The 72,089-nt window shown below is 34.7% G+C and overlaps 4 protein-coding genes across 14 annotated transcripts; all 4 read right to left on the bottom strand.

Moving 5' to 3' along the window:
* Positions 1-1,276: 1,276 nt before the first annotated feature.
* LOC133311240 (receptor-like protein 7) lies at positions 1,277-4,812 on the bottom strand. Its single transcript, XM_061512250.1, has one exon. The coding sequence runs from the start codon at positions 4,643-4,645 to the stop codon at positions 1,277-1,279; it is 3,369 nt and encodes a 1,122-aa protein (XP_061368234.1). The 5' UTR covers positions 4,646-4,812.
* Positions 4,813-22,893: 18,081 nt separating this feature from the next.
* Positions 22,894-43,114, bottom strand: LOC133311245 (homeobox-leucine zipper protein HOX9-like). 11 transcript variants are annotated; one of them, XR_009751539.1, is made up of 10 exons: positions 42,713-43,114; positions 27,577-28,352; positions 26,477-26,586; positions 26,230-26,387; positions 26,059-26,142; positions 25,830-25,903; positions 25,484-25,732; positions 25,266-25,357; positions 23,717-25,181; positions 22,894-23,140 (listed from the first exon to the last, which is right to left on the bottom strand). XR_009751539.1 is itself a non-coding variant. In XM_061512257.1 (7 exons), exons 1-5 carry the CDS (start codon positions 42,776-42,778, stop codon positions 25,881-25,883), a joined length of 450 nt encoding a protein of 149 aa, XP_061368241.1. In that variant the 5' UTR covers positions 42,779-43,114; the 3' UTR covers positions 25,083-25,181; positions 25,266-25,357; positions 25,484-25,880. The 11 variants fall into 11 exon arrangements, 4 of the variants coding, with proteins under 4 accessions (XP_061368241.1, XP_061368237.1, XP_061368239.1 ...); XR_009751537.1 differs by having other exon boundaries at positions 25,484-25,829; positions 25,862-25,903; XR_009751535.1 differs by having other exon boundaries at positions 25,484-25,563; positions 25,708-26,142.
* Positions 38,524-41,724, bottom strand: LOC133311250 (receptor-like protein 7). Its single transcript, XM_061512266.1, has 2 exons — positions 40,593-41,724; positions 38,524-40,520 (listed from the first exon to the last, which is right to left on the bottom strand). Exons 1-2 carry the CDS (start codon positions 41,722-41,724, stop codon positions 38,524-38,526), a joined length of 3,129 nt encoding a protein of 1,042 aa, XP_061368250.1.
* Positions 43,115-46,548: 3,434 nt separating the features above from the next.
* On the bottom strand, positions 46,549-49,815 carry LOC133311238 (receptor-like protein 35). Its single transcript, XM_061512249.1, has one exon. It carries the CDS (start codon positions 49,813-49,815, stop codon positions 46,549-46,551), a length of 3,267 nt encoding a protein of 1,088 aa, XP_061368233.1.
* Positions 49,816-72,089: the final 22,274 nt, after the last annotated feature.

Raw genomic sequence — 72,089 nt, 5'->3', positions numbered from 1 at the left:
CTTGATAGTAACACAACTTGATTGTCAGAATATCCTTTCACTCGTAAATATTGTTAAAATGATTTCTCTAACACACATTGTCCCCTCCCAATAATTTTAACATTATTTTGGATCTCAAAATTCAATTATACATGGAGTGGATTTCCCAACAACCTTTTTTTGTGTGTTTAAATTGAAGATATTTGACAAAAGATTTTTTACAACTTAAATTAATGATTTTTGATAAAATACTTATCTTCTCTAAAGCTGGAAGTGAAAAACAGTTATCTTTCGTTTATAAAAAAAACATTTTTTTTTTTTTCAAATTTTAAGATTTTTGCAGACCAACGCATCTAAGATAAAATTAATGCTGTAAAATTTTTGTACTTATTTAATTATGAGTTCACATAATATTATCGGAGAGAGTTACCAACTTACCATTTCTTAGTATCCTTTTTTAATCAAAATATATTAGCGATTACAGAATAACATTAACATTAAGTGAGAATCATGACATCAATTTAATTTTGAAACAAGTGAATGATAAGTATAACCTATCTCACATTATAAAACAAAGTTTATCATCTCATTCTGAAAGAGTATTGTGCTCTACAACTACTAGTAATCGACTTTTCATTTTTGCAAAACTTTACTATTCACCTTTTTTTTTTTTTGGTTGTACTGTAATATATTTTGGATTTAAAAATATTTTTTTTTATAATTGTTTCTGGGAAACCCTTTAGTAATTATCTAATAAAACAGAAAATATATTTCTGCATATATTTGCTGGTTAAGAAAAAAAAAAAAAGCGCACTGATAATTATACTCGGATAGCGAGGCATTAGAGTGTCTCCAGTCACAAACACACAAATTTTTCGTTGAGAAAACTATGTTTTTTCTTTCAACTAAATGATGATTTGCACTTACCTAATTCTTAGCTATTATCTCCTCAAGGCTAGTATAAGTGCAATTGTTGATGTGCATGGTACCCCCAATGGTGCAACATAAACATCAAAGTGATTTTATTAGTGGTGTCTTCCAATTGTTTGATGAAAATCCTGTTTGAGCATTGGCTTTATTCCTTTTGGTTTTTTTTTTCTTGCTTATCACTGATTGCCACAAAAACCACCTTCTGAAAAATCAGAGGGGACATTATTATTTTCTTTTTTCTCATTGTTTGGATGATTTTGTGTGTGTATCTACAACATATACATGCATGCATTCAGAGGAAAGAATAAAGACAAGAAAAAAAGAAAAAGAAGAGAAACATAAGAGCATGTTTTCATCTTGTATATGACTAAGAGGAATGTGACTCTGATGAACGAGAAGAATTTGAAGCTGGTGATGAGCGATAGCATGTGCAGCTGAGGTCATGAATGACCTTCGTCTTGGTGATGTCAAGTTTGGAACAAAAAACACAATACCACCCTCTGAACATTGAATAACCCGAATCAAATTCTTCTGTCACATCTGAGTTCTTCTCTTCTGTGTCATCATCCTCTTCTTCTTCATCACCAATGGGGGTATAAGCTAACCCAAAAATTGGAAGAACAACCATGAGAAAATTGTCAATGATATCATTGCTCCATTTTATTCCTCTCTCCCAAATCATCAATGGGGCAACAACTAGTCCAGCTCCAACCCCAAAACCCATTCCAGTTGATATATACTGCCAATCAATTCCTTTTACTTCATCTATCATTGGTGGACTGATATTGACACTGCAATTTGTAGGCAAAGGAGGGCCACATAATTCTTTATTACCAATGAAGGAAGATTCTGGAAATGATTGAATTTGGGTACCTGTAGGGATTTTTCCTGATAGTTGATTAAAAGAGAGGTTCAGGAATGATAGGAAAGATAGAATTGCAAGCTCTGTTGGAATATTTCCTTCCAGTGAGTTATTTGACAGGTCTAAGGATTCAAGCTGCTTGAGATTGACCATTGATGATGGAATTTGGCCAGAAAGAGCATTATTTGACAAGTTAAGCACATCGAGTGCTTTAAAATCAAATAGCTCTTGTGGTATTTCTCCATAGAAATGGTTGGATGAGAAATCAATGGAAGTGAAGACAGTTAGAATCTTAACCAGCTCCATCCGTTGACCTTTGCTTGTGACTGTCACTGAATCCTGATAATATGATGGAGCAAATTGAAAAACCTGAAATTGGATGTGATTTGCCTTTGATTCAGCTGGGTTTTGATCATACATCATTGCCTCCCACCTAGTGAAGCATTTTCCAGGTAGTTCACCACTGAAGTTGTTAAAGGCTAGATCAACTATCTGAAGCATGTGCCAAGTACCATTGGTCTTTTTACATCCAATTTGACCTCTGAATTTGTTTTCCCGCAAGACCAGGACACGGAGTGTGGGTATCTTCTTCAACAAGCATGGAAAACCATCAGTAATCTGGTTACATGCAAGGTTTAACACTTCTAATTTTGTGCAATTGGAAAGAGATTGTGGAATCTGTCCATCTAATTCATTTCCTCGGAGATCCAGAGTCTTTAGAGCACAGGAAGCTGGAAACATATCTGGGATGGGACCTTTGAGTTTGTTCTTCCTCAGATTTAGTACCCCAAGGGACTCACTCATTGTCAATAAACATGAGGGAATTCTTCCGGATATGTTATTATTGGAAAGATCAAGCACTTGAAGACTTGAAGCATTGCAGAAGGAATCAGGGATGCTGCCACGAAGAGTGTTGTTTGAAAGAGAGAGAAAAATTGTGACAGAAAGGTAATTACCAATGTCCCGTGGGATAACAGCACTAAATTTGTTACTTGAGTAATCCAAATAGGCAGGAGATTTTGGAAAAAAAGGTATTGGCCCCTGCAGTTGGTTGTGATGAAGGTCAAGGAGAAACAAGTTGGAAGTAAGATTCTGCAAAGGTCCTTCCAAGTCAGTCAGCAAATTGTGAGAAATATTAAGGCTTCCAAGATTGTATAGATTCCAAATCCAGTTGGGCACTTTTCCTTGAATCTGGTTATCTGAAAGGTCTAGATAGGTTAATCTAGACTGGTTTCTCAAAAAGTCAGGAAAAGTTTTCAAGTGGCAGGATGCCAATTTTAGATTGCTAATGTTGGGAAAGGAAGACATGTCAGCATTTATAACATTCACATTGACTGATAATTTGTTGTATGAAAGATCTAGTGTACTTAAATTTCTGAGCTCCAAGAGCTTATTTAGCTCCAATGATCCATTGAACTTGTTTGAGGATAGTTGGAGGATAGAGAGTGTACTGAGCTGGAAGATAGACGCTGGAAAAGGCCCTGATAGATTATTGCTACTTAAATCGAGGGTGTCTAATATAGAGGAAGAGACATTTGTGAAATTGTCTAGTTGACTGAACTGGTTGTAGGAAAGCTGAATCCTCTTCAGTAATGGGAGTGCAAAAAGGGATGAAGGAATGCTCCCATCCATAGAATTAAAACGCAAGTCAATGCTGACAAGACTGTGCAGTCCTTCAAAGTGAGAAGATGATGGAATTGCACCACTTAAACCATTATGAGAAAGGTCTAAGTGGGTAAGATTTTTTGCCATGCCAAATGATGGCATTGGACCTGTGAAGCTGTTAAATGACAAATCCACGTAACTGAGTTTTGTGAGGTTTGACAGTGAATTGGGAAGTGTTCCGTTAAATTGACAATAAGAAAAATCCAATTCAGATAAGTGCCTCATGTTACCAATAGATTGTGGAAATTCTCCATAGAAGTTTGTATTACTTACTCTTAGGGTCTGGAGAGATCCACTCAGGGGGAAGTCTGTAAAGAAACCAAGGAGATTTTCGTTGTATGATATGTCAATAACTGACAACGTTCCAATCTGGAAGATCTCCTGTGGAAATATTCCAGTCAACCCGCAATAATCAAGACTGAGGGTGGTCAGATTTTTCAAATTGGCAAATGTTTCTGGCACTCTTGATGATAAATTGTTCCCATCAAGAATAATGACTGATAGGTTCTCAAGTCTTGTAAGGGAAGAATAAAGGGGTCCTGAGAGATTGCAGTGCCTCATGCTCAATTCTTGAAGGTCAGGCAACGACAACAAAGCATTGCACCATTCCTGTCCCTGAGCTGTTATAGTTACACCATCCAGATACAGTTGCCTAATACTGGGGAGATTTTGGATAAGCTTTTGTAGATTTGGGTTCTCAAGTTTCAACTCTTGCCCTATTAAATAGGAAAGAGAAGAGATATCAAGAGTAACCAACCTTGTCAGCCGAGAAATCTCTATTGGAATCTGCCCCACAAAGCTAGCATATGACAAATTCAGATAAGTTAAGTTCTCCAACTTGTTGAATCCCGATGGAATGACAGAATTGAAATTATTAGATGCCAAGTTCAATTTCTGGAGATGTTGGAGACTGAAAAGAATACTTGTACTGTCAAATCCACCAGAGATTGATTCTCCACTCAGGTCAAGGCCAATAACATGTCCCTCAACATCACAGGTTACACCACTCCAATTACAGCAAGCAATGCTTTGATTCCACAACTCTAGTTTGCTGGAACTTTCATGGTTGAATGTGAGGTTGTTCTTTAGTTGGAGAAGCAATGATTGTTGATCATCAAGACATACGCCAGAGGCGACAAAGATGTGGGTACTAAGAAATATCCAGTAGCAGAGAATGAAGGAAAGCCATGAGACTAATGTACTTCTCATTGGTGTCTACTCTGAGTGACAACCACACAAGACTGAAGAATTGAGGAAATAAATGGTGGTCTCATAAAGTTGCAAACCCATGAACAAGAACCTTATAACTTGTGCGTTCCAGTGTTTATCTTCCTAAACTCGCCTAAATTTGGCAAGGAACGTTGGCCAAAAGTGTAGAAAGTTATGTTGAAGAACAGAGTGGAAAATGAGGAAGGTAAAGGGTAATGAATGTGCTTAGTCAGAGAGACCAACTCAGAGATGTTGCGCCGTTCAAAGTAAACCGTGTCCCAAGTCATAGCTTGATTTTTGCGGAAAGCTATTTGCCAGCCAAGAAAGAAAAGTAAGACTGATAGTTCTAAACCCAATATAATTTTTAGAGTAAATACTTTTTTTTGTGTTCCTCGTCAAATTTTACGATGTCCGTTTTAGTCCCTAGTAAATAAAAATATCTATCATAGTCCCTAAGAAAATTCAAAATGGTCCTATTTTAATTATTTTAAGGACTAATATAGGTCTTTTTTGAATTTGTGAGAGACACTAATTTCAACTAAATCGGTCTATTTTGAATTTCTTAAGAACTACAATGAGCCTATTTATTTGTTAGGGACTAAAGCGGACATCATAAAATTTGCTGACGGACAAAAAGAGTATTTAATCTAATTTTTATTGCATTATAGATTCTACACCACGTTTCTATGTGGACCCCTCTCTTATTGTGTGTTGACTTTCTTGGTAGCTTCTGAGATGGGACTCTTTTTGGATTATTCAAAACAATGACCTACAATTTATTATAGAATACATTATGAATTTATGATTATGACTTTTCCAGTGTTGGCGTGATAAACGGTGATTTTCATTCAGTGGATCGGTCTAAACGGCATGCATCAATTTATTATTCATGATCTTACCATTTTGAAAATATATGGATATTACCATTTTCTCCCCTTCACTATATTCCTTGAAGTTGAAATTTAATTGTCATTTCTTATTTGGCAATCCTAGCATGAGTAAAGTGTTTATTATATAAGAAATAACTAATTATAAACTTAAAATAAGAATTGAAAAACAATAGAGTCCTTATTAAAGTTATTTTAAATTTTTTAATGAGTCGTGCCTAATGACGAAGGGTTTTAAAGATAGATTGATCTAATCACTTATAATCATTTATGAATGTAGGCTAGCCAAGTAGAAACTATCTTATTATACTCACTGGAGTAGAACTGAACATATTTAAGCATGAAAGTACGAGTCATGTGGATTTGTTTATCGCTGTGAATATTTTTTTGTTAAATTAGTAAAGTTCTGCAATCGACCGACAAGAGATTCCATATTCGTTTGACATTACACATTAGGCTCAAATATATAAATAACCGCCCATCTTTTAGACTTTTTTATTTGTCGAATTGAATGCTCATTCGATGTATTTTGTTCAGACATTTATAAATGAAACCCCCCATCACAGCATAGCTTGAAAGCAAACAATTGTCTTGCGAAGATATTTATTTATGGAAAAAAATGCTTGTCATGACAAAGTTTTTTTGCCAAATTATATGAAATTGTGGTGGTTTGATATATATTTAGTGATGTGTTACATTTTCTCTGGAAGAGAGAAAGAGAGTATTGTATAAAAAATAAAAAGTAAAAAACCAACACATATATACTAAAATATAGTCGTTTTAGTTAGAATGACATAAAATTATGTCATTTAAAATAATAAATATTTTTTCTTAATTTATTCATTCTAAATTTTTTTTCTTCCTTTTTTTAGGCTAGTCTTATCCGCTTTATGCATATCTACATCAAGGGAAAATTGTGTGTCAATTTAAAGAATATAAAATTGTGTTATTTTACATGAGAAAAAGAGATAAATCATAAAAAAAATAGTGGGAGAGAAAAGTTTTAAAACTATGGGTTTTGCTTCTTTACAAGAGTAAAAGGACACAAGGTGTATCATTTTAAATAACACACATTTTCCCCCTACATCAAATGTCTCCTTTACTTCAAACCATGGGGCCGGATTGTATGTTATATAGGAGGAATTTGTTGAGAACATTTCAGCTCTTCTTGTTGATAATGGTATTAATTAGCTTCGTATAGTATTTATGCCTAGCATTTAGTTCCAACCTAATCTTTGCATCTCTCTACAAAGTACGATATTTGATACAGAATATGTTATTTATTCTGTATCATTAATCTGTTGTTAGTTTTCTAACTGGTAGTTGCTATGTAATTAGAAGTCAGTTAGTTTGTTAGACTAACCATGTGTAGTTAGTTAGTTTGTTACACTAACCATGTGTAGTTAGCTAGTTTGTTAGTCCAGTCACGTGTGTGACTATTTTATTTTTTGGTCTTTTGCTTTCTGCATATATAAGCAGTGTACTCTGCATATTAGATAGGTAAGGTACAAACTCTACTGTAACACCTTTTCTGTTTTTTCATCAATGAAGCTTTCTCACGCTTCCACATACACTAAGATGGTATCAGAGCCTCATAGAGGGCTCTGATATTCGCCATTTTTCTTCTTTCCTTCTTAGATCTGTTTTCTTTCTTCTTATAGATCTTCTTCTGAATCAAGGCGTTTTTAATATTTTTTTTTTGGATGGCGAATCAGAGTCCTCCGCATGTTATGGATCAGGTTATTGATGAACCTGAGATTCAAGGAAATGCTTCGAATGCTGCAAATCTGAAAAATGCAGATAAGAATCGTGTTCAAGATCTATCAGATCAAGGTAATGCATATTTTCTACATTCAAATGAAAATCCGTCCCTTGTTCTTGTCTCCACACCGATGAACGGCAAGAACTACCATGCATGGGCTAGAGCCATGACCATGGCATTGATTTCTAAGAATAAAATTGGTTTTGTGAATGGTTCGATTCCTGTTCCAGTGGATTCTGATAAGAATTATTCTGCTTGGGAGAGATGCAACACCATGGTGCTGTCATGGTTGCATCGATCTATTACTGATTCCATCTCTCAATCAATATTGTGGATGGATAGAGCTGTTGATGTGTGGAAAGACCTCAAGGAGAGGTTTTCTCAGTCAGATATCTTTCGCATTTCTGACTTGCAGGATGAGATTTTTCGTCTTCATCAAGGAGACAAATCGATATCAAATTACTATACCCAGCTTAAGATCCTTTGGGATGAGTTGGAGAATTTACACCCTACACCTTCATGTAAATGCATTCGGCCATGCTGCACTATTGCCTCAGAAGTGAAGAGTAGCAAAGATAGAGATTATTCGATTAGATTTCTAAAGGGACTCAATGAGCAATATTCTCATGTGAGGTCCCAAATCATGCTTATGGATCCTCTTCCATCAATTAATAGAGTGTTCTCATTGGTTACTCAACAGGAAAGACAAATGCATATTGAAGGCATTTTGTCTAACTCTGAAGATGGAATTTCAAAAGTGTTCTATAATTCTTCTACAGAACACAATATGACAAGAGGTGGTCGTTTTAATGGTAGAGGAAGAGGAAGAGGATATTGTAATGGGCGTGGCAGATCATTTACTAGGCTATGTACATACTGTGGGAAGACTAGCCATACTATTGACACATGCTTTGAGAAGCATGGATATCCACCTGGATATAAGATGAGAAGTGGATCAAATGTACTAAATGGATCAAATGGACCTAAGTCAGCTAATGCTGTAATTCAAGATACCTCAGATATTGCTGGTGATCAGAATAATGTTGTCACTCATCAAGAGAGCAAGGGAAGTTTTACGAAGAATCAGTATGATGCTATTTTTGAAATGATTCAGCACACTTTGCAACATCAACAGCAAGACAATTCTCCTCATATGAGCAACATAGTGCAGGCAAGAGCACTCAATACCGAAATGAAGATGGGAAATGTTGAAACAGCTTCTACAGGTAATGCTCACACACAATGGATCCTAGACACAGGAGCTACTGACCACATAACTCATTGCTTGACCAACTTGTGTTCAATACAAAAGATTGCACCAGTAGCTATTTCTCTACCTAATGGTAGCCATGTTCAATCTCACTATTCAGGAACTGTACACTTGACCAATACACTTACCTTACACAATGTTTTGTTTGTTGAGAATTTTAATGTCAATCTCATATCTGTGAACAAATTGTCACAAGTTTCTAACTGCTGTGTAATTTTCCAGCAGCAAATATGCACAATCCAACACATGCCTACCATGGAGATGATTGGTTCAGCTAGGCTGAAGGGAGGCCTATACATCCTTACTCAAGACTGTAGCCAAGAAAATACATACTCAGACCCACAAGTTAAATCCACAAATAACATTTCCATTCAATCTCCTTATTCTGTAAATTCTGGTTCCATAGATGTTTGGCATTTGCGTTTAGGACATTGTTCTTCTTCTGTAATGAAGACAATGATCACCCAATATCCTTTTATATCTTGTAAAAATACTGATACTCCTTGTGATATATGCCATTATTCCAGGCAAAGAAAATTGCCTTTCATTTCTAGTTCCACTGTTTCTGATAATCCCTTTGATCTAGTGCATTTGGATATTTGGGGACCATATTCTATATCTTCTATTCATGGTCATCGATATTTTTTGACAGTAGTTGATGATCTCACACGTTTTACTTGGGGAATTTTGATGAAATCAAAATCTGAAATCAGAATGCACATTAAATCTTTTGTCTCTTTTGTTAAAAATCAGTTTCACATGACTGTAAAATCCTTTAGAAGTGATAATGGTCAGGAGTTTATGATGCAAGATTTTTTTAATCAAAGTGGAATCATTCACCAATTGACTTGTGTTGAGTCTCCACAACAAAATGGTGTTGTGGAGAGAAAGCATCAACATATTTTAAATACAGCAAGAGCTCTTCTGTTCCAAGGTAGTCTCCCCAAGAATTTATGGTCCTATTGCATTTCTCATGCTATTCATATCATCAATAGACTCCCTTCACCAAAATTACAAAACAAGTCACCCTATGAGCTATTGTACAAAAAGCCACCTGTCATCATTCACCTTAAAGCCTTTGGTTGTCTATCTTTTGCCTCCACATTAAAAGCCAACCGTGTCAAATTTGATTCAAGAGCCCGTAAATGCATTTATCTTGGTCATAAGGATGGTACAAAGGGATACATTCTGTATGATCTTAATTCCAGAGAAATTTTTTTGTCAAGAAATGTTATTTTCTATGAATCACTCTTCCCTTTTTCTGAGTATTGTACCACTGACCAACCTGTTTCCTTCATTAATAGCCCGGTTATCTTACCAACCTATGAAAGCACACCATATGACACATCCTCTTTTTCACAGCCTGCTAATTCAACATGTGAGCAGCCAACACATCCAATTCCACAACAGTCATTACCCATAAGAAATACTACACAACCAGCACCTACCCAAACTTCAATTTTACCTACCAGACTAAATGAAACAGAACAGCCAGCCATCTCTCAAAATATCCCATCACCTATTCGACGGTCCACAAGGGTAAGGATGCAACCACGCATTTGGTTGATTTTCAATGCAATCTCTCTTCAGTACTAGCAGATGAATCATCATCTCCAGGTATTCTTTCTTCCACTTCTCATCCTATTTCTTCTTTTCTCTCTTATAAAAATTGCTCAGCCTCTCATGCTTCTTTTTGTCACAACCTAAGTTCTTTTGTTGAGCCTACATCTTATAGTCAAGCAATGCAGTCTGATGAGTGGGTTTCAGCCATGCAAGAAGAGCTCAATGCTCTTGACAGAAACAAAACATGGACCTTTGTTGATTTGCCCAAAGGTAAGAATCCCATTGGATGTAAATGGGTCTATAAGACCAAACATAAGCCTGATGGTTCAGTTGATCGTTACAAAGCTCGCTTGGTTGCAAAGGGTTATAATCAGATGGAAGGGATAGATTATTTTGAGACATTCTCTCCTGTAGTCAAGCTCACCACTATTCGAGTATTACTTGCTGTTGCTTCTGCTAAGAACTGGTTTCTTGAACAAGTAGATATTAATAATGCTTTTCTACATGGTGATTTATCTGAGGAAGTGTTTATGACTGTCCCTAAAGGAGTGGTTCCTCCAAAACCAAATCAGGTATGCAAGCTCCAAAAATCTCTTTATGGTCTTAAGCAGGCTAGTCGACAGTGGAATTCCAAACTCACGTGTGAGCTTCGACATCTTGGATTCCACCAGTCACATGCAGATCATTCTTTGTTCACTAAGACTGTTGGCCATTCTTTTACTTGTCTACTGGTTTATGTAGATGACATGGTGTTGTGTGGAAATGATTTTCAAGAAATTAGTCTGGTGAAACAGCACTTGGACAGATTGTTCAAAATTAAGGACTTAGGTCCATTACACTTTTTCTTAGGTATGGAAGTGGCACGTTCTAAAAAGGGATTGATTTTGAATCAACGAAAATATGTCCTTGAAATGTTAGCTGAAAATGGCCTATTAGGTGCTAAGCCTGCCCCTTCTCCTATGGAATCATCTTTACGGCTTAGACAGAAAGATGGAGAGCTGTTTCATGACCCTTTTGCATACAGAAGATTGGTGGGACGTCTTTTGTATCTTACAAATACGAGACCAGATATTTCTTTTGCTATACAACAACTTAGTCAATTTGTTGCTACTCCAATGAAGGCTCATCATGATGCAGCTTGTAGAGTTCTTCGGTATTTAAAGGCCTCCCCATCTAAGGGTCTCTTCTTTCCTGTTGAAAACTCTCTTATTCCTTCTGGATTTGCTGATGCCGATTGGGCTACATGCCCTGATACACGCAAATCAACCACTGGTTTCTGCATTTTCATTGGAGATTCTCTTGTTTCTTGGAAGTCAAAGAAGCAAAGTACAATTTCAAGGTCCTCTGCAGAAGCAGAATATAGAGCTCTAGCAACTGTCACATGTGAGCTTCAATGGCTTTCTTACCTTCTTCATGATCTCCAAGTGCCTATGACTAAGCCTACTAATGTGTTTTGTGACAACCAGGCTGCCATCCATCTTGCTCACAACCCTTCTTTTCATGAGCGTAGTAAACACATTGAACTTGATTGTCATGTTACTAGAGAGAAGATTGTGGCTGGTTTAATACATTTGTTGCCTGTGTCTACTACTCAACAGCTTGCTGATGTCTTCACAAAGGCCCTACAACCAGCTCCCTTTCATGATTTTATCTCCAAGTTGGGGTTACTTGACATCCACCTTCCAACTTGAGGGGGGGTGATACAGAATATGTTATTTATTCTGTATCATTAATCTGTTGTTAGTTTTCTAACTGGTAGTTGCTATGTAATTAGAAGTCAGTTAGTTTGTTAGACTAACCATGTGTAGTTAGTTAGTTTGTTACACTAACCATGTGTAGTTAGCTAGTTTGTTAGTCCAGTCACGTGTGTGACTATTTTATTTTTTGGTCTTTTGCTTTCTGCATATATAAGCAGTGTACTTTGCATATTAGATATGTAAGGTACAAACTCTACTGTAACACCTTTTCTGTTTTTTCATCAATGAAGCTTTCTCACGCTTCCACATACACTAAGAATATTAATCTAACATATATGTAGACAGCATGGTTTAGCTAGGGTTTGGCGCTGATTAATTCAAATTTGAGGAACGCAGTGTTACAAGGGTGAAAAAACTCTTTGTATCAAATTTTTAATATAATTGTGTATCCAGAACTCCATTATAGGAAAATTTCAAGTATCTCAATTTTGTAGACAGAATTTGTAGGAGAAAATTATGTATGATCTAGTCGCAATATTTTGAAAGACTCATCCCAATCATTGAATACCTTCACTGTTGATTTCTACGTGGTCTTCCAATTATAAACAAATTTCTTGCTAGTCCCCGCTTATATCAATTAATGGAATCGAGATTGGCGATTATTGATTTACCATGCCTAACACACTTAGAATTAATTCATCTCATCTCAGTCGTTGATATTCGTCTATCTAATGATTATGATTTATTTGAAATCAATAATTAATTAATTAATATAACTCAATAAATTATAATTATTAGATGAAAGAAAATTAATAGCTTAGATGAAAAATAAGACTTTTTAAAGTAAAAAAAATCCCACCTTTATATATAATATGGAGATGAATTACAAAATGTAACATATGTATGTGGTTGACCAATACATATGTCAAGATGATTCTTTATATATATATATATATATATATATATATATATATATATATATATATATATATATATATATATATATTCGGATGGAAATGCTTTTAAGGGGCTTTATGGGGACATTAACCACTTTATCATGAATATTGGATTTAAGGTAATAATTCTGATACAATTGGAGAAACGAGCACAACTAGGGTGAGAAAGCTAGATAGAACAAGATTGGCATCAAACATCACCTCCACGGCTCCACTTCAGTATTGGATTCCCCCATCGCTTTCATCTTTATCTTCAATGCACTACAAGCTTAGAGCCATGTTTCTATATATGGTCATCATCGTTTGACAAACTAATGTCTACGTTAAAATTATCCTGCGCTCATTGGTGCTTCTGTTGACTCATCAATATGATTTGTCTTCATTTCTAGTTGATAGTTGAGTATTTATATGATATGGTTGCATTGATCATGATGAATTGCCAACATAATTAATGTTAACACCATATAAATTTGGGCATTATACAAGTGACGGATGACGTGTGACACAAATAACAGCATCTGTTTCGAACTTATAAATAATAAAAAATAACCCCATCTCGATATTTATTTATTCTTTTAAAATAATTCTTTGAACAATACTATTTGGTCAAGAGCCCAATTTCACGTTTATTTGTCTGTGTCCTTCAATTCGTTTGTATATATGGTTCTACCATTAGATGGAGATATTTTAAAATAGGAAAAGTTCAAAAAAAAAAAAATCTATGATTTTGTTTGAATTATTTATACCCTTAGGTTTATTTTTTTAATCACTTATATTCTTATGACTTTTATTATTCAAACTCATATTTAATACCATTAGAAACTAAATTAATATATGCTAATTTCACTTCTTTTATTTTTGGTGTGGCATGCTAATTTTACTTTTCTTAGAAGAAGAAAGTAGATCGAAGACGAAAAGAGAAAAGACAAAATTTGTCGAGAACACTTATAGAAAAGGCTAAAACAATTGAAAATAGAAGAAAAAAGATTAAATATGTTTAAATAAAAAAATATACCGAGAAAAAAGGAAAAATAAGATAAAATATGTCTAAGTAAAAAAGAAGAAAATAGACTAGGAATGAAAAAAATGGAAGAAAAAATAAAATCAAATACGTTGAAAATTTACAATACTTATTCCTTTTTCTTTTATTTTTTTTTTTGTCTTATTTTGCTTCTATTTCTTTTAACAATGACAGAAAGGACTAAAAAATGAAAAAAAAATATAGAAGGGAAAAACAAAAAATTTGAAGACATGTTGGAAAGTGATTTCTTTTTCTTATATCTTTTTGTTTGGTTTTCAGTCTATTTTTTTGTTTTATATAATTTTTATTTTTATTTTTGTCTTTTGTGTTACTGTTATAGATTTTCAACATATTTAGTCTTTTATTTTTTATTTTTTGATCTTGATATATTTTCTTCTTTTTTATTTGGACATATTTGATATTTTTTCTTTTATTTTTTTTAATTTTAGTCTATTTTACAAGTGTTGTAAGTTTCCAACATATTTAGTTTTTTTTTCTTTTTTTTTTTCATAAATCGATTCTCTTCTTCTAAAAAGGTAAAATAAACAGATTAGTTAAATTTCTAACAGGTGATGAGTTTGGATAAAAAAATATCAAGGGGAATAAATGATTAAAAAAAGTATAAGGTTAAATTATTCAAAGCAAAATTATTTTTGAAGTTTTTCTTCAAAATATTAAGATAATTAATGCTCCCCTTATAGTGCTAAATGCACCAACCTTCATATTGACCTTAATAATGACTGCGAAGGTGAAATTGTAGTAGAATTCATTATTCAAAGATTGAGGCTAACAATTTCACATTATTGGTTCAAATTAGCTCTTTAGAGGATTCAATTGTCATTTTCATTTTACTCTCTAAATTGAAGCCTCACTTTACAAAATGTGAGGTGTGCCTTTAATATTCTTTCAAGGCATCTTTGTGCATTAATTTATTCCTCTATGTCTATATTTGATATAAAGTATAAACTGAATTCTAAAATTTATTCATCTCTATCAAGGATAGAATAAAGTAAATCACTATCTTTTTTTTTCGGTAAACAAGTAAATTACTATCTTATTTGTACATTACACGGTCTATTCCATGTTCAATATTTAATTTTATTAAAAACCAAGATAATTACATCATGTGCTTGTAAGCAATTAATCATATAACAATTCAACGATAATATATTATATTTAAGGTGGGATATTAATTATTAGAATGTATATGCAAAACAATCCACACAAGTTGATAATAAAATCGGATTTAAGGTTTTGAAAAATAGAAATGATATAAAATACTCTTTGATTTTTGTCACTTTCTGATAAAAAAAAGCATGTATTAAATTTCATTTAACCGAAAAATGTGCATGGTATTTACTAAAAAAAAAGTGCATGCTACGTTGAACTGGAAATCTAAAAAGATAAGTATGGTCAAGGTCTCTTTGTATTTTCAATTGTTATTCAAAAATTATAGACAAGTGGCTTGCCCGATATCAAGGATGTTCAAGAAGACGCAATTGTTAAGAAGGACCAAGATGTTGAAATCAATTATCTTGGTTAGGGATATCGGTGTGCAAAAAAATTGGTTCACTTATCTGACCTTGACTTGACCTATAAATATTTATTTTTTTGAACTGGTTTAAATATTGACCCACTTTTATTTGGGTCAGTTTTAGACCTGACATGTTTTAATAATGACCCATTGACCCAAAATTTGACTCATACATATTACGTGAAAAAAAAAAATCACAATTACATTAAAAGACAAGTTTTAACATAAAAATATTATGTCAAATTTTTTTACGGAAAATATTTCCATCAAAATTTTTCGCAAAAAGTTTTGACGAAAAATATTTTCATCAAAATTTGTGACTAAAAATATTTTTATAAAAAAATTTGACGGAAAATTGTTTTTGTCAATTTTTTTTACAGAATATAAATTTTGTCAAAATATTTCACAAAAAAAATAAATTCATCAAAAATTTCGACAAAACACATTTCCATAAAAAAATTTTGACGAAAAAAATTTCATCAAAATAACTTTACAGAATTCAAATTTCGGCGAAAGTTTTCGACAGAAACATTTTTTGTTAAACTTTTTGACAAAAAAAAAATTCGTCGAAATTTCTAGCGGAACATATTTCCATCGAAAATTTTCGACTAAATATTTTCGTCAAGTTTTTTGATAAAAATTATTTCCATCAAAATTTTCAACGGAACACATTTCTGTCAAAAATTTTTGACAAAAAATATTTCGATAAAAAATTTTGACGGAAAAAATATTCTGTCCAAAATTCTTTAGAGAATCTAAATTTCGTCGAAAGTTTCGAATGAAACATTTCCCTCAAAACAATTTCCGTCGAAATTTTCGTCAGAATACATTCCCATCAAAATTTTGAACGAAAAAGATTCCGTCAAAATTTTTGACTGAATTCTTTTTCGTTTAAAACATTTAATGGAAGAAATCATTTTCGTCAAAACTTTTGACGGAAACTAAATTTCGATAGAAACTTTTTTTGTAAAAAATTTCATTAAAGAAAAGATTTTGTCGCTTTACAACAAAAAGTATTCGATGAAAAAATAATTTTGTGACGAAATTTTTGTCGTTTGCAACGTAGAAATTTCGACGAAATTTCGTGACGAAATCAAGTCAAAAACGGGCTAGGTCAGATTTGACCAACTTCAGAAACCAAGTCACACTTCAGAAACTAAGTCAGGTCAGATCCGACCCGATTCTAAACTAGTTCAAAAAAATCCAAACCAAGTCAGACCTGACTTAGATTAAATTAAAGCGGGTAATGTCAAAATACCTGACCTACAAAAATCAAGTTGGGTCGAGTCGACACAAAAACCTGACCCATGCACCCATGCACAACTCTAGTTAGGGACAGAGGGGAACACTAATACACAATTGTTCTGATAAAAAAGAAGAAGCATGTATTAAATTTCATTTAACCGAAAAATGTGCATGATATTTACTAAAAAGAAAAGAAAAGTGCATACTACGTCGACCTGGAAATCTAATTAAAGAGATAAGTATGGTCAGGTCTCTTTGTATTTTCAATTCTTATTCAAAAGATATAGACAAGTGGGCTTGCCCGATATCAAGGATGTTCAAGAAGACGCAATTGTTAAAGGACCAAGATGTTTGAAATCAATGATGGTTATTAAATAATATAAACTATTAAAAAAATTTTCATCTAACAACTTAAAATTTTGAGTTGAAATGATTTTTTTACATAATATCAGAGCTGCATAAGTGACCACAAAGTCACGAGTTCGATGTCCTCACCGGCTCCCACTTTCTGATGGAATTAAAATAAAAGCACAAAAGGTAAATCAAAAATTGGGTCTGTGCAATATGTACGCTTCAAACTCAAATAACTCTTGCATGAAGGGATGTGTTAGTGAATAATATAAACTATTAAATAGACTCTCACCCAACACCTTAAAATTTTGGGTTAAAATGAATCTTTACAATTTTCTTGATTAGGGACATAGGGGAACACTAATATTGTTATGTTATGTTTCAAGGTTACTTATGTTTCCACTGATGATCTTGATTTCATTTTATTAGAAAGTGGAGTACAATAAGAATTGAAATTCGTGATCTCGTGATCACCCTAACTCTGTAGCTATATATATATTAAGAAATCATTTCGTTAAAGAACTCAAGTTAATAAGTAACTGACTTTTAATAATTTTATATTATATCTTTAGAATAATTGACGAAGTTTTCAGAATATCTAAATATTTTGAACGTTGATGCAGAACTTGAAGAAATTTGGATTGGATTTTTCTACTCTGTAGTTAAGCATTTTATTATTTTTCCAGTCAAAGAATTACGTAATTGGAGTAAAGACTGAGAACAAATTAATGAATTTGAAATATATTAGAGAAATATAATATAAAATTATTAATGTGACATTTATTTAACAATTTAAATTTTTGAGCTGAATTAATACTTTATAATGAGATTAAATAGTTGTGAGTTCAATTATCAACATCCATTTTATTAAAAAATAATTAAATATTATAAAATATCTTAACACAGGTTATATTAAAAACTTACGTTTTTGCATTAAATTAATTTTTTAACAAAATAATCTCCGCAGTGTTCTTTACTCCTTCCCAATCTAGCAAATAATTTGAAGAAAGATTTAAGAGACTAAGAATTGTGATTCTAAACCTAGTGAGGTATAGCTCCATTAACTCATGGTTGTTCGAGAAATCATGATGATAGAGTCCTGAATGATTTTGTCAAAAATTGTGGCTGTAAAGTATACCTGCTAGACCCAACTTAATTTTGCCATGGACTAAATGATTTATTTCAGAATCCTATGGACTCGTTTGACATTCAACCTTCTAACTGACTTTGTCTCAATTACTCGAGAGTTGATGCAAAGTAAAAGACAACTCAGACACCACCAGACACCTGATTTTGACTTCATTTTAACCAATTGAGAGAAAAAGAGACCTCTCGTAAAACACAGAGATAATAAAAATGAGCCAACCATTGGATTCACTCCTAACTTGCATAAAAGAACCAAGTTTGACAAAAATGAGCTGATAACTCAAGTCAGTCCGACCCGAGTCAGCTCAAAAATAATCGAGCCAACTGATGAGTCAAATGAATCAGTTCGTAGGTTATTTTTTTTTATTAAAAAATTATAAAGAATAATAAAGGAATCAGATCTATTCAAAGAAAGTAGAAACTAATGGCTAAATTCCAAACACATACGTTGCTATCGCTGCTGCCGTTGCCATTCCCTAAAGGCTCATGAAACTTGATTTGGTTTAGCATTATGTCTTGTTAGACTTGGAATATTTTGTTTGGAAACTTTTAATGAAGTATTGGACCTTTTGTGATGTATTTTGAGTTGTTGTTTTGATCTTGTAAATTGTTAATTTAATTATACTCAACAACTAAATATCTTATATCAAGTGTTTTTCTTTGCCATAAACATCTTATATTAAATGAAACTCATTTCCTTATCTTATATCAAGTGTTATTTTACCCTCTCTTTTTTCGAACCAATCCACGAGTAACTCTAACCTGGCTCGAGTCGGGTTGGTTTGAATTTTTCTTGCTCATTTTATTTCTAGCCAACTCTAACCTAACTTATTTTTTTTCAAATTACATACAGATTGAATCAGATCAAGTCGAGTTGACCCGTTTTCCAAACACCATCCATGTCTTCTGTTGAAGTTACGAATTGCCATTAACTTTCCCCTGGAAAGATAGTCTTTTAGTCTTCACACTTTTTTTTTGTGTGGTAAAAGTCTTAGTCTTCATATTGTTTTGTGAAGAAATTGACTCAGATTAATAATATATTTTTTGGGAGGGATTATATTTACAAATTTTTTTCTTATAAATTTACAAATTACATTAAATTTGACTAGTCAAGCTTCAATCAAGAGTGTATGACTGTAAAGAACCTTGGGATACACCACCCCAAAAGCTAGCTCAAAGGGTGAGAGTGCCCAAGGCCTTACAAAGGCCACATTAGTTGCACATCTAACCAATGTGGAACTATATATCTCAACACGCCCCCTCACGCAAGAGCCCTTTGGGCTAGAAGCGTGGAATTGCACAGGCCCAATTTTTGATTTACCTTTTGTGTTTTTTTTTTTTTTTAATTCCACTTTAAAGTGGGAGGCGGTAAGAGCTCAAGCTCTGATACCATGTAAAGAACCTTGGGATACACCACTCCAAAAGCTAGCTCAAAGGGTGAGAGTGCCCAAAGCCTTATAAAGGCCACATTAGTTGCACATCTAACCAATGTGAGATTATATATCTCAACAATGACTAGTCAGATTTAGTGTAGTTTGTAAATAATTTTTTTGTCAATATAACTCTCCCCATATTTTTTATACTATTTTTTAACGTAGTTTTTATTATTATGTAAATTTTTAGTAGACTCATTATTTAGTGGGGCCACGTCTGAAATCTGGCATAATAATAAATAGTATTAACAAAAAAATTCAAAATTTTTTTTTATGTTGTTGCATTCCTCAATTGGAATAACGGAAAAAAATATCCTAAATAATGTAATTTTCAAATAAAGTATCAATATAATACAATAAGTTCTCATTCAAATAAAAATATCTCATTCATGTGAGATTAGTCTTGCATGCCCCCTGTGCGGTGCAAGGCAATTTATATTATATAAATATTATTTTTGAAGATGGTGTTATTAAAAACAATAAATTAAATAAGCTTGAAAATGTTCGTCTAGCCCCCGTTGACGAATAAATCTTTGGTACTACTGTTGTACCAAAGATTCAGTACATTCCACCAATGAAAATAATACATGTCAGTCAAAATTCTTTTTTTTTTTTTGTTAAATTTTTTTTCTCTCCTCTGATGTGTAATGTTCTCATTGATGAGATGTACTGAATCTAGGTACAACTGACCCGTTTATCAACTGAATCTTAGGTGTCAATCAACATCTAAGTTATATTGGATGGTGGCCAAACATTAGGCTCATTTCCTTCTCGCACCTTTGTTGTAACTCGTCTACTTCATCTCTCTTATTTAAGAATTTTATTATTAAATATTTCCTTGTTCTTTCTTTTTGGTAAAGAAAGTAAAAAAAAATTAATCACTTCGTTATTCCAGATTCGTTAAACTACTTTGACAAAAAAGTCTTGTTGTTTGATATCGTTGATGAAAACATTTTAATTGACGGCTCAATTTTTAAATCTTTCTATGTTACAAATAAAATTATTAGATGAATATCACTAGTAATAATAAAAATTTATTATCCTGTAATAGATTTTAAACAAATTGGAAGAACAGACATAGAGGTCGTTTGTTTCAGCTTTTAGAAAAAATATTTTTTTATCACTTCCTTATTTTAAAAGTACTTTTTACAAAAGTTAAAGCTATTTATATTTTTATAAAAATATTTAGTTTTTGAAAAAAATATTTGACTTTTGACTTCTGCTTTTCTGAGAAGTTAAAATTTTTAGCTTCTGAAAAAAGTAAATTTTTGGCTTTTTTTTGTGATTTCTCATTTTTTTAAAAGCAGACATCCAAACGAACTAAAAACTAGAAGCGCTTTTTTTCTTAAAAAAAAGCAGCTTTTAAAGAAAAAAAAGCTCATCCAAACGGGCCCATAGTATATATTAGAGACAAAGAATTCATTGCTGGTAAAATACCAATTACCTCTCCTGTAGTGTTTCCTACTTTTACCTTTCATCACAAACTTATGTTGAAATGTGTAGATCTGGACTAGATGTATGGTTGTGGCTGAGATTTTATGGAGTAGATCCAATGGTAGTGGCGGCAAGATACTCCTTTGTGTGCTTCGGGTGATATAAGGAGGTGATGCACTTGCACGACACTCAGACATTCTATTAAATCAATAAGAGTCATAAGCATAATATTTAAAGTAGGATTATTACTTGTTTATTGATGAATGAGGGTGAAGACCCATTTTACATATGCCTAAAAGTCCCCCAAAGGGGTCTAGAGTTTTCCCCTTAGCTAATGAGCCCTATGAGTAGTGGACGTAAGCCCAAATAGCACATCCAAAACAAAAGCCCACAACTTGGTGCTTCACTTGTTGGGGTGCCATCTTTGTAAGATATGTTGTCCCTGGTCGCTAAGGTCCATGATGGAATCGAGCTTGCAAATAGGGGTGTTAACGGGTCGAGCCGGATCAATCTTTGATCTTAAAGGTTAAGCCTGTATTTAAATGTGTCAGTCTGACCTAGCCTGTTACCTATTATGAATATAATTATCAGCCTAAGACTTGTCTTATTTAGAAGAAATAAAAGTCTAGTTTAGCCTGTTAAAAAAAAAATAAGACAGCAAAAATTTATCCAAACAGAATATGCGTTCAACATCACTAATAATTCCACAAAAATTCATAAATTTAATGTATATCCAAACAACATAATATAGAACAAAATAATTCAAAAAGTCTGTTTAACTAATAAAATAGGGTAAAATAGGTTGATGAAAGAAATATAAAATAAAAATAAAAGTTAGTATATTAGACCAGCCTGAGAGTATCTAAGACCGGGCTTTTGAGTTGGAGCTTGAGGCCTTTTTATTAAACGAGTTTTTATATAAGTCAAAACATGATTCTAACAACCAATTTTAGACATATAAGTCCGGATCTTTACAAGCCGGGTCAAAGACCCCTGGTTAGTTTACCATCCCTACTTGCAAGGCTGCAAATGCAATTTACATTTCGGATGAGCAAGTATGATGTTTGGAGTCTTTTTTCAAGGTTTAAGATGGAAGTGTCAATATTTCAAGATATTGATTTTAACCTATAAAAAATAGGATCCAAAATGAGCCTAGCCGAGATAAGACTTTTGGAGAATGCCTAACTTGGTTAGGACTTCTTGAGTTATAACCTATAACAAATATGTATGAATAAAGTTTTAATTTGTTATGTGCCTAGCTGAGTTAGGTCTTGGAGCCTACTAGAGTTAGGACTTTGGAGATCATCTATACGCAACAAACATTCACTACAGCAAAAGTAGGATTTGTACGTCGATTTTTTTTAAGGGACACTGGCGCTTTAAACCGAAGCTGAATTATACTCTGACGGTTATAAAACCAACGTTGGAATTGGCGCCGTTAGATATTTCTATGGCGTTTTTGGGAAACCGCGGGAATAAACGCCAGCGAATTCAAATCATGATAACTACGGTTTTAAACCGCCGTTGAATTTAGAAAAAATTTAAAAAAAAATCAATATATTTTCATCCATTTATTTTTTACAATCCTTTTCCATGATTCTTCAATCTAAACATAAAAGGTCAGAAAAAAAAAATATTTTTCACAACGAAAAATTGCAAATTCATATAATTCACATAGAATATAATTTTTTAATAAAAATATATATTATATTTTTAACATTATGAATAACAATTAATATTTACTTTACACTTGACATTCATCTATTATTACCAAATTTAATGTTTTCCTGTAATACAACAAAACTAATGTAAAACTGGAGCAATTAAATTGATCTTATAGTTCAGATGTCAAACAACATCGAGAACAAGATTCTAGATATTCAAAGCATACTAATAACAAACAAATCATATAATAATAATTGATTGTGCATATACAAACATACATCCAAAAACCACTCACAGCATAGAGAGGAAGCTTTCAATCAATTAATAAGTAATCAGTACTATTGGAAGCATACAAGTGTAGGCGCCTATGGATCCATATACATGAAGACTACCCCTAGCAAGCACAATAAAACCAGAATTTTCATCACTGGAGCTATCATCCGCAAGAAAATTCTCAACAGCATCTTCATGTCTTGCATAGTCCTTGTCTTCTTTTGTCAATTGTAAGATCCCAGGGTGGTTCCATATCTACTACAGACAATAAATTTCTTTATCATCATTATTCACTAAAATAAGCTAGGAAGCAACCATAATTTAACAGTAAGTTCAAGAATAACTGAACATTCATTTTCAGCTCAAAAGTCAAAAAATTTATGAAAGTCATACTAAAATTAATAGAAAATAATGGGGCAATTCTGAACAATAGAAAATAATAGCATGCATGTATATAGTTCTCATCCTTTCCATTGGAGGACTGGACAGAGGTAGTGGTTTTTCCACCCCAACCAACAAGCCATATATATGCAAGTTTTTAGAAAACAGATATTGCGATAATTACATAAATTAAAACTCATGCCATCCTATAACGATTTTATCAGTAACACCTGTCCATTTTGAACCAATGTGAAGTGCTTGATTGATGTTTCTTAACTCTCAGATTATAAATGCTATTATTTCCACTAACTCCATAATAAGGCATACCAGGAATTGTTTTAAGAGATACTTTTGCAACCTACAAATTCAGTAGATTAAGATAACTTGTCCAAAATTCAAATATTATATGTGATCTACAGACATAAATTGAGAAAATATGAAATTGAGACTTACATGAGTACCAGGGCTGTGTTGAGCCAAGATGTGATTATTTAATAATGATTTAGCTCGAATGAGATCATCTTTTGTTGTCCTCCCAACAGGAACTGTTCTTGTTGGACCCTGATCTTTCTCAAGCCCAAATATGTGTTTAGCTTTAGCTGGTGAATTATTCAAGCTTGTTTTCCGGATTGATTTTTGAAAGCTAGGTTTTCTTTACAATTAATGAAAGAAAAAACAAACATTAAAAAATAAAATATAATAAAAAAAGACTAAAAATTAACCACATTAAAGGGTATTCCAATTGAGTGTATACCTACAACTTACGATTCTTTAGTAAAGGATGGTCTTGTTTTCTTTATGATCTCTCAACAAAAATGTGCAAACTTTTTTTATTTTATTTTTTAACTATCATTGGCTAGAAGGAGGTTAAGATCTGCAAAATAAGATTGCAGTCCCTGCAAAATACTTCACAAAGATGCGCTGAATCACTGTTAAGCTATTGTGATTGAACAATTTATATACAGTAGAGAGTGACCAACTGTGATACTAATGTTTAGGTTTGTTTCTAATAAAGGGGAATTCTTAGAAGGTCCATGTTGATAGATCATAAAAATCATTGTAACTGAAAGCAATACCACTTCACTTCCTTTAGTTTTGAAAAATGATACTTGCAAGATGACAATATAAAAGCAACTAAATCACAACAAAACTAAGTTAGGAGTTTAGGTTACGAAAATTGTACAATTGATTATTGTGATTCCCTTTCAACTAAATTCATTCATTCTTAAAAAAATAACAGAGCAATTCAATTACAGTTGGCTATGGGAATTCAGTTGCATGGCTCGTAAATTAGAGGGACATAATTGAAGGAAATGAAAGAACAAATAGAAAGAGGAAAAAACAATGGTGAAGGTAGAATGGTGAATAAGGGCATAATACTAATTAATATTATTTAGAAGGATCTTGCATATGCGTTCCTTACATGATTCAGTGTCCCTATTACAGTATATAGCTCCAATGTAAGGAAGTTCAATACAGCGACATTGCAATGGTAAAAAACACATTATTATCATTATAGCCTGACAACAACAAACACAAACACATACTAAAATGGTTATGATAGCATAACATTCCTCTCAGTAATTTCTGAAGTTACAGGACTACAATAAGACTGGTTACTCTGTGCTTCCCATTTGTCCAAGACAAGTTCCCAAATATGACTTGAATAAGTTTGGTCAAATTAAAAATATATGCTTACCCAAGCTTTGGTTTCTTAATTTAAAAGAATACCATATTTATGTATAAAAATATGCATGAAAATGATGGATATAATACAGGTGGATAACAATGAAAATGATTCCTCATCATACAGTCATACCCCATTTTCAGATAATGGCTTCAAAGGAGCGTGATATATCCTTGCAAGTCCAAAGTCAGCAATTTTAACGACTCTATGTTCCTCTCCTTCACCCATAACCTGATCAAAGAAAATTCACGTAAAGTAAAAATTCACGTAAAATTCACGTAGGGGAGAAAGGAAACAAGATTATGAAAAGCACACCACTTATTCTGAGCTTCATAAAGTATAAGGAACTCAATGGCTTGTGCAGCAGGATCATCAATTTCGATTTTAAGGAAGGATCCTGAGCCAGACTAATAAGAGAAAAGTAAAAGGAAAAATAATCAAACAGTAATGAAATCTATATTTAAATCAGTCAAGCCAGTTTATAAATATTCCTTGAAACTATTTTTCTTCTGCAGTAATTATTGGAAACTTACTTTCACAAATAAGAGTTCTAAGAGCTCTGTTCTTATAATTTTTGGTTCCATCTGAGCAACGAGAAGGGAGTACCCACTTCCTGGAAACATTAAAAAAGTATAAGGGGGAAAATAAATCTCCTTCAAATTACAACATATTCTTGGGTATCAAGTACAACTCCCTAATGTAAAAAGCAAAGAACCACTACAATTTGAAGCCTGAATATCTACTTGTAATGCAGCACCTGGTGCGGAAGAACTAACACCAACCTGCTCCATTGAATACTTGCATCCATTAGCTAAGAGATTACTACAATCTCATTTATCATTCACGTATACAATTCAATATTTTGGGCCAGCCATATACCTGCAATTCAATATTTTGGGCCAGCCATATACCTGCAATTCAATATTTCCCTCAAGGTTGAACTTCCCTGAAAGCTGCTCCAGGGCAAAAAAAGGTTGAACACAAGATAACATGTGCCCAAATAACTAGTAGATATTCAAGCAACTGTCTTATACACAAGTATTTAATGCCTCAAACGGGTTAATATTATTTTCCAATCAGACAGATAACAACCATAGATCTTACGCACCCATGGAAGGTAGGCAGCAGTGAAAGTAAAGAGGCCAAGGAAGCTCATATGAATAAAGGGATTTCGTTTGCTCCACACATAAACCTGAAAAAGAAAAATTAAGCTTTAACATTTGAGACAGATTTTAACATGTGAACTCAATTACCAAAAATATATAAAAATGTGACTAACCATCATATATCATCCCCCCAAGAAGAAAATTCCAGTCAATACAGTGGCACCAAATAAGAGCATGTAAAAGAAATCGGCAGTCCTCCCCCAGAACGAGTTCTCCTCTAGAAGCTTGCAGCACCGAGCAAGGAAAAACATATGAAACAAGAAATCCAAGTCTGCCAAATCAATAAGAAAATACCATGTCAAAGTCAGATGTATGATTCATAAAGCAAATAAAATGAGCATTCTCTTCTTCGTTCAGCACCTTCCATGATCGTCAAATATTTTCTCTAACTTTATGTCTTGTAGAGCAACTAAGGTAGTCTCCAGCATGTAAAGCCCTGCCTGGTTTGCGAAAGTGAACATGGGCAACGCCTGCAATAACTGATTCAATGAAGATACTTTCACACAAGTAGTACAAGAGTATAATAATCAGAAGAGTCGATAGTTGACTTGCAATTCTGACAGGTATAACTGCATTTTTTAAGGTACCAAGTAGAAGATGGGTCTATACTCAGGCAAAAGAAAGAATAAAATCTAAGTAATTCACTATAACTCATAATGTTGAACAACCTCTGAGCCCATTCCTAAAAAATAGCAAGCAATCATAGTGCAACTAAATATTTTCATTATTTTTTTACACCAGAGAAGCCGAGTTGAAGTATATACAGAGAAGGTACATGACATAATAGATGCATGTTCTGTGAAATTGAATAAATTTTGAGCATAACTTTACAGTGCAACACAATATTATACAAGAGAGGTGTATGTGGCGGCCATGCAAGGCTAGTGAGGAGGAATCTTCATGACACATGGCCATCATGCACCACATGGGTCTCATGTAATGGTTGAAGTGTAAGATTTCCAATTGTACTAAAATTCTAAGGTGTCAGAATTAATAAAATTCAGAATTTACCTAGGAAAAATTAACGTGCTGTCATAAAAATACACTACAAATTAAACATTAAATATAAGACAAAAATTATATGCATGAAAAACCAATAATTGAACGGATGAATCTGTATCAGTCCAAACTAAAAATCTTATAGCTGAACATGCATCTTGATTCCCATATGAAACAAGAAAATATTCTGCACTTTAAATCATCCAACTCGTCAACACTGGCACTTCGCCAAATAAACTACTTTTGTATTTCTCAATTCAATTAGCCTCAACCATTATCTTCATTATCCAAACATTACGCCAAACTAATATACACACATTTTGAACCTAAGCCTGCTTAGCTTATGATTTTTAACAGCATAATGTTATTCTACAGTATTGGTTTATTTAAAAAATCACAACCAAAAATCTCAAACAGAACAGCGAAATTGAGAACATTCAGAAAATAGAACCAACGTGTACCTGTTAGAAGCGTGTACTTCCCCATATCTCAACCTCGTTGTTTGCACTAGCTTGAAGTTCGCCATCGACGAGCCACATTATGTTGCTGTGGAAGAGCATCTCGACGTGGCCGGTTTCTCCGCCGGCGAAGTCGCGACGGAAGAGCTCCCGGAAGGGGTCGCAGTTGTAGATGCGAAAGATGGCGTCGATTGCGGCTGCGAAGCAGGAATGGTATGGATTGAATGAGACTCGGAGGAGCGATATGGGAGATTCCGAAGAAGGGGTTTGAGTTTGAGATTGGGGAAGCATTGTGGAATGGAAATTAAAGATTTGGGATTGGTAGAGGAAAAGGTAGGATTAGGGTTGGGGTTTGGCTAAGAATGTGAAGAAGAGAAATAAAGAGTGGCCAGTCAGAAATAGCAACTGATATGCGTTTGTTGCTAAAAAGGAAAAACATATTCGATGCGCTAATGGGATATTTACTATCGTCAAAAGAGAGAGAAAAGACTTAATAAATAGCTTAGGGGCGCTTTAATTGCTTGATTTAGGGTCGGCTTCAAAAACAGCCATCAAAACACCGCCTTTGTATCCCGGTTTTCTTGTAGTGATTGTCAATAACATACATATTCAATAAACAATGCCTAACAAGGCCAAGTCTTTGTTGCTCGATAATCAAGGTCTTTGGGTGCCTAACAAAACTATGTCTTTGAGTGCCTGATAATCTAGGTCCTTGAGTGCTTGATAATCCAAGTCTTTGAAGAATGCCTAGCTAAGCTAGGTCTTTGGAGATCTTCTACCTGCAACAAAAATTGTTAGTAACATACATATTCAATAAATAATGCCCAGCAAATGTGGGTCTTTGGTGCCCAGTAATTCAGGTCTTTGAGTGCTCGATAATCCAGGTACTTGAAGAATGCCTAGCCGAAGTAAGTCTCTAAAGATCTTCTATCTACAAGAATCATTGTCAGTAACATATGCTCAACAAAGCTAGGTCTTTGGTGCCTCAAATTGGAGTTGTAATAGACATACAGAAATCTGAAAACTTGCAAGTAGATGTCATTGTGTGCTTATCATAATCAAAAGGAGAAGATAAAAAGGGTCTAAGAATGAACAACTTATTTAGGTTGCAAATAATGATTGAGTATAATATCTTGCTGTTAAAACTCTTTGACTAATCTATGTTGATAGTCTTGGACTGGATATGGATGATTTATAATTATTTTGAATATTATATAGATAACCTTGTTGGATTGTGTTGTATAGTGAACATATGAGAAAATTATTGGATATATATTGATAAATAGTTCAAATAATAGTTTGCATATAAACCCAATCGGTGAGAGCATGATTATTTGGGTCCATATGGTACAAAGTCGAATAACTTGAATTTAACTCTAGGGTTTTCCCTAAACTGGAGGTAATATTGTTAAGCGTTCACAACTTGATTTCTCTTAGTGTAATACTTCAAACAACTCCAAATCCTTATGTCTCAAAACCCATAACTTCCACTAGTAGGTACCTACCATACAACAAAACCAAACAAAAATACTACACTAAGCCAATAAGACATATTGTTTATGTTGTAGAATGGCATCAGGGGCTTACATGTTAGTAGAATGATAAAGAAAGCCAAGCTATTAGTTCATTGCAGGATTATGGTGACTTGTGAAGATCTATGAGCCATTATGATAGGGGCTTCTTGATAAGGATGTTGCAGTGGCGAATCAAGATTTGGGCTGTCTATGAAGATCATAATTATTCTCTATTTCGAACAATTTTTTAAACTAATTATACTCCACGTTAGCTACTCACGAATGTATTGATAGACTTTTTTTTTTAAGATTTGGAATTGAAATGTGATGTCAAGTTCACTTATTGTGATTTGTCACTTATCCCATAGACATGTATCATTTCTTACAAGGGCTTTTGACTCCTCGGTACCACATAAAAGTTATCCCTTATTCTCGGCTTGGGAGCATTTGATATCGTGAAGTAGCGAAGACTTTAGAATTCATATCCTTTAAAATTACAATTAAAGTTTGGTTAGGGTCACAACCTGCTTCCGCTGCGATCAACCATTATTAAGTATTCCTTGTAATTAATAATTATTCCTATGAGAGGTGTTAGTGGAGTTGTTTCACCAATCTAGGGTTAAATCATAGGCATTTTGTGTGTTTGCTATGGCTGGGAAAATAATTCCCAATGGAGGGTGGTTAGTTTTGCGACCCCACCCCCACAAAATTATTTTTTACTTTTTGATTCAAATGAGTGTTACAGAAAGCCACTGCAATACTCATTAACTTTTTTTTTTTTTAATTATATTGAGTATCACAGACAACCCTCCCCCTGCTACATCATTAACCCTATAACAACCATTCCCCCTCCTATAAATACCCTGATGTCGCTCTCATTACCCTTATTCTATTACTCTCCATCACATCTCTCAAATTTCCTCACACTCTAGCCATTTCTATAATAACCCAAATAATCAAATTACATTAATTAGAAATTAATGCCTATTAGAGGTTAATAAAGTGAAAATCCTGATTTTAAGGTTACGTTTCCACCTGGGGCAAAACGATAATTTGGAAAAAAACTGCCTGAACTTGGACTAATTTTGTGATACACTCCACCGAAGCCCATGAAACTAGGGAATCATACAAGAATTTGAGAGAGGAAGCATGTCAAGATGTGGCTTTGTTTTTCTACAATAATGTCATTCCATTCAATGCAGTAAAGAGTGATGAATTCATTAAGATGTGAGAATCAATTTCAAGACATAGCTTGGGATTTAAGCCACCATCTTACCGTGAGGTCAGGGTCAAATATTTGAAGATTCAATTCAATTTGACAATGGAGGTTATTGAGGAATTCAATGGAAGAAAACAGGGTGCATATTAATGATCGATGGGTGGACTGACAAAAGAAGGAGGACAATAATATTTTTTTTAGTGAACAGTCCTACGGGAACTATTTTCGTGAAGTCTATTGATGCATCTGACATATCCAAGACTACTAAATTTTTTAAAAATGATTGATGTTGTTGTTATGGAGGTTGTGAAGAAAGCGTTATACAAGTTGTGACAAATAATACAATAAATTACAAAACTACTGGAGAAATGTTGATGGAAAAAAAGAAAAAGGTTATATTGGACATTGTGTGTAGCACATTGCATTGATTTAATGTTGGAAGATTTTCAGAAGAAGATACCAGTTCACCGTGACATAATTCGAAGGGTAAAAAATCACAACCTATATTTATTCAAGAACTTCTCTTATTTCTATATTGCTTAAGTTCACCAAAGGGACTAATTTGGTAAGACCGGTTATAACTCGCTTTGCCACATCTTGTCTAACTTTGGGGTGCCTATATGGAAATAAAGGAGTATTGATAAGAATGTTCACCTCTAATGAATGGAAGGCTACTCGGGTTACAAAGACAATTGATGGAAAGCTCATTAAGGATACTATTTTGGACAATGGGTTTTGGAAAATATTATGATTTGCTTGAGGGGTGTTGGTCCTCTAATCAAAGTGCTTCACATGGTTGATTCGAATGAGAAGCCAACCACATGCTTCATTTATGGGGGAATTAATGAGGTTGAAAGAAAGTAATTCAATTTTAGTCTTTGTTTAGTTTGAATTTAAATTTTATAGTCATTGTTTTCTAAACTAATTTTTTTTTTCATTATTTAGTTTTATGCTTATATGGGAAATAATTGATGGAAGATGGATAGACAACTCCATAGCCTTTTGCATGCCGTAGAATATGATGTTAAATGTGCATTATATGATTGCTTAAACATGATGGTGGGGGATTTAGAAGAAATATCTAATATTGATGCTCAATTGGAAGTTTCAAGAGTAAAAAGGGATTTTTGTTGGTAATCCAATAGCCAAGGTTACAATTGAGGGAAGAAAAACTTCAACATAATGGTGTGAGTCTTATGGGGATGATAATCCAGAGCATAAAATTTTTGTTATCCACGTATTAAGCATGACATGCAGTTTTTCTGGGTGTGAGCGAAATTGGAGCGCTTTTGAAATGTTAAAGTTTCAAAAATATGAAATATGAATTGCATTTCATTTCAAAGGTGTAAATTTCATGTTAATTTACTTTTATTGGTCCACACAAAAAGAAGAAACCGTTTCAAGCAAAAGACCATGAATTATGTTATTTTTGTGATGGCTAATACAAGATTGGCTAAGAAGAAGACTTCCAAAAAATCTCTTGCAAACTTTAATGTTGAAATTGATGATATTTCATTTGATGAAGAATGGATTATGGAAGATGATCAGAGTGCTTCCTTTATTCAAGAGTTTGATGATTTAGAGTTGGAACAAAATCAAGAAGAAGGGAACTTGGGGTTACCAAATTTTGATGAAGAATTGCCTGAAGTTGGAGAAGATGCCATAGAAGATGATGATTATGACCTAAATGACTTGATTTGATAATTTAGATTTTTTTTTTGTATTAATTTTGGGGTTTTGCTAGGTTGTGACTTGAATTATTAGAATTTAGTAGTGATTCAGAATTGATGCTGTTGATGCTTTGATGGTTGGATTTGAACTATTTTGTTTCTTTGAAATTATCTAACTTAAATGTCTAAAAGCCACTAGGATTGGTTAGTGGTGAGGGGTTTGGGTAGGTTGTTTTAGGTTATGTGGTTAATTCCCACTTGTATATATATATATATATAAACTTAAATGTCTAAGTTATTTTCATACTTGAATTTGATCATTCATGTGATTTTAATATTTTATATGCACAAGTACAATCTTTCAATCTGTGTCGATATTACGATCTTTGTCGATTTTACTATTTACGATCTTGTTATCCCCTCCCAATTTTAGGTAAAATCTTGATCTTAACAATATTGCTTGAAAGATGAGATTTATATCAAATTTATTCATAAAATTTAAGTGACATTAATTATTTTTTTTTGGTGAAGGGCACAACCCCGAACAAAAACAAAGAAATTACATCAAAGAATGTCTAGCTCTGTGAACAGAGCTAAAATCAGCAAAAAACAACCACCTAATATCAGGGGGGAACATGAAAAATCATAAAATCTTCTTGATCTAGCTTACGAAGGGGAAGATTCGCAAGCCAATCAGCACAAGAATTGCCTTCCCTGTAAGTGTGAAGCAGCCTAACAGTCTAGTCCTTTGAGAGCCATTCCCGTATGCGGGTCACTAAATGAGACTCACGGGATTCATCACCAAGTTTGGTGAGTAAAGTGATAGCATATGCTGAGTCACTTTCCAAAATTTTTTTCCTCCAACCCCCTTCCCAAGCTATTTCCAATCCTTTCAGAATACCCCACAGCTCAGCTATAATTGCTGTGCAGTAGCCTATTCTATAAGAAAAAGCTTCTAACCATTTTCCATCTGAACCTCTAATCAATCCACCACAAGCAGACATACCTGGATTACCTTTAGAAGCCCCATCAGTATTAATCTTTATCCAATCATCATCAGGGGGGATCCATCTAATAAACTTCCCAGGCAAAATAGTCCTATGCAAACTATTATTATCTGAATCCACAGATAACATAATCTCCCTAGCGAACAACAAAATGACATCCAGATTATACCTGTTAAACAAACTTCCCGAACCATGCATCATGCCATTCCTCCAAGTCCAAGCCTTCCAAATGGTTATCCCAAACAATAGCGCCCAGGGGATATTAAAACAGATAGAAGACAGCTGCTTCAAGTTTACCATTAGCCAATCCTGCAAATTCAAAACATAAAAATCTGGAACCACCAAATGGGGGGAAACCCGGTTCCAAATACTCCCAATACTAGGACAATCTCTCAACAAATGTAAGGTAGTTTCAATATTTTGGTTACAGACCAAACAAGTTGAGCTTCCCAAATTAAATTTGTTCAACCTACTCTTTGTTAATAATCTGTCATGACCTACTTTCCAAATAAAAAACTTTATTCTCTGAGGTCCAAACCACTTCCAGATAAGCTTCCACAAACCCGGATTCCCACTTTGAGCGAGATAAGGATCAGCAAGGACGACATATAGCCCTTTCACATAAACTTTAGGAGAATGAGGAAGATACCAATGAACTTTATCAGCTCCGTCATTGCAATTAGGGGGCAGGATACTTCTGATTTTGAAAATAACATCAGCAGGCAACCAATTACTTAGATCTTCCAAATTCCAATTACCATGAGTATCAACAAACTGGTTAACCTTTTTACTAATATCATCCCACCCGATTGGATGAGTAGCCTGATCTAGAAATCGCCCAGAATTATTCACCCATTTATCTTTCCAGAATTTGACTGAGCTACCATCACCAATTTCCCAAACTAAGAAATCCTCAAGCTTTTTCCAGACATTACACACTTGCTTCCAAGTTCTGGAATCCCCTGATTTTGATTGGAATATGCTAATGTCTACCCTTGCTTATGCATATTTAGCTCTAAGGACCTGGACCCAAAGAGCCTTGGGTTGGGAATAGACATCCCAAGCTAGCTTGGCTGTGAAAGCTTCATTCATGAATTTCAGCTTTTTTAGACCAAGATCTCCTTCCATCTTTGGCTTTGTAATCGTATCCCAATTAATTTGATGCATGTGTCTTCTACCATCACTATCCCCCCAAATGAATCTTCTAATAAATTTCTCTATTTCCAAACAAACAGCATTAGGAAAACCACCAGCTTGCATTTGGAAGTAAGGAATAGTTGCTAGAGAAGATTGAGCAAGAGTAACTCTACCTGCTAGAGATAAACAGTTAGATTTCCACCCCGTGAGTTTATCATTAATTCTATCAATAGTTGCCCTATAGGAATCTTTTGTGACTCGGCCATGCTGCATCCAAGATCCCAAATAGCGACCCACATTCCTAACTTTCTTGAAGTTACAGATATTTGAGATGTTACTGGCCATCTCCCCCGGGGTATTCTTAGAGAAAAAGATACTTGTCTTCTGAATGCTGACCTTTTGCCCTGAGATTTCACCAAACAAATCCAAACACTTCAGCACAACCTTTATCTGATCCACACTAGCCTCAGCAAAAAGCATCAGATCATCTGCAAACATCAAATGAGACAATTTTGGACCCTCTTTCCCTATTTGAAAAGGCTTCCAAAGATCACCATTGACAGCTATTTGAACAATATGAGAGAATTTTTCCATGCCCATGACAAAAAGGTAAGGTGATAATGGGTCACCTTGCCTTATGCCACGAGAAGGCTGAAAATCATCAGTCAAGTTACCATTCCACAGAATATTCATATTAGCAGAGGAGATAGCTTGCATAATAACATAGCTTGCATAATAACATCAACCAGCTTTTGAGGCAATTTCATTTCCTTCATTGTATTCTCCAAAAAATTCCAATTTATCCTATCATAAGCCTTTTCAAAATCAACCTTTATGATGAACTCTCTACACATAAGATTTGATTCAAATTTGGCAAAGTATGGATACAACAACTAAGTTTTATGATTCTTAGCTTGATGCTCTCAAGTGGATCAAGCCAACAAGAAAGTTCTTCACACACACATACTTAATACTCCAGAAGCCAAAAAGCCAAGAGAAGTAAAGCTAACAAGGGTCCCAAAGTTGAAGTGTAAGCCAAGGTAGAAAGGCAACTCTCACGTGTACATTGTTGTTGGAATGCTACATTAGAACTGCTCATCTCAATAATAGTCATTGCTGCAATTATGCTGTTAAATTTATGCAAGCCAATTAATCATTTTCTTTCTTTGTTACTCGAGGACGAGCAACGTTTTGAGTTTGGAGTGTGATAACTCTCCCAAATGAGAGTTAATTTGTTATTTTTATGATGAATTTGTTGCATAAATTCCATATAAGTTAACCGCTTTGCATTGTAGTTGAGCTAATTATTGTATATTTATGATTAAGTGCTTTGAGATGACTAAGTATGGAAAATAAGACAATATCCCTTGATTTTGTGTAAGAAAAGATGACTTGTTGAATGTTTGTCTTCGCAGGGAAAATTGACATAAGAATGCTGTAGCAGAGAAGCTGACGAAGTAATGATATAGCAAGCGCTACAGCATGACAGCGTGGACAAAGGGACAACCGAACTTTTGAATTTCAAAAGTTAGTTATTCCCCAACAATGCACCAGCAAGCAAGGGAAGTTTCTGAAGATTTAATCTTATCCCAAAATCACAAGGATCAAGGACGATATTCAAAGATTTAGTCTTATCCTAAAATCCCAAAGAACAAGGACAACAAACCTTTATTCGGTCAACAACATTGACACAAGAAATCCAAGAAGATCAAGATCTTATCCAAGCAAGTGTCAACAGCCCAAGAATCTAGGGATACGATAAGGCTGCAGCAACAAGATTCATGAATTTTCACTCATAACCCTAAAGCCCAATTATCCAACCACTTTTCCTATTTAAAGAGGAGTTCCCCCACGGATTCAACAAGCGAGAGAGAGGTCAGAAAGGCAAGAAAGAAGGGAGGGGAAGAGTGTAGTACCCCTCCCACGTTTTAGAGAGAGAAAGTAAGGTTCTTGGAGGAGGAAGAGCTGCTGGAGCAGTGTTGGAGCAAAGCAGTGACGACGTTTTCCTACAGCATTCGTTTTCATCTTCTTTTCTTTTTCCCAATGAGTTCTTTCTTTCTTTTCTCTTTTTTATTTAATTCCATTATGAGCTAAATTGCTCTATAGGTTATGTGATAAAGTACCTATGCTGTAACATTGAGATGTATGCCTAAACTTTATTTTTATTAATGTTTAATTAGTTATTCAACGAGTTTGCTTAATCTTATTCATGTGTGCATGTCGAGAGATACATATGTGATATTGAGGAGGTTGGGGCCGAGAGGTTTTCGAATCCAGACCCTTGTTGAATTGTGTGGATTAATTAGGTTAAGAATAACTTGATTAAGTTGTGGGTAGAGAGATCATTCACACCACATAGCCTTTGAACTTGAACTTTAAGAATTCAGTGATTAGTTTGGCCATAGAGATGTGGGAATTAGTTATTGGGTATATATGTTAGGTTGGCCAAAAGCCCCAGCATACTTTAGTGTTCGGTTACTAATTAAGCATTGATATAGCATCGTTAAAGCATTATTTCAGTATTGCTGTATCAGGGAAATTGAATCTGACCTATATCTCATCCATCATCTTAATACCTTTGAATTTAGTTTACTGTTTTCTTATTTTTAATTGTCTTTTATTTTATAAACCCCACCATAAAAATCAATCTTTTTATAATTTCTTTACTTAAATAATTATTGCTTTATAAATCATCTCCGTGGGAACGATACCTGGACTCACACATCCCTTTATTACTTGTGACACGTGCACTTGCGTATTTGTGTGGAAGAATTAATTGATTACAAATTGCACAACAGTGCCCAAATGTTCAAAATTGGGAGAAGGGGCCGCGGGGTGTGTGTGTGTGTGAGAGGTTTGCATATTCTATTATCCCAAACTATAGGATTGAATAAATCTTCCTTAATCTCCATTCTAAGTAATTTAATGGCTCTATTGCTTCCTCTTTCTGACAGTGCTGGTCATTTGTGCTGATTACACTCCCAACAACTCACTCTCTGGCAAGCTTCCCTCAGTGTGACCTTAGGAGCAAGAAAAATTAGAGGGTTAAGATCTTGGAAATTAGGGGAGATGAAGACCTGTTTTGAATACTAAAGCACCGAAAGGTCCACTTAAGATAGACACATGGAACCCTTGATATAATTGTCCCCCTTTTGAATGGGTTTAATGTGATGTCAACTTCTATAATTTAAAGACGAAATTTATGCTAAAATCATTTTCTAGGGATTAAAATAATAGTTCACTCTTTTTTTTCTAAATCATTGTAGGTACTGAATATCTCAATTTCTTCCCTTCTTCAATACGCGCAAATTTTCAAAATTTGCATGTTGGACACATACACGCTCCGGCACACGGTCAACATTTGAGGACACGCGGTCAACTCTCCGACACGTTTTTCCGACACGTGATCAACTTTTTTCGACACGTAGTCAACGCTCGAACACGTTTTTTTTTTTAGTCTTAATTTTATTTTATTAATTAAAAATAAAAAAATTTATTTATAAATCAAATTTTTTCTGTTATGAAATTTGATATAAAAAATTAACAAGATACGCAAAATTATTTTTATTTATATTTATGTTATGAAATTTGAATATTTGATTGGTTATATGACTTATTATGGACTGTTATATATATTAAATATAAATTATATTATATATATTAAAAATATTATTTAATATCAAAACGTGTCCCAACGTGTCGAAATTTGCCATTTTTAGAATTAACGTGTCGGCGTGTCGTGTCGTGTCGTGTTCCGTGTCAGTGTCCGTGCATTATAGATCCTCACGTCCATATTTGTTAGTTAAATATATGTAGTAAATATTTTTTTGGTACACATTATATATGTAAATATTTTTTAAAAAAGATTTTTTTTTAAAAAAAAAAACCTTTACATTTGCTCTTATTACATTAGCCAAAAACTATTGCGCAAGCTTATATAATTAACATTCCTACACACTAATTATTTTGTCCCATCACTTTAAAAAATTTCACTTTCCAAAAATGGTAGCTGATAAAAACTAGTATAATTATTTGGGGAAGGATCCGTTTACAAATTTTTTTTACAAATTTTTGCTTATTACACTATGTGCTCTCGGGTAGTGTAATCTAGTGTTCTCCCGAGAGAACATAGTATAATTTGTAAGAGTTTATAAACAAAAAGTTTATAAATATAACTCTCCCCTAATTATTTATGCAATTCAACAATTAAACTAGCACTTAATGAAAAACAGAGATAATAGTTGTAGACACACACAAACAGACTTTTCCATTTTTATAAAGAAACTTCCGAAAATTACACACACAAACTTGAAGAAATAAACCCTAAGAACAACTGAAATGAGAAATAGGGAATGTAAATGGAAGAAGATAACTTCACTACTTATTAGCACACTCACTAATCACTAATGCCACCACCTTAAAACTGTGTACCTTTGTCCTCTGCGAGTTACATAGTCAAGATACAGCTGAGGGAAGATCCAGCAAAGAATTTTGTTCACAAGTTGCCAATACGACACCCTCCATTGCTTACAAAACAAGAGGGGACCAATGACAATTCCGAGGCCAAAAACCAATCCCATTTCCACACTTATAAAATTCCAGTCAATTGAACAAGCTAGCCTTCTACATGGTTTTTCAGCAATGTGATCTTTATCATCTGGTTTTTCAGTCAATGGAGGACCATATAGCCCATCATTGCCTTCAAAGGAAGAAGCTTGAAATGACTGTAGTTGGGTTCCTGTTGGGATCTTCCCTACCAGATGATTGAAGGAGAGGTTCAGATACGAAAGGAATGACAAACTTGAAAGCTGCACAGGAATTTCTCCACCCAAAGAGTTCTGGGACAGGTCCAAGGACTCCAGGTTTTTCAGTTTCCCTATAGATGATGGGATTGCACCAGAGAGAGCATTGTTTGAGAAGTCGAGACCATGGAGTGCTTTAAAATCCATTAGCTCCTCCGGTATTGTTCCTTCAAAATGGTTGGATGAAAAATCAATGATTGTGAAGGCTGTCAGAATTTTAACCAGCTCCATCCGTTGACCTTTGCTTGTGACTGTCACTGAATCCTGATAATATGATGGAGCAAATTGAAAAACCTGAAATTGGATGTGATTTACCTTGGATTCAGCTGGGTTTTGATCATACATCATTGCCTCCCAACTTGTGAAGTATTTTCCAGGTAGTCCACCACTGAAGTTGTTAAACGCTAGATCAACTATCTGAATCATGTGCCAAGTACCAGTGGTGTTTTGACATCCAATCGGACCACAAAATTTGTTTTGCCGCAGGACCAGGACACGGAGTGTGGATATTTTCTTCAAGAAGCATGGAAAGCCATCAATAATCCGGTTTTTTGCGAGGTTTAGCACTTCTAATGTTATGCAATTAACAAGAGATTGAGGAATCCGTCCATCTAATTCATTTTCTTGGAGACCCAGAGTCCTTAGAGCACAGGAAACTGGAAACATATCTGGGATGGGACCTTTGAGTTTGTTCTTACTCAGATTTAATACCCCAAGCTTCTCACTCACATTCATTAAACATGAGGGGATTCTTCCGGAAATGTTATTATTGGAAAGATCAAGCACTTGAAGACTTGAAGCATTGCATAGGGAATCAGGGATGCTGCCATGAAGAGTATTGTTTGAAAGAGAAAGAAAAATTGTGAGAGACAGGTAATTACCAATGTCCTGTGGGATAACAGCACTAAATTTGTTACTTGAGTAATCCAAATAGGTGACAGGAGATTTTGGAAAAAAAGGTATTGGCCCCTGCAGTTGGTTGTGATGAAGGTCAAGGACTACGAAGTTGGAAGTAAGATTCTGCAAAGGTCCTTCCAAGTCAGTCAGCAAATTGTGAGAAATATTAAGGCTTTCAAGATTATATAGATTCCAAATCCAGTTGGGCACTTTTCCTTGAATCTGGTTATCTGAAAGGTCTAAAGAGTATAACATGGACTGGTTTCTCAAGAAGTCAGGAAAAGTTTTCAAGTTGCAGGATGCCAATTTTAGATTGCCTATGTCAGGAAAGGAAGACATATCAGCATGAATAACATTAACATTGACTGATAATTTGTTGTATGAAAGGTCTAGTATAGTTAAATTTCTGAGCTCCAAAAGCTTATTTAGCTCCAATGATCCATTGAACTTGTTTGAGGAAAGTTCGAGGATTGAGAGTGTACTGAGCTGGAAGATAGACGCTGGAAAAGACCCTGATAGATTATTGCTACTTAAATCGAGGGTGTTTAATATAGAGGAAGAGACATTTGTGAAATTGTCTAGTTGACTGAACTGGTTGTAGGAAAGCTGAATTCTCTGCAGTAATGGGAGTGCAAAAAGGGATGAAGGAATGCTCCCATCCATAGAATTAAACCGCAAGTCAATGCTGACAAGACTGTGCAGTCCTTCAAAGTGAGAAGATGATGGAATTGCACCACTTAAACCATTATGAGAAAGGTCTAAGTGGGTAAGATTTTTGGCCATACCAAATGATGTCATCGGACCTGTGAAGCTGTTAGATGACAAATCCACGTAACAGAGTTCTGTGAGGTTTGACAGTGAATTGGGAAGTGTTCCGTTAAATTGACAATAAGAAAGATCCAATTCAGATAAGTGCCTCATGTTACCAATAGAGGGTGGAAATTCTCCAGAGAAGTTTGTGTTACTTACTCTTAGGGTCTGGAGAGATCCACTCAGTGGGAAGTCTGGAAAGAAACCAAGGAGAATTTCGTTGTATGATATGTCAATAACTGACAATGTTTCAATCTGGAAGATCTCCTGTGGAAAAGTTCCAGTCAACCCGCAATAATCAAGACTGAGGGTGGTCAGATTTTTCAAATTGGCAAATGTTTCTGGCACTGGTGATGATAAATAGTTCCCATCAAGAATAATGACAGATAGGTTCTCAAGTCTTGCAAGGGAAGAATCAAGGGGTCCTGAGAGATTGCATTGCCTCATGCTCAATTCTTGCAGGTCAGGCAACGACAACAAAGCATTGCACCATTCCTGTCCCTGTGCTGTTATACTTACACCATCCAGATACAGTTGCCTAATACTGGTGAGATTTTGGATAAGCTTTTGTAGATTTGGGTTCTCAAGTTTCAACTCTTGCCCTGTTAAAAAGGAAAGAGAAGAGATATCAAGAGTAACCAACCTTGTCAGCTGAGAAATCTCTATTGGAATCTGCCCCACAAAGCTAGCATATGACAAATTCAGATAAGTTAACTTCTCCAACTTGTTGAATCCGGATGGAATGGCAGAATTGAAATTGTTATCAGCCAAGTTCAATTTCTGGAGATGTTGGAGACTGAAAAGAATACTTGAATTGTCAAATCCACCAGAGATTGATTCTCCACTCAGGTCAAGGCCAATAACATGTCCCTCATCATCACAGGTTACACCACTCCAACTACAGCAAGCAAAGCTTTGATTCCATAACTTTAGTTTGCTGGAACTTTTAGGGTTGAATATGAGGTTGTTCTTTAGTTGGAGAAGCAATGATTGCTGATCCTCAAGACATTTGCCAGAGGCGACAGAAATGTGGATACTGAGATATATCCAGTAGCTGAGGATGAAGGAAAGGAATGAAACTAACATAATTCTCATTGGTGTCTACACTTAGTGACAACCAAAGAGCACAAGACTGAAGAAGTGAGGGAACAAATGGTGGTCTCATAAAGTTGCAAACAATGTCCAAAGTCATAGCTTGACTTTGTAGAATGCTATTTACCAGAAAAGAAAGAAAAATACTGTTCAGCGCTTCAGTTAGTTGTAGAGTGTAGACCCAAATTAATTTTTGTTCCATTCTACACGTTTCTTGTCGGCCACTCTTATTGAGCATTGTTTTTCTGGGTTAGCTTCTTAGATTGGACTCAGAACAATGACCCAACATCATTCAAGATTCAACATAATTTTTTTCTCATTCATTCTTTCTTCCCATCTTTTTCTAAATAAAAAAAAATATTGGTGTAAGTTTTCTTGATAAAAAGGATGATTATGTAGTAAACACGATATATAAGAGAACATAGATAATTTACCCATTAAAAATATTTCCGATTTCTCTCATTGAAACACTTACAGTATAGTAAACTATGATTTTTGGTAGTCTTATGAGCTAAAAATGATGAACATTTGTTTAATTTGATTTTGGTTGAAAAAAAGTTAGGGTGAGGGAATAATTGTCCTAGCTCAGGGTCAAGGTAGAACTCTCAGTCAACACTTATAGGAAACTTACAAATAATTTACTAACAAAAGATATACGGAGTCTAACCCCAGGTATGCGTTAATATGGGTCCAGCCAACTCATGTTGACACATCTTTGACTAATTTCACCTACCTAAAATTGTTACAAAAATAACATGTAAATGTGAATTGAAAAAAAAAAAAAAAAACCCGTATATGTATTTGAGTCATTTCCCAATTCTTATAACCCTAGTTTAGAACTCCTTTTTGGCCTTTAGAAATCACAAAAATAAATGAAATAAACTTTAACATCACATATCACAGCTTTTTTTTTCAATAATTAAAAAAATAGCACACATAACATACAAACTTCAATTGTATTTTTTTTAATAAATCCACAAAAATTGGGTACCTGTTGGGATCTTCGACAAGCAGATGACTGAAGGAGAGGTTCAGATGCGAAAGGAATGACAAACATGATAGATGTAGTGGAATTTCTCCAAGCAAAGAATCCATGTATTTCAGGTTCCCTGTGTATGATGGGATTTTCACCAGAGAGAGCATTGTTTGAAAAGTTTTATAATACAATACAGCTTTCTCTTGCGTAATTGGAGATAGCATGGTCTCACGGTGGCAGGAAGGTTATAATTGAAGGAGACTCCCTTACAGCTATCTTAATGGTCAAAAATGGGTGCCAACCACATCGCCCTCGCTCTCCTTTGGTGGATGTAGTGACCTCTATACGAGGGATGCCATGGGTGTTTGTTTTCCCAGGCTAGTCGTGTCGTAGCGACTGTTTCAATACCGTTTTTAACAGTAGTTTTTTTGGTTCAGAAAATAAATAAATAAGTAAGGGCTTTAACGTTTCTATTATAGATGTAGATAAATCTTCTCAAAATGATGTTATTCTATGTTAAAAAATTCAAAATTATAATTAAAAAAATTATTATAATCTTGAAATGAATTATAATTATAAAAATATCTTTATAATTATAATTTTCGTCTCAAAATGACATCTTTTTGGATCAAATGTGAATAATTTATCTATATTGACTGCAAAAAAATCAAACCCATAAATAAATAAAAAGACATGTTCCAAATTTTTTTTTAAAACAATTTTTTGATTTTCATATAAAAGTATATAAAAACCTATTTGATACGGTTTATTTTATTAAAAAAAATTAAAATTATATCTATATTTTTTTAAAAATATCAAATTTAGAAAAAATATCCGAGCTGTTTTCGTTTTGTCTTTGGATTTTCAACTTTTAAAATAAAAAATATATAAAAAACACTAATTTCATTAATTATTCTAAAAAATAGTTTTAATAACTAAATACCAGACCACAATCGAACATATTATATTACTATTTTGTTTTTACCTTATCATTGGTTTCCGATAAAATATATAATAATTGGAGTTGGGATTTAGGAAAAAAATAGGGAAATATATTTTACATATTACATATTATAATTTTTTCTTTGTTTTTTCTCTCCTTTTTAGTGGGTCTCATCTATTATATATATATATATATATATATATATATATATATATATATATATATATATATATATATATATGAGATCAAATTGTCTTATACAACATAAAAAATATATTATATATAAAAATTTAACATATTTTAAAAAAGGTTTAATGTTTTTTCAGGAGATAAAATTATCTTCAGCGAGTCTAAAATAACATTATTTTAGAATTTAATATTTAAAATTTATAATGATAAAGACAAATGTAACCGTAAAATAAATTAGAATTTTAAAAATACATTTTTTAACCTCAAAACAACGTGTCGTTTTGGGTTCATTAGAAATAAATTATCTACATTGACCGGAAATTCATTAAACTCTTTGAAAAAACAGTGATATATATAAGAGAAATGAAAGTAAAATTTTCAAAATATACCGAATTTCTTGTATAGGAGATAATCTTTACTTTTTTTTTATGCTTACGCTAGTTAATTTTTTTTTTTTTTAATGTAACGGTGTTGGAGAAAAATAGATCGAATAATAAATTCTACAAATCGAATTGGTTCAAATGATATATGTATAATTCCGCTTAAGTATGGTCTTGCATTCAAGTCATTGTGAATGGAAAAAAAATAATCTTTGGGAGAGTTAACTCTACTATAATGTGGAAGTTCCCGGCTCTAACGATTGAAGGATACATGTGATTTATTAAAAAAAAAAATTTAATATAATTCATGGCTTTAATGTTTCTACGTTGGATGTATATAAGTTATTTACGTTCGCTCTCAAAACAACATCTTCTCAAAATAATGTGATTTTGGGTTAAAAAATTAAAAATTATAATTAAAAATACTATTCTAACATTGAAATAAATTATAATTACAAAAATACCTTGATTTTCGTCTCAAAACAACATTGTTTTAGGCTCAATGTAAATAAATTATCTCCGTGTTAAGCGTATAAAAAGAGCGAACCCATAATTTATTTCATTTCATTGATTAATTACTTGAGTTGAAACAATCACATGCAAACCTTTTAGCTTTCTCAATTATAGAAACAAGGCTTAAATAGAGGTCTGTTTATAGTAAGTGCATTAGAATACGGGGTTCAAATCATATCAAATGTTCATATGATTCGATAGTTATACGACCTATCTGTGAGGAGGTGTATATCTTTTCTGAACTGTACTCTGTATACTTTTTTTCTGCCTTTTTTCTTTTTCTTTTTCGATTTCTAAATTGATGAACTGCCATAATTTTAAGTCTTTATTATCTTTTTGTTGCGGTGCATTGCAGTGATAAATATCAATGGTAATATGGATTGTAAATTAGGGTTCTTATTTGTGAATATCAATAAGATGTGTATTGTTAGAGTAGCACATATTGCATTGATGATTGTAAATGATAGTTTTAATGTCAACAGAAATTCTCTTTATTGAATTGCTTCATCAAACTGGGATTATGCAAACTGTGAGGTCAAACCATTCTACCAAAGCTTCAAGAATTTTGCTGAAAAGAAAGTCCTCTTGCTGATGTGTATTTGCAGGGGGTGGGTTAGGGGTAGCCATGGCCTCCCTGAAATTAATATATATATATATATATATATATATATATATATATATATATATATATATATGCTATTTGACCATTTTGCCTCTTATTAATTAATTAATAACCATTTTGTCCCTGATTCAAAACTATCCACCAATCTGCCCTTCTTTAATCGATTAACTTGCATTTTTAATCGATTAAATGGTTGTTGGGAGATTTAATCGACTAAATCTCCCTACTTAATCGATTAAAAAATCATACTGACTTGTTTTCCTTTGTTGCTTGTTGGGAGATTTAATCGATTAAATAGGGAGATTTAGTCGATTAAATCTCCCAACAACCATTTTTACCTGTTTTGACCATTTAATCGATTAAAAATGCAAGGTAGTCGATTAAAGATGGACAGATTGGTAGATAGTTTCGAATCAGGGGCAAAATAGCTATTAATTAATTAATGAAGGGCAAAAGGGTGAAAAAGCCTATATATATATATATATATATATTCTTATTTGTCACATAGGATAACTATTGATATCTCCTTATTTTCTATACACTTATATATATCCATATAGAAAGCATGATTTGTTACAGCGTTTTGCACTATGCTGAAAAATTAAACTAGAAAAGTGATTGTTAATGGAACTAATTCAAATTCCTTATGTGAATACTTTATGCAGCTACAAAGAATTTGATATGGATAAGCACAATAGCAACTGCTCTACTCGTCATTCTATGCTTAGCATTGAAGAAAATAAAATATTTGGTTGAAGGTTAGCTAAATACGTTAAAAATATTGCACTAGATACTCAATTGAAAATTATCCCTTGATTCTTATTCTTTATCATTCACGTTTCCATCTAAACAGAGAAGAAAAGAAAAAAAATGCAGACTGAAATGCTAGATTTAGCAGCTTCTGATAGATCCTCTAGCATCAAAGATCTTGAAGATGATTTAAAGAAGGAACATGTTTTAAAAGTATTTAGCTATACTACAGTTGTGGTCACGAAACTTAAAATGATAGAACAATGAAACAACGATAAAAATTCTTAAAACTATTTAATGCTTTGATTTATCACTAGGCTATGCTATGCTTTATCACCTGACTCAACCAAACTAATGGGATGAAGTCCTTATTTTGACACTGCTCATAAACAAAGAAAGATTAAGACATACAAAACCCGTTAAGTAGAAGAGTGTGCTAATTGCAGGAGCAAAATCAGTAAGGCTTCCACCTTAGATTTCTATACCTCTTCCCTCCATGGTATTCATACACAAAATCAAGATGAGGGATGATCCTATAAAGCAACTCATCTACCTGTTTGGAATACCACAGCCTCCATCTCTTCAAGAAAATAAGGGGGAAGATGAAAATTCCCAAGCCAAAAGTAAATCCCAACTCTGCACTTAAGAAATTCCAATTGATTGAACTCTTAGAATGGGAATGAGGTGTTTCAGATGCTGGTGGCAACAACCCCTTCACTCCATCATTGCTGCAATTGTTGGTAAGTGGAGGTCCACATAACTTTTCATTCCCTTTAAAGGAATCTGCATCAAATGATTGAATTTGAGTACCCTCAGGAATTTCCCCCACGAGATGGTTAAATGAGAGATTCAGATATGAAAGGAATGATAGACTTGCAAGCTCTATAGGAATTTCTCCATTCAAAGAATTGGTTGACAAGTCTAAAGACTCAAGATTCTTCAAATTTCCTAAAGATGATGGGATATGGCCCAAGAAGGCATTATGTGACAAGTTAAGAGTATTTAGTGCCTTCAAATGCATGAACTCATTTGGTATTGGCCCCTCAAAATAGTTGTTTGACATATCAATGTAAGTGAAGGCCTTTTGAATTTTGACCAGTTTCATTTGCTGACCTTTGTTGACAATAGTAATTGAATCCTGATAACGACCAAGATCTTTGTTCAACAGTGACAATACATCCTTAAAACTCAGAGGATTGAAGTTATCAACAACATCAAGAAATAAGTGGCCAAATTCTGGTCCAACTTCATCATCATCACGCATCATAGCTTTCCAACTGTTTAACAATGCTCCTGGTATTGAGCCACTGAAATTATTGGAGGCTAGATCAACAATATGTAGCATCTCCCAATCACCACTGCTATTTGGACATCCAATAGAACCATGGAGTTTGTTTGACCTTAAATCCATGATTCTCATGGTGGAAATGTTACTAAAGAAGCACGGAAATCTGTCAATTAATATATTCTTTCCAAGGTTTAGGACTTGTAATTTATGGCAATTGCCCAAAGATTCTGGGATGGTACCACCCAATAGATTTCCATTTAGATCCAACAACTTTAGAGCACATGAAGTTGGAAAAGTATCAGGAATATAACCTTGGAGTTTGTTTCCACCCAAATTTAACACCCTAAGAGTGCTACTCAATGTTGCAAAACACTTGGGAATCTTCCCAACAAAGTTATTGTAGGAAAGATCTAGTAGGTGAAGACCTGAAGCATTGCAGAAAGATTCTGGGATTTGTCCTTGAAAACTGTTGTTTGAAAGATACAGCAAAAGTGCAGAAGGGAGGTGATTGCCAATGTCTCGTGGAATGACAGAGCTGAATCTGTTGCTTGAGTAGTCCAAATAATTTGCATACCTTGGAATGAAGGGAAAAGGCCCTTGCAGTTGGTTAGAACTAAGATCAAGGGTGAAAATGTTTGAACTAAAGTTCCAGAAACTTCCCTCCAATTTTGTGAAAAAGTTTTTCGAAAGATTCAAGTGAACAAGAAATTCAACTTGCCAAATCCATTCAGGTATTGGTCCTTCAATCTGGTTGTTAGATAGGTCAAGATATAGTAATGTGGACTGGTTGCTCAAGAAACTAGGGATTCCTCTCAGCTTGCAGAAAGACAACATCACTCTTATTAAATTAGGATAGGGTGAAAGGTCATGATCATCCCTAAAGTTTATATCAACTGACAAATTGTTATGTTGGAAGTCAAGTATAGCTAAATCACTTAGCCTTCGAATCATGTCCAATTGTATTGTGCCATTGAACCTGTTTGAACAAAGTTGAATAACACGGAGTCTTCTAAGGTTAAAGACAGACACAGGAATGGGCCCTTGTAAATTATTGTTGCCTAAATCAAGCATCTCTAATACTGAGGAAGATGCATTGTCAAACTCACTCAAGAGACCATTGAATTGATTATAGGGAAGCTGAAGTTCTCGCAAATATGGGAGTTTGAGTAAAGAAGAAGGAATACTCCCACTGAAAAAATTGAACCCCAAATCAATGCTGACAAGATTTATGAGGCTCTCGAAATGACTGGACGGTAACACCCCACTTAAATGATTATGGAAGAGGGATAGATATGAGAGGTTCTTGGACATATTGAAAGAAGGAAGTGAACCTGTGAAGTTATTAGAAGACAAGTCTAGATGAACAAGTTGGGTGAGTTCTGACATTGAACTGGGAAGTGTTCCATTGAATTGGCAGTAAGACAGATCAATTGTAGACAACTGCTTCAGATTGGAAATAGAATCTGGTAAGTGTCCTGAGAAATTTGTATTGCTGAGGTTCAAATTGTAAAGAGAACCATGTGGTGAGAAGTTTGGCAAAGTACCACAAAGATCTTGATTGGCTGATATGTCAAGGACTTCTAATGTTGGTATTTTGAAGATACCCTTTGGAAAAGAACCAATTAAGCCACAACTTCTGAGCTGTAGTATGGCCAAATTGGAGAAATTTGCAAAGGAATCAGGCACTGTGCTTGACATATTGTTGTCGTTCAATTTTAGAACTGAGAGTGACCGAAGCTTAGCTAGTGAAGAATCAATAGGTCCAGACATATTGCATGATGACATGCTCAGAACACGTAACTCCTTCAATGAAGATAAAGCATGGCACCACTCTTCTCCCTTGGCAGATAATGCTACTCCATCTAGATACAGTTCTCTGATATCTGTAAGGTTTTGTACAAGCACTTCTATATTTGGCTTCTCAAGTTTAAGTCTGTGATGTGAGGTAAGTAATGAAGAAGACAAGTCAAGAGTAACCAACCTTTTAAGGCGAGAAATCTCATTTGGAATCTGCCCCTCAAAGCCAGCCATAGACAAGTTCAGATACCTCAAATTCTTCAGCTTGTGAAGCTCTGGAGGAATCACAGAACTCAACTCATTAAAAGCCAAATTCAAGCTCTGTAGATATTGAAGGCTGAAAAGAGTGCTTGAATGAACAAGTCCTCCTGAGATAGACTCATGACTAAGGTCAAGAGCTATAACATGTCCCTCATTGCATGTAACACCAGGCCATAAGCAACAATCATCACTTTGATTCCAAAGAATCAGCTTTTGGGATTTTGTAATGTTGAATATGAGGTTGTTTTTTAAATGGAGCAACATGGAACGTTGATGGCTAAGACAGGAGCCATTTGCAACAAAGATGTTATTGGTGATGGAATTTATTAAGCAGAAAGGTATCAAGAAAAGAAGCAAGACTATGTGTACCCTCATTGTGAATTATGAGAAATGTGTGTTTAATGGCTTGAGAAATGGTGAAGAGTTATTTCGTTATTAAATGCTTTTATAGACTACAAGCTTTGACTGTTGATGAACTGAGTAAGACTCTAAGCCATCAAAGCTTATGTCCCAAATTCGCAAGGCCTCATAACTTTACGTATTAAATACGGGTGAACGGTCAAAGTAATGAAGTTAAAAACAAAAATTATCAAAATAATATAATTCAAAATTATTTATCAAAATGATATCATTTAATAAATTTTGATGGACTCCACAAACATAACACATGTCATCATCACGTGACACACACATCACGTTCTAAGGATTCATATTTTTTTTTTATAAAAAAGAGTATAGTAGCTTTTGAGTCCTCAACAAAATATACGAGACTCATTTTAATCCTTTAGAAAAGATCGATTCTGGTCTCTGTGAAATTCAAAATAGGTCCAGTTAGTCGAAATCTTGTCCCTCTAAATTTCTAAGAAGACCCACATTAGTCCCTCAAAGGGACTAATATAGATCTATTTTGATTTCAGAGGGATCATTGGTCGATTTTTTTTCCCAAGGGATTAAATTGGGTCACGTGATATTTGTTGAGGATCCAAAAAGTACTTTACTCAAAAATAAACTGTATAACTTTGATCATTTAGGAATGTAAATAGGTCAAACGAGCCTACTATATTTAATGAAATAGCATGTGACTTTATATATTTAGTGAAATAGAACAGACTTGAGCTTTAAGAAATGTTTATTTTTAAGACACGTCATAGACCTATTTTTACAAAGCTTGACCTACAAGTTTACAGCCCAATCTATATATTGCATTATTTATTTTAATTAAAATAAAATGAATATTTATTTTATTTTAATAAATAAATAAATAAATAAATATATATATATATATATATATATATATATATATAGATATATATTTGATTTTTCTAGTTATTAAACTTTTGATAGGATCAAACAAACTAATAGGCATAGGACAAACCTTTTTATTTTAAAATATAGGCTAAGCTAAGTCTATAGTGTAGCCTACACCCACCCGACTAATAGGTTAGGTCAAACTCAAAATATTTTGCATAGATTTAACCTATTTAGAATCCTAACCCGGTTGGTAACTTTAAAACACACACAAGCATCTAACAAGCTTTTATTTTCCTTCATTTTTATCATTCTTATTAATTCTTAATAAATCACCTCATTTCTCATTAAAATTATCCAAATATAATTAATAACACTACATATATTCTTTCACTTTCTTAATTAAATGCCAAATATATTTTTTCTATCATTTGCTAATTCCCACAATGCTACATTCTCAATCATTTATTCCATTTCCAATATTCTGGTGGTAATATAAATTAAATGAACTACAACAGCAATTTATTTATCTATATCTAACACCTCGTCTGCAGCCGATTAATTAGCATTCATATGATATTTAGCGCAATAAATTTTAAACTTAATAAATATGGAAGCTAACTGGTTAACTTTTTTCTTTTTCTTATGTATTACAATTTTCATCACTTCTTTGGTCAAAATACAACGAGCAGCATTTTGTCCGTATGTCAGACCACTGGGGATAATTCCCACATGATAATTTCAACCTGATTGACAGTTTAATATAATCCAGGTATAAATCATATTACCCAACCTTCCATGGCATAGACTATCTCTTACATAACAGGTCTTAAAATAATGTCCATTGAGCTACTTACATGATTACATCAACCAACCAAAAGAGATGTAATTAAATAAGTAACCTAGACATATGCAGACATAACTAACAAAATAGATAAACTATCAACATGGCATAGATAGATCCTATTCTCATCAAAAAAATACATGGCATGTACATCTCAAAAGAATAATATCATGTCATATACAAAATGAAATAGCAATATAATCTTGACTATCAAGTCATATAATATCTCTCCTCTAGCATCTTGCCTCACGATGCCTTAACATCATCAGCTCCTGTACCTGAAATGGTAATCCCCAAAACGAGGGAAGAAATAAGATAATTACCTTAGTAAGCTAAAGACCCTTGGAAGGCTCCTCCACCCCTAAGCTCACTTCTGGTATAACCACAGTATAAAATTTATGCATGCATCAGAATATGTATATCAATGCAGTATGCAGATAATATATCCTACTGACGAGAGAATAAAACATGTATGCATTACACAAGGTAACTCATCTTGCATCATATTCGTACAAGATAACTCATCATGTACTATACATAAGGTAACTTTTCTATACTTCACACACAAGGCAACTTCTCTTATGTGGCACACAAACATACATACATATACATGCACCATATAACAATTCATAACCACATACCATATGAAAGAACCACCCTTCCTTGGAGTTTGGTGGAATAAATGGAGAATTAACCCCAAGAATCGAAAGCTTACCTGTGAAGCAACGTCCTCCAGTATAGTCCTCGTTTCTAAGAGATCACAATCTTATCTAATCTCGCAGCCTATATCAAAGATGTGAAGATAATCAGTGTATGAACTAATCTACCACATTTAAATCGATATTCTCTTTTGTCTATTCATTTAATCCGTGCTTTAACTCATTGAACAAAGACCCATATTATTTTCTTAAGGTTTCCATATCTTAAGTAATGTCCCACTTTTTACTTTCTTTGCTTTCTCAATAACACAACCTTTAAATCACACCAAGTCAACCTATAGTCAAGGCAATAGATGTGTCATCATTTAATACATACACAATAATTAAGTCCATGGCTAGACAACTACTCAAACACATTAAATCATTCATTATCTCAACATTAATCATTTACCCTCTTTGTAAATTTAGAGAAAAATTAGGTTTCTTAATCCAATGGCACCTCAATGGATCCTCCTCAACTATTGGGTCTCCTTGCTCAATCCTATACCACAAATATCAAAGAAACAACAAGACAACACATCAACATCTCCTCCAAAATTTCTATTTTTGGATCACTATTCATCCAAAAACCTAGATTTTGCATTTCTTCTTGAAAACTAGAAAAGAGAGATGATTCCTTACCACAATGTACCCAATAATGGAGGGGAAAACATACTTCAAGCTCCCATACCCTCAACCTCAAGCTCTATCAAAACTCATAGTTTTCTTTGAAATTCAAAACTCATATTTTGTATGGCTGGAAGGGGCCAAGGGTTAAGAACACTTTTATAATAATATCAACAATTCTAACAAGTGTTGCTTCAACATAAAGAAGTTTTTTGAAATCAAATTATTAAGATTTTATTCAAGAAAAATTGTCTCGAGAAAAATTAAATAAATCATCTTTATTATTTACTAAAAAGATATATTAAAAAAACTTGATCATAAAAATTAAATAAATATTTTACAATTAAAAAAATTAAGCAAAAAAACATAAACTTTTTCTGTTTATTTCAATAAAAAATCTCATTTTATATTTCAAAAACATGACAACATGTGCAATACGGCAAAATTGATAAGCAAATTCAAACTTCGTTTGTACGCAAGAAAGGCTTGTCTCCCACGAAAATGTTTTTATTTTTCAACGCAAAATTTTTAACTAGAATATAAAGGGTTAATTTTTATTTATAAATTTACGTCATCATCCATTCATCCAGTACTTGAACAAAAGCACCCATCAATTTTGATGAGAATTCAAATAACTGGAATTAGTCAGTTGTCATTTTTTCCAGTCTTTACACAAATGGAAAAAATGTTTATCGGTGACTTTAGTTAAAATTAATATTTTTATTTAAAATTTAAATTAAAAAAAAATATCTCATTTTCTTTACTCATGATTTCCATTGTGTACTTTTTTCTCTAACTTAAAATAATATAATTATATATATTTTAAAATGACAAATACTAACCCCTTACACGATATATAGTGGAAGAAAACTCCGTAGAAGTAGCAAATAAAAAAAGACTTTAATATTTTTTATGTTGTTGCACATGATTGCAACAACACATAAAAGGCCAAGAATTTTTTTTTAAAAAAAAAAATACCAAGATTCGCATGCGAATTCTATTCTAAATATATTTACTGCAAAGAATTTCATTTACTGTTGCTGCAAAGTGAGAAACCTAAACAGAAATACAAAATGGTAGCTAATGCATGCTTCAGTTCACAGAATCACTTTTTTTTTTTCATATACTTAAAAATTGCTCTTCCATTGTTTACCTTTATGTTAAATATCAATAGTGTCTTACAAATGTTGAATTAATTTAATCTCTTAACCCAAATAAATATTAGGATTTCCTTTTGAACAGTGACCATTTTGCCACTGTTCATGAAAATATTTATCAGACTGCCACGCCAATAGTAAAAAGTCCTAGAATGCCACGCGGCATAATTTGTTACACTGTGTAGCGAATTATATTGGCTGATGTGGTATGTCTTAGTTGGGCACATAATTCGCTACATAATATAGCGAATTATGTGGACAAGATGTCAGACTACACAATCAGCAATAGGACACGTGTCAAGCCAGCAGTAATTCGCTACACTGTGTAGCGAATTATGCATGCTGATGTGACACAATTCTGTTGGACACATAATTCGCTGCACAGGGAAGCGAATTACGTGTCAGATGGATCAGTACATATCCAGTCAATGTCAGGACATGTGTTAAAACCCCACATAATTCGCTGCAACACGTAGCGAATTATGTAACTATTTTTACTGTGACTCATAGCGAATTAGGTACATATCTGACAAACCAGAGACAAGTGTTATCTCCCCTGTAATTTGCTAGGGGTATAGCAAATTAGGTTTGCTAGGGGTATAGCAAATTATGTGCAGTAATTTGCTATTCTGTACAACAAATTAAGTACTATAAATTGCAAAACTTCCATTTCAGGTGCCTCACCACCATGTGCGAAAAATTTCCTTTTATATACACAGCTTTACTACTTTTGTGTTGTTTATGAATGTTAGTTTTTTTTCTACTTTTGTAGGATGAGTGAGGGTAGGAATGATTTAATCACCACTGTTTATTATAATGAGAGAAAATATTTTGGACTGTACAGGCAAGTTTTTGAAGGTGATGCAAAAACGTTTCGCATGAGCCCAACATGCAATCTTCATGAGCTGAAGAAGATAATATACAAGAAGTTGAGATTACAATGTGGTAGCGTGGCCTCCATAATGCTAAAACCTCTCCTGTAGAAAGTGGAGACCTAACAAACCTCCAGACAAATCCCTACCAGCCTGTGGATCAACTCCCAAGAAATCATTGACCATCTGCCTAAATGGATGCCGTCCATGGTGCCTGAACACAACCTCACCCTCTGTGGGCAATCCTAGTAGATGTTGTACATCCTCTACGGTGATGGTGACCTCACCCATAGTCATATGAAATGTTCGTGTCTCTGGGCGCCATCGCTCCGCAAGCGCTGACACAAGCGAATGGTCTATCTAAAATCATAAAAATAATATTCATGTCAGCAAAGAAAATATTATTATCTCAATACTATATTCCAAGGTGATTACATAGTGATACAATAAAAATATATTAACCTTATGGTTGCGCAAGCGCGCAATATGGTAGAACCCAGCCTGCATCAGCCATGGCTGAATCTCCTCGGGAATGTCATCGTGATTATGTGTCGCAGCATGTCGCACATTAATCACACGATCATGGACCTGCGGGTCCTCACAGGTATTTCACACATGTGTGGATATATGTTTCTCCTGTAAAGTCAGGAAAGTACGGTCTTCGGGCCCAGGGTCAATCACGCTGCACGGTGACCTAGGACGAGGTGCCTCATCATACTCCATAGATCTATTTAAAAGAATAATTAAATCATATTAGCGATAATTTAAAAAGCAAGAATGCATAAATAATTAATTAAAAAATTATAATGCATAACAATCAAAGGATTACAACTATTTATTTATGACTTAAATAAATTAACTAATTTTGTACCCTAATAAATTAAATTATTAACCCTAAATAATATTCAAAAACTAAGAATGCATAAATAATTAACTAAATAAATTAATAAAAAAATTAAATAGTTTAGACCTAACCATTTATGCTTTAAATAAATTAACAAATTTGCTAACCTAACGTCTCAAAAATCAACACTAAATAATATTAAAAAATTATTAAAGCCTAATTAAAAAATTAGACCTAATCATTTATGCGTGAAATAAATTAACATATTTACAAATCTAAGGTTTCAAATATCAAAATTCAATAATATTCATAAATTATTAAAGCATAAATAATAAATTAAATAAATTATAACCATTTATGCCTTAATAAATTCACATATTTACTAACCTAAGGTTTCAAATATCAACAGTAAATAATATTTATAAATTATTAAAGCAAAAATAATTAATTAAAAAAAATTAAATTAATTAGAACTAACCATTCATGCGTGAAATTAACACATTTACTAACCCAAGGTTTCAAATACCAACATCAAATAATATTAAAAAATTATTAGAGCATAAATAAAAAATTAAATAAATTAGACCTAACCATTCATGCGTGAAATAAATTAGCACATTTACTAACCAAAGGTTTCAAATACCAACATTAAATAATATTCAAAATTTATTAAAGCATAAATAAAAAATTAAATAATATAGACCTAACTATTTATGCGTGAAATAAATTAACACATTTACTAACCTAAGATTTCAAATACCAACATTAAATAACATTCAAAAATTATTAAAGCATAAATAATAAATTAAATAAATTAGACCTAACCATTTGTGCATGAAATAAAATTAACATATTTACTAACATAAGGTTTCAAATATCAACATTAAATAATATAACACATTTATTAAAGCATAAATAATAAATCAAATAAATCATTAAAGCAACAAAAATTAAATAAATATGAAAACTAACCTTTTAGAGAGAGGATACCACTTAGAGAGAGAGAGAGAGAGAGTGAGAGGAAATGGTGGGGGAGGGAGGTGTTTAAATAGGGTGACAGCTCCACCAAGTTCGGTACCCTGTGTAGAGAACTTCTGCATGCTTGACACTTGGCACACATGCGCAGTGGTGCAGGTGACTGTTGGGCATAATTCGCTACATAGAGTAGCGAATTACTACTGGCTTGACACGTGTCCTACTGTTTACTGTGCAGTCTGACATCTTGTCCACGTAATTCGTTGCACTGTGTAGCGAATTATGTCGCGTGGCATTCTGGAAATTTTTACTGTTGACGTGGCTATCTCGTAAATATTTTGGTGAACAGTGACAATATGGTCACTGTTCCATTTTCTTTTTGTTAAGGTACCAAAATAATGGCATTTTCTTAATTTAAAGAACAAACATAATTTTTAAAAAAATTCCAACTTCGAGAACAAACTTTAAAAACTGACCTGCCGAATATTTCACCCCACAATATTTCCAAGGTAAATCAAGAATATTTTGTTCAAATTTGTATCAAATATAGCTTTACTTTTTTAGGAATAATTTGATATTCCTTGAAACAAATGCACCTTAACAATTAAGTTCATGCATCCACTCAATTTATGTGGTCATCACACCTTATTCTTGTTATTGAGATTTCCCACTCATATATATATGTTCACTCGCACTTGAATTTTCCACTTAATGTTTAAATTAGAATTTCAGATATTTTTTCTTCATTTGGGGAGTCATCATAAAACGATTTGATTGGGATAATATACAAATTGTATTATCAATGCATGCGAACCAGATGAACTTTATATTTCCATTCATATGTGCACATTGTTCATTGTTGATACCGTCATTGTGGAGGCGGAATTAATAGCGTGTGATTTAAGTCAAAAAATTTATAAAAGAAAAATAAAGAAATTGTTCTGGACCAAGTAATGAGTCCAACCGCCTTGGATAATGGGTCTTAAATCCATATATAAATTAGGATTTTATAATTTTGATATTGTAGTAAATAATTTTAAGAATATGTTATTATATATATTTATTTTTCGGCTTACCTTTACCTACCACTCTCTAACACCATTAGATCAGAATATCAATAGGAGAGAGAAACGATAAAGGTAGTTGCAATTCTGATCTAACAGTATTGGAGATTCCCATAATTTTATGAGATATGTTATTCTACTTACCTCTTTTTCTACTTACTTTTGCTTATCACTCTCCAATATCGTTACACCAGAATCTCAACTATCTTTATCGTTTCTCTCTCCTATTGATATTTTTGATTAATGATGTTGGAGAGTGGTAAACAAAGATACACAAAAAAAAATAGGTAGAATAGCATATCCCTAATTCCATTTCTTAAACAACATGTATGTAAAAATTTGTGAGACACATGTGCAGTCGTATGAAGGGATGAAAGAGAGAAAAAAAAATAACTTAAACTTTTATGTATGTATAAGAGATAAAATTATCTCGACACTGAGCCCCGTAAGTAAATGGCTAAATATGAGAAGAATGTCTCTACAAACCCTAACCCTTATTGTTATCCCTATTCACACGCACCATTTGTCTCCCGTAGGCACTGCTCTGTTGGAATTTTTAATTCCTCTAAACCTTATGGTGATAACTATCACCTACAAGCCAAGATCCATCATACCAAATCATAAAGAAAAATGAGAACAACATAAAGGTGGAGGCATACCTGTCTCCATTGCAGCGGAATAACTTTTATCTCGTCTCTTGGGGTTTGTAGTCTTCCTCAGTCAAATCACCCTAAAACCTTATTCCTTAGTGTGTCGTCTCTCTCTTGATGGGGAAGAGAAACTAGGGTTTGTTATTTGACGTATTGGGGACCATAACCCTTCATAGTGTTTTTATCTTTATTGTTGGGCCAATAAGCTCCCATTATACCTAGTTGGCCCAACACCGGTATCCACTCATTCAGCCCATACTCACTTAGGAATCTATTTGGGAATATTTAACTGATCACTTTAATTTACCCAATATATATAAATAGCACAATATAATTATTAATATAATATGTGACCCACAATAATTATTAGAAAATATAATTTCCTAACAATCTCCCACTTGGGCCACATATTAACTTGAGATAATTATATCGTATATCTTTAGTGCGCAACTGTATGCTATTTTTCTTTAGATTCCTCCTTAGATACAATCTGGTCCACCTCCTATATCAATATGAGATCATGGCGGCTTTTGTCACTTTCAAGCGTAACTAAACCTTCCATGGTCATCGCACCAATATATTCAATGACATAGATCAAGTATGGATGAGTGGCATGGAAATTACATGCAATGTGATCTTACCATGCCTATTTCCAACTGGTCCTACTTTAATCTTTATGAGATCAATCCTAAATTTTCTGCATACACAAAGCAGAAACACAAGCACAAAATTTAATACATTCAGAGGGAAAATATCATTGAATTCTTTATTCTGCAGAAAACAAACATAAGAATATTTCATTTATTTATTTACATAGAACACCAACATAAAGAACTCCCACTAAACCGTAGTGTCATCGAACAAAACAACACCCATATGAGCAGTATGCTCGTGAAAGACCTTAGGCACTAAGCCTTTAGTAAGCGGATCCGCAAGCATGGAGTTCGTCCCTATGTGTTCTATGGAAATCTGACCACTCTGAACTCTTTCTTTAACAACCAGAAACTTTATATCGATGTGCTTCGATTTTGAAGAGCTTCTGTTGTTGTTGGAGTACAACACTGCTAACCTATTATCACAATAAATCTTCAGTGGCCTTTCAACACCACTCACTATATGCAGCCCTGTGACAAAGTTTCGCAGCCATACCCCATGGTTGGATGCCTCAAAACAAGCTACAAATTCAGCGGCCATAGTAGAGGAAGCCACGAGTGTCTGTTTAACACTCTTCCAAGAAATAGCTCCTCCAGCCAACATGTAGACATAACCTGACGTGGATCTTTTACTATCTTGGCATCCAGCAAAATCAGAGTCAGTATATCCGACGATTTCTAATTCATCTGACCTCCGATATGTAAGCATATAATCTTTAGTTCTCTTTAAATACCGCATAACCCTCTTGGCTGCTTTCCAATGATCCATTCCTGGATTGCTCAAGTATCTTCCTAACACTCCCACTATAAATTCTATATCAGGGCGAGTACAAACCTGGGCATACATAAGGCTTCCTACTGCCGAAGCATAAGGTACCTTTGTCATTTCTATAATCTCAAGCTTACCTTTAGGGCATTGGGCGAGACTAAACTTGTCTCCCCTAGATATGGGCGTATCTCCCGACGTACAATCCTTCATGCCAAATCTATCCAAAATCTTTTCAATGTAGGCCTTTTGTGATAACCGTAGGATACCTTGAGCGCGATCTCGAAGTATCTGTATTCCTAAGACAAAAGATGCATCACCAAGGTCCTTCATCTCAAAATCTTTAGTGAGAAGTTTCTTGGTTTCATGCAATAAGCCTATATCGCTACTAGCAAGTAAGATATCATCAACATATAGTATCAGGAATATGAATTTACTCCCACTGAACTTGTGATACACACAATCTTCCACTAAGTTCACCTCAAAGCCATAAGAGATAATAACCTGATGGAATTTGTGGTACCATTGACGAGAAGCTTGCTTAAGGCCATAGATGGACTTTTTCAATTTGCAAACCATAGACTTTGAATCTCCCAATACAAAGTTTTCTGGTTGCACCATATAAATTGTCTCATCAATGTTGCCATTGAGAAACGCTGTCTTTACGTCCATCTGATGTAGCTCCAAATCCAAATGAGCCACAAGCGCCATTATTGTCCTAAAGGAGTCCCTCGTAGAAACCGTAGAGAAAGTCTCTTTATAGTCTATGCCTTCTTTGTGAGTGAAACCTCTAGCAACTAGACGTGCCTTATATCTTTCGATGTTGCCATTTGAATCCCTTTTGGTTTTAAATATCCATTTACAACCAATGGGTTTCGCACCTTTAGGCAACTCAATAAGATCCCAAACGTCGTTGTCTTTCATATATTGCATCTCATCTTTCATGGCACCAATCCATTTATGAGCATTAGAGCTTTCTAAGACTTGTTGGAAGTTGATTGGATCATCTTCCTTCAAGCTTAAAATATTTTCATGCTCTTGAAGAAACACAATATAATCATCCGGAATTGCATTTCTCCTTTCCCTAGTGGATCTCCTTAATGACACTTCTTGAGTTTGTTGAGTTTGTTCTATAGGTGGCATAGGGGGTGATTCATTATTGTCTTGACCCAAAACAATGTCAGGGACCAAAGCCTGTTCCATAACAATGTCATGAATAGGGACCTGATCATTAATTGCTTGTTCCGTAATTGCATCTTGAATGATGACAATATTAGGAAGAGAAATATTATTTTCTTCCTCATCAAAGACAACATTCCTTATTTTATCTTCCCCCTCAAACTCAACATCCTCAAGGAATCTGGCATTTCCCGTCTCCAAAAAGGATCTTGTAGTGGGATTATAAAACTTTAAGCCTCGAGAGCGTTCAGCATATCCAACAAAATAGCAGCTGATTGTTCTTGAGTTCAACTTTCTTTCATTTGGCCTATAAGGCCTTGCTTCTGCTGGACAACCCCAAATGTGTAAATGCCTTATGCTAGGTTTCTTTCCATTCCATAGCTCATAAGAGGTTTTTGTCACTGCTTTGCTGGGAACCCTATTAAGATATAAACTGCAGTCTTTAGTGCTTCTCCCCAAAGTGATTCTGGCAATGAAGAATGACTAAGCATACTCCTCACCATGTCTTTAAGAGTCCGGTTTCGCCTTTCCGCAACACCATTCATGCTAGGTTTACCTGGCATTGTGTATTGCGGGACGATTCCACACTCCTTTAGGAAGATCGCAAAGGGCCCTGGACATTGTTCACCTGATCCATCAGATCTACCATTGTATTCACCACCACGATCAGATCTAATGGCCTTAATTTTCTTGCCTAACTGAAGTTCAACTTCAGCTTTAAATTCTTTGAACACATCCAATGATTGTGACTTCTCTCTAATGAAATATAGGTATCCAAATCTTGAATAGTCGTCTATGAATGTGATAAAGTATTGTTGACCATTCCAAGAGGATATAGGAAATGGTCCACAAATATCCGTATGAATCAATTCTAAGACGTCTGAAGCTCTGTTGGAACCTATTTTCCTTATGTTTGTCTGTTTCCCCTTTATGCATTCAGTGCACACCTCAAAATCATCCAGATCAAGGGGTTCAAGAATTCCATCAGTCACAAGTAGGGGTGTAAATGGGCCAGGCTGGCCCAGCCCAGCCTACGGCCCGGCCTACATTAAGCCCAGCCCAGGCTCGGCCTTTCAGAAAAGTAGAGTAGGCTTAGGCTTATAAAAAAGCTTTTTTAATAAATAGGCCATAGGCCAATTTTGTCAAGCCCGGCCTACAGCCTTGTAGGCTGGCCTATTTAATTTATGAAAATAAAATAATAAAATAATATTTATTTTATGTAGCAAAGACACAAAGTACTAAATACCAATATCTCTTACTTTTTGTGCTATTTTATTTTATGAAAGAAAAACTTGTCTAATGTCTCCAAATTTTACATGCTGTTGCAGCTTAATACCATGGAGCAATGGGTACCTTGCTGGATTATGATGTTACTGACGAAGATCTTTCAATAATACTCTTCTTTCCCTTGTCTTGATGGTGGTTTAAAGATTTTTAAATGAATGACATTCTCTTGTAGACTTTATTTCAGCATCCAGTAATTGTATTTTTCTTATTTTTCTCATTTCTTTGACTTTATTCCTCTATGATATACATTCTAGAGCTGAGGTATTATGTTGACTCTTTCTTGTTTGTCATCTTTTTCTTATGAGAAGTACTAGTGCATGGATGAATGAAACTTTCTTTGCTCTATACAATTTATTTTTTTTGCTTAGTATATATAGTGGGAAGCCTACAAGGCCTGTAGGCCATGTCAGGCTTTCTTATTTTTGAAAATGGGCCGGGCTTGGCCTACAAATAAAGCCTTTAATAGGCCAGTAGGCCAGATAGGCTAGATTTTTTTTTACGTAGGCTTGGGCCAGGATGGCCAAAGCCCAGCCCAGCCCAGCCCATTTACACCCCTAGTCACAAGCCTCTGAATTCTTTGTTTAGAGATATGACCTAAACGCTTGTGCCACAAAATGGCAGAATTCTCTTTTAACTTTCGCTTTGTACCATTTGCACTCGAGTGCAATATTTCATTATCAGTAGAAACAATATCAAGCATGTAAAGATTATCAATCAAAGAACCAGTACCAACAATATTTGAATTAAGCGAAAGACAAAATTTATTATTTCCAAATGAACAAGAATAACCAGATTTGTCCAAACTAGAAATAAAAATTAAATTCCGTCTAAATGAAGGTGCAACAAATGTCTCAATCAAATCCAAATAAACACCAGTTTTTAACAATAATCTAAAATTCCCAATAGCTTGAACTGCAACCTTTTTGCCATCGCCCACAAAGATGTATCTCTCAACATCACTTGGCGGTCGGCTCCAAAGGCAACCCTGCATAGACATACTAATGTGAGTAGTAGCACCAGAATCTACCCACCAAGTATCAATAGGTACAGTAGCTAAATTAATTTCAGAACAAACTAAAGTGAGAGTCATACCCTTCTTTTCGCGCCATGCCTTGTATTTGGAACACTCTTTCTTCATGTGTCCAGATTTCTTACAAAAGAAGCAGGTGAATTCCTGATCCTGCTTCTTTTGCTTCTTTGGCAAAGCATCTACATTATCCTTAGCTCTCTTTCTCTTCTTGTCTTGAGATGTTGATGCCAAGTGAGCACTATCAGTCTTCTCTCGCTGTAACCTCTCTTCCTCTTGCACGCAGTGAGAAATGAGCTCATTAAGAGTCCATTTTTCCTTTTGAGTGTTATAACTCACCACAAATTGACCGTATTGTGCAGGAAGAGAGATAATAACTAAGTACATGAGCAACTTATAATACCCCAAACTTAAGCATTTAATTGATTAATTTTAATTAAATAATTAAGCATATTTTAGTGAGTAAAATTAAGTATAAGGCTTAATTAAATGAATCTGAGTCACTTGGAGTTAAAAAGTGTACTCAGTGAAAATTAAGGGGTATAAATGGGTGTAGGCAAAAGTACCCAAAATATAAAAATAAAATTAGAAACATTCCTAGAAAAATATTCCAGACTTTTGGGTAAAGTTTGGTAATTAATGGAGTTGAATAGATAGACGAACCAATACCCGCTTAAAGTCACTTAACCTATGTTAAGTGACTAAGACACCAAAAGAGCCCCATTTCCCACCCCATTTCCGTCGAGCCAGAGAGAGAAGCAAATAGAAGAAGAAGAAGAAGAAAGGAAGAGAGAAGAAGAGAGAGAGGAGGGAGGAAACCTTAATCGTTTTGGGTGATTCAAAAGCCTAAACCACTTTAAATCTTCCCCTCTTTCATAATCCAAGCTTGGTTCTTAGTGGGGAGTGTTGTGTTGTGAGATTTTTCCTCTCAAAGTTCCGCCCCTTTGTGAGAATTTGGGGTTTTGGGAGCTTCAACCTCCATTGGAGCTTGAGGAGCCATCAATCCTTGGTTGTGCGACCATTGGTGGAATGAGGCAATAGGACCAAGTGGAGTGACCAACCCTTGGGGTTGTGTGCAATTGAGGAAAGCTCAAGAGCAAGGTAAACCTTTGGACCTTGTGGTTGATCCCATTGAGTGTTCCACCATACTCCGTTGAGGAGAAATGGTTTATGAGATGTGATATGTAATTATGATAGTAATTGTATGCTCATGCATTGATTCATGCATTGATACATGTTATGATTGATTGATGATTATTGGTTGATGTTTGATTGTTTAAGAGTAATTGAGGAATGGTTATAGAAGTAGCAATAATGAATGAGGTAATGGTTGAGGATTGTGATTGAGGTTATGAGTGATAGTATTATGATGAGGATGATTGGTAGGAACTTCCCTTGGAAACAGCCCTATGTGGATCTCCATGTGGTTAGAGCCTAAGAGGAACAGCCCTATGTGGATCCCTCTTGGAGGTTCCTAGATTGAGGAAAGGACTTCCCTTGGAAACAGCCCTAGGTGGATCTCCATGTGGTAAGAGCCTAAGAGAAACAGCCCTTTGAGGATCTCTCTTGGAATAGATTGAGGAAAGGACTTCCCTTGGAAACAGCCCTATGTGGATCTCCATGTGGTAAGAGCCTAAGAGAAACAACCCTTAGTGGATCTCTCTTGGAAGTCCATGTGATGCTTGTGGATAAGAATGTGTTAAGCTATTATGATTATGTGTACATCGAAGTGGACCTTAGGGTGGAGTGATCTCCAAGGACCTCTGGTTTACTGTGATATATTCATATATCTCACCCCGTGTTGTGGGGCATCATTTCAGGTACTGATAGAGGTGAGGTTGATCGAGGCAAGAAGCGTGAGTAGACTGTACCTGATAGCTGGACATGTTGAGTTGCATGCCATTTAGCATTGCTATATGTATATTTTGATGTCATATGATGTATTTTGGAGGACTTAGTGCATGATCATTGTAGTAGTAATGGGAATCTGATACATGGTTACTTGCTTTGATCATGTTCATTTTGTAGCTAAGTCCTTTGGCATGTATATGAGATTTGTAATTAAGACATGATGTAATATTGTAAGTAATGAAGATATTTGTGTATGATGATTACTGTAAGTTAAATGCATGAATGTATTTTTATGTATTGGATATGTTGAGCTGGAAAGTCAATTTCCCTTGTGCTAAGTTGGGAAATGTTGAGAAAACAAAGGTTATGCTGCCCAATTTCCGTTAAATCAATGATGAGAGGATGAGAGTTAAGCAATGATATAGGGATATCACAACCTTGTTAAATAGGTTGTAAAACGTGTAGGATTGATTCGCCAAGAAAGATGCATGAAAAATATGAGTATAGGAAATTGCCCAGAATAGGGGGCTTAAGCCTGCTCAGGGGGCTTAAGCGCCCATGAGGGGGCTTAAGCGCCCTGATGCACCTGTGAAGACCAAAAGCTTTCTGCCGCCTGGGGCTTTAGCGCCCAAAATGGGGGCTTAAATGCCCTGGAGCGCGCTTAAGCGCCCTTGGTGGCCAAAAAATGTGAATTCCCTCTGTATGTGGGCGCTTAAGCGCCCTGGAGCGCGCTTAAGCGCCCTGCCCGCGTAGTTTTTCAGCATACACCTGAGTTAGTAAAATTGTCATAACTTGAGCTACAGAGCTCCAAATGAGGAGCGGTTTGAAACCACACGCGTAGCTAACGAAGAGATCTACAATATAGTAGAAATTGTGAAATAAATAGGAAGTAAATTAATGGTTTATAAATGGAATAAGAACATGATGTTAAGCTTAATTTATCTGATTCCGCAAGGTAATATGGTTATGATCACGCAATTGGCTATTTTAAATTCGGCGTCGTTTTAAAAAGAAAAACTTATCTGGATTTTAATTGAGCCAATATGATTGTAACTGCGCTTAATATCATAATGCGATGTTAACAAACCGGTTCTAGAACGGGGCGTTACATTTTATGGTATCAGAGCAGTTTCGTCGGGAATAACTGTTAGCTATTGTTGAGTATGCTTAGTGTTTGATGCTTTGTAGTTGTTTTAGTACTCTTGATGATTATTGCATTTGTGATCACTAAGTGTGGCCCTGATCAACTCACTTCTTTATGTAACATGTGTAGTGACATGACGAGGCACCGAAACAACCCCGGACCATCAAACACCAATGCTCAGCCAGAACCTGTTTTGGCTGCTCTTGTGAGGCCCAGAAGTGGCCGTGGGGCAACGGGTGTACCGCCTGATCCCGTGGCTGAAGCTCTTGCAGCCGTTCAGAGGGAGTTGGCTGCTAGCAGGCAAGCCAATGAAAATTTGTTAAAGACAAATGAAGACTCGCGGACTGCTATGGCCGCGATGATGACCGAGTTGAGGACGTTGAGGGGTCCTAGGCCCGTGAACCGGCAACCCACTCCTCCTCCTCACACTGCTACGCCTTCTCCACCTCCTTCACAGGAAGAGGGTGCAGTGGGTAACAATGAAGGTGAGGGTAGTCACCACTCTGGAAGTCGGAGTCATCACACTGAGGTTCGTCAACCTTGAGTTGAAAATGTCGGTGATCATGAAGTGGAGGAAAGAAGATTGATGGCTTTCCGAAAACACAAACCTCCTTCTTTTAAGGGAGGTTATGAGCCAATGGCGGCTGCGAAATGGCTCCAAGCTATGGAGAAGATATTCAGGGTGATGAGATGCCCTGATGCAATGAAGTTGGCCTACTCTGTTTATATGCTGGAAGAGGAAGCGGAAGATTGGTGGACCAATACCGTGCAGCCATTAGAAGCTGAAGGCCGGGAAATCACCTGGCGGTTGTTCGAGACGTTGTTCTTGGATAACTACTTCCCTAGGGAGGCTAGGGAACAGAAACAGAATGAGTATAACGATCTCAAGCAAGGGTCGATGACAATTGACCAATATTTCGCCAAGTTCAATGAATTGGTGAAATATGCTAACTATGGGAGAGCCTTACCCATTCCGGCCGAGATAACCTCTAAATTTCAATGGGGTCTAAATGAGAAGATGTCAAATTGTGACATCCGAGAGTTTAGTAGATTCGTGAACCAATGCCGGAAGGTGGAAGAAGTTTATGGTGTGCCGAAAAGTAAGAAGTCTTCCGAGGCACAAGCATCTGGTGCTAGTGGAGCAACTGGCTCTACTTCAGAAAAGGGTAAGAAGATGGATGACAGGAATATTAAAGAAAAATTACAAGCTAGACAGTCTGAAGAAAAGTTTAAAAGAAGCGGGAGTCAACAGAGTTGGGACAATGAAAGACCTATTGTGCCAAAGTGTGACAATTGTGGCAGGCATCACAAGGGCGTTTGTTTGATGGGCCAGAACGTATGTTTTAAGTGTGGTAGACCTGGTCACTATGCGAGGGATTGTCCCCAGATCGTGGGACGAGTTGCTCATGTGCAAGTGGCCTCTGATCTTCCAGCAGCGGCACATGTTAGCACTTCGACCCAACCCCAGCTAGAGAGGTTCCCATACTTGACGGGAGGTGTGACGCATGTAGATTAATATGACATGCATAGTTTATTGAGGTTGGAGCCACACATGCTTAGACTGTGGACTCAATTATGATTGTGTGATTCGTTATGTCTAGTAATTAAAAACTAGACTATGTATTGATTGCTAAAAGATGGTAAGTTGTACTTGTATGCAATGACCTTTCCATGGATGTAGTGGTAGTATTACCTCCATGAGGATAATATCCTATGAGATAGAGAATTCTCATTAAAGGTCTAGATTGAGGGGAACTTCCCTTGGAGTTAGCCTTCGGGACCTCCTTGTGGTCAGATACCTAAGAGAAACAGCCCATAGCGGATCTCTCTTGGAAGTTCCATCAGATGAGATTTTATGTATGAGGTTATTAGTAGGACCGCAGAAGGTCAGGGTTAAATATCAAGTGAATATGTATGACCCTTGAGGAAAATGAAAGATAAAAGTGCTTGAACATAATAGTATCACCTAATTATAAAACATAGATTGAATCATGAATGAAACATTTCATCTTATGATAAGATGATGAGGAAAAGAGGAACTGATTAATAGGGTAACTTCGGGAACACAAGAAGAGTTCTCCGATAAATCCATAGATGATTGAAGGAGTGGTTTTGTCGATTTTGAGGACAAAATCGTTAAAAAGGTGGGGTGAATATAATACCCCAAACTTAAGCATTTAATTGATTAATTTTAATTAAATAATTAAGCATATTTTAGTGAGTAAAATTAAGTATAAGGCTTAATTAAATGAATCTGAGTCACTTGGAGTTAAAAAGTGTACTCAGTGAAAATTAAGGGGTATAAATGGGTGTAGGCAAAAGTACCCAAAATATAAAAATAAAATTAGAAACATTCCTAGAAAAATATTCCAGACTTTTGGGTAAAGTTTGGTAATTAATGGAGTTGAATAGATAGACGAACCAATACCCGCTTAAAGTCACTTAACCTATGTTAAGTGACTAAGACACCAAAAGAGCCCCATTCCCCACCCCATTTCCGTCGAGCCAGAGAGAGAAGCAAACAGAAGAAGAAGAAGAAGAAAAGAAGAGAGAAGAAGAGAGAGAGGAGGGAGGAAACCTTAACCGTTTTGGGTGATTCAAAAGCCTAAACCACTTTAAATCTTCCCCTCTTTCATAATCCAAGCTTGGTTCTTAGTGGGGAGTGTTGTGTTGTGAGATTTTTCCTCTCAAAGTTCCGCCCCTTTGTGAGAATTTGGGGTTTTGGGAGCTTCAACCTCCATTGGAGCTTGAGGAGCCATCAATCCTTGGTTGTGCGACCATTGGTGGAATGAGGCAATAGGACCAAGTGGAGTGACCAACCCTTGGGGTTGTGTGCAATTGAGGAAAGCTCAAGAGCAAGGTAAACCTTTGGACCTTGTGGTTGATCCCATTGAGTGTTCCACCATACTCCGTTGAGGAGAAATGGTTTATGAGATGTGATATGTAATTATGATAGTAATTGTATGCTCATGCATTGATTCATGCATTGATACATGTTATGATTGATTGATGATTATTGGTTGATGTTTGATTGTTTAAGAGTAATTGAGGAATGGTTATAGAAGTAGCAATAATGAATGAGGTAATGGTTGAGGATTGTGATTGAGGTTATGAGTGATAGTATTATGATGAGGATGATTGGTAGGAACTTCCCTTGGAAACAGCCCTATGTGGATCTCTATGTGGTTAGAGCCTAAGAGGAACAACCCTATGTGGATCCCTCTTGGAGGTTCCTAGATTGAGGAAAGGACTTCCCTTGGAAACAGCCCTAGGTGGATCTCCATGTGGTAAGAGCCTAAGAGAAACAACCCTTTGAGGATCTCTCTTGGAATAGATTGAGGAAAGGACTTCCCTTGGAAACAGCCCTATGTGGATCTCCATGTGGTAAGAGCCTAAGAGAAACAGCCCTTAGTGGATCTCTCTTGGAAGTCCATGTGATGCTTGTGGATAAGAATGTGTTAAGCTATTATGATTATGTGTACATTGAAGTGGACCTTAGGGTGGAGTGATCTCCAAGGACCTCTGGTTTACTGTGATATATTCGTATATCTCACCCCGTGTTGTGGGGCATCATTTCAGGTACTGATAGAGGTGAGGTTGATCGAGGCAAGAAGCGTGAGTAGACTGTACCTGATAGCTGGACATGTTGAGTTGCATGCCATTTAGCATTGCTATATGTATATTTTGATGTCATATGATGTATTTTGGAGGACTTAGTGCATGATCATTGTAGTAGTAATGGGTATCTGATACATGGTTACTTGCTTTGATCATGTTCATTTTGTAGCTAAGTCCTTTGGCATGTATATGAGATTTGTAATTAAGACATGATGTAATATTGTAAGTAATGAAGATATTTGTGTATGATGATTACTGTAAGTTAAATGCATGAATGTATTTTTATGTATTGGATATGTTGAGCTGGAAAGTCAATTAGGTACCTTGTGCTAAGTTGGGAAACGTTGAGAAAACAAAGGTTATGCTGCCCAATTTCCGTTAAATCAATGATGAGAGGATGAGAGTTAAGCAATGATATAGGGATATCACAAGCTTGTTAAATAGGTTGTAAAATGTGTAGGATTGATTCCCCAAGAAAGATGCATGAAAAATATGAGTATAGGAAATTGCCCAGAAGAGGGGGCTTAAGCGCCCTGATGCACCTGTGAAGACCAAAAGCTTTCTGCCGCCTGAGGCTTTAGCGCCCAAAATGGGGGCTTAAGCGCCCTGGAGCACGCTTAAGCGCCCTTGGTGGCCAAAAAATGTGAATTCCCTCTGTCTGTGGGCGCTTAAGCGCCCTGGAGCGCGCTTAAGCGCCCTGCCCGCGTAGTTTTTCAGCATACACCTGAGTTAGTAAAATTGTCATAACTTGAGCTACAGAGCTCCAAATGAGGAGCGGTTTGAAACCACGCGTAGCTAACGAAGAGATCTACAATATAGTAGAAATTGTGAAATAAATAGGAAGTAAATTAATGGTTTATAAATGGAATAAGAACATGATGTTAAGCTTAATTTATCTGATTCCGCAAGGTAATATGGTTATGATCACGCAATTGGCTATTTTAAATTCGGCGTCGTTTTAAAAAGAAAAACTTATCTGGATTTTAATTGAGCCAATGTGATTGTAACTGCGCTTAATATCATAATGCGATGTTAACAAACCGGTTCTAGAACGGGGCGTTACACAACTCAGAGGGCAGCTCTAACTTTAATGCCTTTAGTTTCCAGCAAGATTAGACATTTCCATAATGTACTCCCTTATGTTTCCCTTTCCTTTATACCTAATGTTTATGAGTTTAGACAAGGTTTGACCAATTTCAGCCTTTTCATTTCGAGCAAATTATTGCTCGAGTTCCTTTAGAAACAACTTGGCATCAGTAGTCTCAACAATCGAGCCCCTAAACGCCTCCGGAACGCAACGCCTCCGGAACGCAACGTTTCATGATCATCAGACACATGCGATTTGAGCGTTCCCACTTCTCAATTTTATCCGTGTTTGGATTTTCCTGAGTGGAAGTGGGTTTCTCAGTCCTTAGCGCATTGTCGAGATCCATGCAGCCGAGAACAATTTCCACATTCTCTTTCCACAGCTTAAAATTTGCCCATTAAGCATTGGAAGCATATTCATTTGAGCAACATAATTGGCAGCGGTAGCAGAAACTATACAGAGAACAAAAAAGATAACATACTAATAACATGTCATATCATATATATACATACACGATATAGACAAATAATCCGAAGTAAAATGAGTTTATTATAAGATACCTAGCACAACATTAATATTTAGTCTGTGGACAAAAATATCAACTTGTAAGTGGTACTCTTAATGTAGTAATCAAACATTGACAATAAGTCCTGTCAAATCATAGCCTTTCTGTGGGTCGACTATGAATTACATGGAGAATTCTTGATAATTGTCACATATTTATTACCACAGGTATGTTTGTTACTTGGCCAAATAATAACCTTCCTGTGGGCCGATCACTATCCGCATAAGCAATAAACACACACATGATCACACAACATATGTTATTTGGCCAAACAATAACCTTCTTGTGGGCCGATTATTATTTGCATAAATAAAATATATTTATATGACCAACCTATTTGAAATCAAATTAACCTTTATAAATTTGGCCGCTGTGGCGGCTAATAAATCTATCATATTCAATTTCAAATAGAAACCTTTAGGGATAATAAACACATTTAAAAATAATAATAATAATAAATATAAAAAATATGTATTATCAATTTTAATGTATT

The sequence above is a fragment of the Gastrolobium bilobum genome, unplaced genomic scaffold (assembly GCF_033153095.1).
Source record: "Gastrolobium bilobum isolate Gb01-03AN ecotype WA unplaced genomic scaffold, APGP_CSIRO_Gbil_v1 utg9958, whole genome shotgun sequence".
Lineage (NCBI taxonomy): Eukaryota > Viridiplantae > Streptophyta > Magnoliopsida > Fabales > Fabaceae > Gastrolobium > Gastrolobium bilobum.
The sequence above is the reverse complement of the archived record's forward strand: the minus strand, read 5'-3'. Positions and strand labels throughout refer to the sequence as shown.

Excerpts from the sequence above, each read along its gene's own strand:
- LOC133311240 (XM_061512250.1), bottom strand. The coding sequence starts at position 4,645 with ATGAGAAGTACATTAGTCTCATGGCTTTCCTTCATTCTCTGCTACTGG.
- LOC133311250 (XM_061512266.1), bottom strand. The coding sequence starts at position 41,724 with ATGAGAATTATGTTAGTTTCATTCCTTTCCTTCATCCTCAGCTACTGG. Across the intron at positions 40,521-40,592 it reads ATCATTTGGTATGGCCAAAA|TGCACAGTCTTGTCAGCATT; the intron begins ATCTTACCCACT and ends ACTTTGAAGGAC.
- LOC133311245 (XM_061512253.1), bottom strand. The coding sequence starts at position 42,778 with ATGTTTGTCATTCCTTTCGCATCTGAACCTCTCCTTCAGTCATCTGCT. Across the intron at positions 26,596-42,712 it reads CTTGTCGAAGATCCCAACAG|TTATTGCAGGCGTTGCCCAT; the intron begins GTACCCAATTTT and ends TCATTGAATCAG. Across the intron at positions 25,862-26,058 it reads CTGCTGCCTACCTTCCATGG|GTATATGGCTGGCCCAAAAT; the intron begins GTGCGTAAGATC and ends ATTGAATTGCAG.
- LOC133311238 (XM_061512249.1), bottom strand. The coding sequence starts at position 49,815 with ATGAGGGTACACATAGTCTTGCTTCTTTTCTTGATACCTTTCTGCTTA.